The 58817-nt window shown below is 40.1% G+C and overlaps 1 protein-coding gene across 1 annotated transcript; it reads right to left on the bottom strand.

The window, feature by feature from the left end:
• Nucleotides 1-8821: 8821 nt before the first annotated feature.
• LOC140523216 (calcium-activated chloride channel regulator 1-like) lies at nt 8822-56822 on the bottom strand. Its single transcript, XM_072638194.1, has 16 exons — nt 56590-56822; nt 46730-46870; nt 46375-46522; nt 43524-43629; nt 41907-42084; nt 37512-37733; nt 36036-36263; nt 33028-33202; nt 30000-30106; nt 25839-26054; nt 24936-25197; nt 19721-19885; nt 17880-18116; nt 16871-17240; nt 15925-16016; nt 8822-9195 (listed from the first exon to the last, which is right to left on the bottom strand). The coding sequence occupies exons 1-16, from the start codon at nt 56746-56748 to the stop codon at nt 8822-8824; spliced, it is 3180 nt and encodes a 1059-aa protein (XP_072494295.1). The 5' UTR covers nt 56749-56822.
• Between the last annotated feature and the right edge of the window lie 1995 nt (nt 56823-58817).

Raw genomic sequence — 58817 nt, 5'->3', positions numbered from 1 at the left:
GCACTGCTTCCTGCCTGAGTCAGAACATGTGTAGGTATTTTGACTGTTTCTGGTCCACTTGACTTATGGTGAAGAAAAGTCTTTTTGGCTGGCAGCTTTATAAAAACTGGGAGGCAAAACAAACAAACAAAAAGTGCATTATGGTTGCCACTCAGGACTCTTTACTGTCTGACCTTGTTCAGAGGCACTTCCTAGAAGCTTGTGTGTCAGAGAGTAGCCTTGGCTTTCTTCTCCTTACGAGGGCCAACTTGGGGTCCATGAATTAAGTCTTCTCTGTTCTTTGCCTGTTTTCATGTGTTCTTTTCTGCTGTTAAGTGAAATAGTGTTGTGTTAGGTTGTGCCCCTGTGGGTTTTGAAAGGTCAAGAGAGGAGCCACCAGAGAATGTCCAGGAGCTGGAGTCCATGACAGATTTGTGGACCTGATGAGCCCAACGAAGTACAGCATCTTGAGAAACCTGGCTCCCCCAACACAAAAGTGTTCTGATGGCCGCTAACAGGAAGTGACCATACTTCAACCTTAGTGAAGCTGGTGGGTTGAGTATTTTGTAGCAATTGCTTTAAGGTTGAACCTACCCTCCCCAGGATCAAGGTAGCACAGGGGAGAGTGTGCCTCCAACTGTTGGGATAGGAGGGAATGATTTTTACCTTCTGTGCTTGCTATAGCTTCTCCGTAAATATCCGTTTGTAAAAACTAATTGTTGTTAAGTGGTTAAATGATACTGCAGCACTAATTGGCCACTAACTGGTGAAAACACTCCAGAGTGTGGACTCTGAAGGAGGAAGATGTACCCTTGTCTGGGACCTCACCTTTCACTGAGCATGGGAGTTGTTTCTATTAAGGCTATATAGATATTAATTCTCTTAAGTATAGTATCATCTAGCAGGTATTTCTCAGTTTTGTCCAAGGATAACATGAAAAAGTTCACCTTCTTAGCAGCTAGGTGTGTCCCACTTGAGGAAGTGGTATAAACCTAATGACATTTCACCTACTGACTCCATTGTTTTAAACTATTTCCCCATATTTAGAATGTTTTTCCTCCTCATCTCTGTTGAGGGCCAGGGTGGAGTGCAGTTGACAAGATCAGGATAGACCTTTGGGGAAACTGTTCTTTGAGACTGTGCTCATTTTCATCCTAAATGGCTCTCCATGACCCCCAGATGTTGCTGTCTCAGTGAGACAAACAAGAGAATTACAGAAAACAAGGGATATGTAAAATAGATGTTTCTAGGCTCACAGTCTGATTAAATCAGTCTCACAAGACTGATTTAATCACTAGGGCGGAGACAAGCAGAATGTCACTTGGGCTTACAGTTTCTGTCTATAAATACCGGGACCCTCAGATCAATAAAGTGGAGTTGGTCTTTCTTCTCCGGCTTCTTGTGTCTTTCTTCTTCACCACATTACCGAGCTGTGTAGGGACGCAGGCCATCTGCTACACATATCCACATCACTGGTTTCCTTCAGTATTTGGCTCAGATCCCATCTTCTTTAGGAGGTCCTTCTGATTTCCACTGCCATTCCTAAAACCTTCCCTCTAAGACTTGTGTCCCACCTAAACTGTATCTACAGGTCCATAGCTGTCTGCATACTCTCTCCCCCATTAGACTATAGCTCCTTATAGTCAGGAATTTACTAAGCACCTGATAAATGCTTGTGGATGACAATGCTCCATGTGTTGTCTGACTAGTAAGAAGGGTACTGGGTCTATTACTTTCTTTATGGAATGAATGGCCTTTTTAAAGTACCTTGTGACTGTGCTGGCTTTCTCTGGCAGCCACATTACACAGCTAACTCACACTGACCTTGCAGTTGATTTAAGTCTCAAGTCTTTTCTTCTAAACTCCTGTGTATTCATATCTCCCCCGTCCTCTACTTCTGCTCAACTTTTTAAAAATGTATACCATTTGTCTCTACTAAATTTCACTGTTTGAATTAGCCCATTATTGTAGTCTCAAAATTTTTAATATCCTGCTTTCTCCTTTAATTGAACAATTTTCCTCTTAGATCCCAAGTCATTTGCAAATTGAATTATCATGCCCCCATCTTCATCTAAACACTGTAAAAAATGTTTAAAAGAGTGTGCTGATAAGAGGGTCTGGTAATAGTACTGTTGATTGAGAACATATTCTGAATTAACAGTACCTCAATGACAAATGCTCTTTGGTTGTAGTCCTCCAACAATTTCTATGTCAACCTAATGCTATTATTATCCTACCTATGTTTCTCTGAGGGGAATATTAAAAAAATTGTTATTCCTAAACATATTATCAGGTTTTCAATATTTTGAGAGCTTTCCATCTCTCTCTTGAGTTGACTTCTCTTTCAGAATCATAGGTTATTTGATCATACTTACCTTTTCTTAGAATTCTTTGAAATTTACTTTCCCTGAGTTTTGTGAGCACATCTTACTCTACCCAACATTCCCCTCTTTGTATAGCAGAGATGGTACATTGATCTGGATCTCTTTCCTTCAAAGTTTTCATTACTTCCACTTTACTAAGCAATACCTTGTCCAACAGCACTAGGTTCATTGTTCAGTTTCTCTCACTGCTTCCTTTACCATTTGAGTTAGGAAATCTCTTTAACACAAGAGATGGATTCATCACACTTAGTACTATGAATCTTCCAGATGTCTAGCAAATTGAAGAGCTTCCTCAACTTTTCTTTGTAATCTGTATCAGGAACTCATGTTTCCTTTTCTACATTTGTATGATCAGTCTACAGCATTTTCCCATAATATTAGTGCTGTTGTTTCTTTCCTCATCCAAATACCATTCATGCTGCTTTTCTCTTAGCGTTCATGGATTTCCATGCAGGTGTGTCTAAGGATAGGGACAGAGACTGGACCTGAGTATATATTCTTGAAATATGTTTTTCAACCTGTGAAGAAGTTATAGCCCTCTTCTCCTGCCAGATTTTAGCACTAAATTCCATTCCATCAAGCCCTGGCAATATCTAAGAGGTTACATTTCTCCTTGTGCAAAAATCTCAAGTTTACCTTAAAATGGACACTCTACTGGTATATAGACATATATCGGGTAGAAACATAATCACTCACTTCACCAACAAGAGTTAGAGGCAACCACTGCCTCCCAGCCCCAGTAATGGTACCCATAATGCTGTGAGTTTGGGGTGTTTGCCCAGAAAGAAGTGAAGAAAGATTCCTGGGAGCCAGAATAAAAAGGAGAAAGTTCCTGGGAAATGCTGCTATTGAAGAAGGTGAGGGGTCTGAAGATGAGGGAGACAGACTATGCCAGAAAGATGACTATCTTAGTATGAATATGTCACCTATTCTTTATGTAAGCAGAGATAGATGGGAGGCCAGTATCGGTATGCTCTCTAGAGCTTTATTGTTTGGATTTCAGAGATTAGGACTTGCTTCTATGTCGTTAACTGAGACAAAGTTGTTTACATACTCACCAGGAAAGCTGCTCTCCCCCTTGGTACCTTATTATTTAAAAGTGAGCTGGGCACCAAATTGGACTGTTTTCCCCTCTAAACCTCCTTGGATTTCCAGATTGAGTATAGCAAGGGGTTGGGAGAGAATTTCTTTTTTTCCTCCAACACCCCCTGGGAGTAGAAAATGGCTATTTGCAGGAGAAACACATGGCAAAGAAGCCACATATATCTGTTCAGGTGCACTGAGGTTACTGGACCCCATATTTGGTTTCCATTTCTGAGCATATGACAGACTAGAGATACTGATCATGGACTTTTACCAACCTTGAGGGTTATGTCATGGGTAATCCCAAATTGTAAAGTTTCCAAGTCAGAATTCAGGCACCATCTTCCTAGAGAGACTTCCTTAACAGCTTCCTTCTTAGAGAAGTAAGAAACTTGGCTAATAAAAATTTAAAAAGAGGATTCCAGTCTGCCAAAACCTGTTCTTCCCAAACCCATTCTTTTTTTTAATGATTGCTTCCTGTTGGGGGTGGAAGCTCAATTCCATGTGGACAGTCTCGGGCGGGTAAAGGTGGGAACTTCTAAATCTTAGAGTTCTCATGAGGCCCCCCAGAAAACAGCAGGGAATCGAGGAGTGAGACCGAGCAATCTCATGTATTTCTGCCTCTTCCTGTGAGAAACGTGATGGGAGGAGCATCCCCCTCGAGACTGTCCCGGATCTGGGCACACCTATTGTTATCTAACAGGCACGGTATTCAGGTGCAAACTATGCGGCCGGAGAGCTTAATTAGGATCAGGAAAGCCTGAAGGCTCTCTTAGCTCGGAGGTGACAGGACAGAAGGCTCTGTTTTCCCTCTCTTCTCTCTCCCCTCCCCCTCTCTCCCCACTTACACTTCTGCTTCCAATCTCTTATTATAAGATCTTTGCCTCCTTGGGAGATTTTCTCTCTCCCTCCTAAGGAAGAGCTTCCCCTGCACATGTAACCGAGACCCTGAATAAAGCTTAACCCTTGTTCGACTCCGGAAAGTCTCTTCTCTCATACGTTTATCCGGTTTGGCCAGCCGAAGACCTGCGATAGAGGTAAGGTAAGACTCGGGTAGCCCTCAGGCCTCTAGGCCTGGCAGCTTCCCTTCCTAAATCTCATAAACCAACCCTTTATTAATACATTCTACAATTTTGCCAGGAATAAGTGTAAAGTGTATCAGTCTGTTGTTAGCAAACATTACCCCTTTCCGTTAAAAAACAAAACAAAACTGGGACATTTGCTATTGTGCAGTCCTGTGATGCCTGTCCTATTTTCCATAATTCTCAAAGATTAGTACATGACAGGACAACAACTAAAAAAAATTACATTTACTTGTTTGGTTTTTTTTAAGTACCTTATAGTTGATCCTGGCCTGGTCACTTGAACCCACTGAGTACAGATGAGTCCGTACTTACAATCACTGGTTCCAACTTTCTGCTAAATGGGTTTGTCTAGTCTTCCTGGCAGGAAAATCATTCTCCAGGTAGAGAAAAGGAAAGCATTGGAAATAGGAAGAAAGACCTTACATTTTTCTTTAGGGAAACAGTATATCCAAAACACAGGGTGTCCTCCAAGAATTGGTGTTGTTTTAGGCTCCTTAATCTACCAAGCTTAAAACTTCACAAACACTTTGGGAACACCCTGCATAAATGCAAAATAATTTTGGGGTTGGGGAGTGATCAGGAAAGGAACATTATGAGAAGTGGTGCTGAGTTGAGCTTTGAAGGAAGGTACAATTCTGTGTGGCAGAGGTGAGGAAGGAGACTACTCCAGGCATGGGAGAGAGCCCACCAAAACCACAGAGGAAAGCTATGGAACAACTTCCAGTCAACGTATAGCTATTACCTGGTATGGGCACAAACACAAACAGAGAGTGCTCAATGGAATCATTACAACATTCCTTTGGCTGCCATACTTGCTGAAAGCAAGATCCTTGGTGTTCCCTCATTCTTTGTGGCAGCTGTTGTGCTGAAGTACCTCTCTGAACTGGCTGTTTTGTTATAACTGGAAACTTAAATCAGCATGTCTGATGGGAGAAATCATAGGCATTGCTGGTTCCTAGATCTTTTCATAACACTAATTATGAAAGAACATTATGTAGAGGATACGGTGGAGCATTGTTAAACATTTAACAAATAACTCTCCAAAAACACATTTTTTAAATTAATTTTTTAAAATTTAATTTAAAAATTAATTTCCATTTTAAAATTAATTTTCATTATTAACATTTTCTCCATTACTTTATTGAGTTCAGGCAATCAATCAACATTTATTAAGCTCAACACAACAAATCAAAGCTCTGATTTGTAGTAGTAGGCAAGTTCTAATATGTAAACTCTCACATTAAAAATTCAACAATCTTCTCTCTCGTCAGTATGAGCTGACTTCAGCACACTCCTGGGAGAATGTTGCTCTTATGGTTAGGAAAGCAAGAGTTCAAATTCTGCTTTTAACATTAGCTGTATGACCTAGGGCAAGTCATTTCACATCCCTGATTTAATTTTCTGTCTCTAAAGCAGGCCTACACTACTTGGAGCCCACAGGCTGTTTGAAGCAGGCCAAAGGATTTCTGGCAGTCCATGAAAAATGTAGAGGAGATGCTTAAGAATGGGATTAATATCTACTTCACAGGGTTATTGTGAGGTTTAAATGAAATAATGTGTACAAATTACTTGTATATTTCATAGTATTTATATATACTTGTATATACTTTAGATTATGTGAAATCAGTTATTGTTAGGGGTTGAAGGGTAGTTCACACTGTTTTCTTTGATGATCATTTAGCAGATTAGTGCCAAAGTCTAATACAAACAGAAGACTAAGCTATTTTTGAATTACCAGAGCTCTTTAAGCAGAAATCCAATTATCGCCAGGCTTCAAAACTCAGGTACTTACCTTTTCCTTCCAGAGACTTCAGAGATCATCCTGCTGTTATTCAGGTCACATGTCTTTAGCAACATGAACTCTTGTTAAATCCTGCCATTAATATAAAAAGTTATTAGTTATTTTTCTATATATATATACTTCTTACTTCCTCAACGAGGTTGCAAACTCCTTTTGGGTGGCAACGGTGTCACATTTTTTTATTCTCACCAGTCCTCCTTCCCATTCTCCATACCTTTCTACCAGGCACGATGAATACCAGCATGTGGCAGATGCTCCACAAATATTAGTTGACAAATTTATATTCTTATAGAAAATATTTGTAAACAATACAAAATTTTTATTTTAAATTTAAATTTTAAACAATATAAACTCCTTGGTCTAACTGGAGGCAACATGGCAGGCGCTTGAGGTAGGCAAGGGTTCGAGGTAGGTAAGGGCCCAAAAGAGATTGTTAATGTAAACAGTAGCAGAGCTTCTCAAGTAGATTTTTGACTCATCATTAAACTTTTTAATGTTCCTCACGCTCAGACCTTGACTCAGCCAGCATCATGATCTGGTACACAAGACCTCTCTCATACAACACAGGGAAACACAACGAAAGCACCCTTTTCACTGATGCATCTTGAAGAATTTCATCTGAATCACTATCATCCTCCTTCCAAAATAAACATTTCATCAACAGCCCTAACTTAGGTAAACTTTCCTTAGCACCCAGATGTTCTACTTTCTCATGCTTTTTTATCTGTTGCTTGCACGCAGCCCCAATGTGAAGGAGACAGTGGTATGGTTCTCACATTATTACCTACAGCTGTCCTGCTGCCCCAGAGCTAGGCTGTTCTGGCTTCCTTAACTGGTAATTGTGTTGAAAAGGGTTTTCAAGTAAGAGTTGGGAAATTGGTAGACTCCAGTAACCTAAGTTTCAAGCCTGGAGCATTTTGCATGAGAACTTAGTGTGACCTTAGTCAAGTTACCTAACCTCTCTGTGTCTTGATTTTCTTGTTGGATGATGAGGTGCTATGAGAAAAATCCTCTTCCAAATTTCTCTATTTCTGTCAATCACCACCATTCTTTCAATCTTCAGGGTTCATAGTCTTAGCATTATTCTTGACTCTGCATTCTCTCTCACTCCCTATAACCACCCAAATGGCCAAATATGATCATTTCTCCCTCCACAACCTGTCTCATATCTTACTCCTTCTCTCCAGTCATCTTAGTTTAGGACCTCATCCTCTTTCACCTAGATTATTGACTCCAAATTAGTCTCCCTGCCTCAAGACTCTCACTACTGCACCCTATCCTCCATAGTGCCACTAATGTGATTTTCTTGAAGTCTAGGCTTCTACCAAGTAGACTCTAGTGGCTCCCCATTGGTTGTAAGTAAAAAAATATCAACTCAACTGTTGAGTTTTGGAAACTCTTTCCACAGTGGCCCCAACCTTTTCTTGTTAATTCATTCAACATTACCCCTCTTCCTGAACTCTATGTTCCAGCCAAACTGGATTATTTTGTTGCTTCTACAGGATGCCTTCTCCCTCACCTCTGTGCCTTTGAAGGGCACGTGTTCCCCTTCTGGAATGCATTTCCTCCTCACTTAATCCCTTTTTTCTTCAAGTCAAGGCTAAAATACCACCTTCTCCATGAAACCTTCTCTGATACCTCCACCTGCTGGCACTGTTCCCTCCCTTTCAGAATGTCTTTAATTAACGACTTTGTATTTTGTTTCTGAATATCTATTCTATAAAAAACGCTTACAAATGGACTCATCTCCCCAATTAAAGTGCAAACTCTTTGCCAACAGTGATCAATTCCCTCTTTGTTGTAAGTGGCTGGATGGACAGAGCTGGGAGACTGGAGTCCAGAAAATGTGGGTTCAAATATGGCCTCCAAGGCATGACCTTGGGCAAGTCACTGAACCTCTGACTCCATGTCCTCCACTGTGACATGAGAATGGTAACAGCAGCCACCTCCCAGGGTCCCAAATGAGATCATTCTGTAGGCCTGTGGCACAGGGCATGGCACTCAGGAGGTGCTCAATGTATGCGCGTTGCCACCCTTCTATCTCCAGCACCAAGCACAGTGAGTGGTACATAGAACTGCATTTATTAGATGCTTTTTGTTTGATTGAATGAACACAAAGGTTATTTTCAAATATTTGAAAGGGTTTTCAAGATGGAGCAGAGAGCAAAAGCTTCCTGCGCATGGCCTAAGGCTCACTTTTGAAAGAGATGCATTTCCGCGGGGAGCTGAGAGATCTCGCGAGAAGGCAGATGGGCCAGCACACCGGAAGCTGACATCTCACCCTCTCCCGGGAGAAGTCTCAGAACATCTCGCGGGGCTTCCCGTCCTGCCCCTTAGGCTCAATCCCGGTAGAGCTGCTAAGGGAACTTCCGGGCTTGCAGCCTGAAAGCGCGAATCTTCGTCAGTGACCCGGAAGGAGAAAGGCCCTCAGGCTCCTGCTCATGCGCACTCCACCAAACTCATCCCAGTTCCCGGCAAGTCCCGCCCCGTCAAGTGCCACGTGCACCGCCACGTGCACCACCACGTGACCGCCAGCCCGGCTCTTTACATTTCTCCGGTGAGACGCCCCAGGGGAGAGTTCGGCAAAGCGCTGAGAGGACGGGAAGGAGCCCCGGGCTTCCGTCAGACGTTGTCAGAGTTGGACGGGAGGGGGAGGGGAGAGGAGCGCGCATTTCCGTAGCCCTGCTGTGCAGTCCGAGGTAGGTGCTGGCGGTTCCCATGTTACAGTCGACGCTCCTTTCGTTTTTGTGTCGAGCAGGCCGAGGGCGTCTGGAAGGTTCGACGCCCCAAAGGAACGTCTTGAGGATGGTCTGCGGAAGTCTCTCCCCTGTCGTGATCTGCATTCCCAGTTTCCGGTTTTCACCTGTACGGAAAGCCCCTGGGCTCTTTTATGCCCCATCCCCCACAGGGTGTATTCTCTCATTACGTCTTCTCACCCTGAATGCCTCCTTCCCTTCATGTTTCCCATTTCTGGCTAAATTTACGGACCCATCCATAAATCAGATTGGCTGGAAGGGAAAGAAGGAAAGAAAGGGTCCAATGGCTGTTGTCTGAGAGGAGTTTATTGGAAGTTCGTTAGTAGTAATCATTCATTCGAAAAAGCTCCATCATCTCCTGTGCCTGTCTGACCTCTCCCCCTTCTTCAAATCCAGGTTCACATTTTACCTTCTAGTGACCTTCCAGCTTCAAGTGATCTTTTCTTCCTGGCAGTCTTGTAGAACTTTATACTATTGGCTTAGGAATTGACCACGTACAGCTGGAAAACTTCTCTTCTGTTATTGCATTGAATTTGTTACTTAAATCTCATTTTTCTTTAGCTTTCACATATTTCTTTTTTACACTCCACAACTCCTGAAACTGCCTCACTACCACCATCGAAATGCAGAAATGACCAGATTTCAAGGACTTTGAACTTGGATGGAAAAAAAAATGAAATCTTTATTTTCAGTACCATTTACTTTCTGTTGTAATTCTATGAATTTTATCTTATGCATTTAAAAACATCATTCTGAGATGTCCCTAGGCTTCACTATATTGGCGAAAAGGTCCATGACACAGAAAGTCTAAGGATTCCTGATCTAAACCATTAAGTTTGTCAAGGGCAGTGTCTTCTTTGTTCTTGTACTGCCCTCATAGGATGTTGCCATTTACATGGTTCCTAGTTCATACCCAATTGAGAGAAATGATTATGTCATTCTTGTATTTAATAACTAACTACTGAATTAGGACCAAGATTTTTCCCCTTTTCTACTTCCTCATTCAGAAGTCAGCCCATATAGGTTACTGAGAGGGAGACTCAGATCAGTTCAAAAGGTAAAGTTAGGTGCATTGATGAATTCTGGGCCTGTTGTGTTTTACTCAGACAAATCTGGGAAAATGTGGATTCTTCCTTTTGTCAGACAGGTGATGTGACTTAGCCTTTGAGTAAGACTGAGTGATCACAGTCAGTACCCCAGACCTTCATTAGAATAGGTTCACCTTTCAGTATGATATTCATTATCTCATTAATTGTTAACCACTCAGGGTTGATTTCTACCCTCAGGAACAGCAACTCTTCCAAGGGCATATAAGTATTGAGTGGGCTCCATGATTCATCTTTGGTACAAGAGCGATGGCCAAATAACCATCGTTTTATTAATAATATGCTAACTTTATTAATAAAATCATTAACCAGAAACTATGTCTCTTGAACTTTTTATACATCACACAGTGAATCTCATTTTCACACAGGGTCATATTTTCTGTCTCAGTACTTGCCTTGTTCTCTTGCCCCTTCTGTGGGAAGGCCCATAATTTAAAGTGTCCTGGAATACTTAAGTCTTCCCCAAACAAACTTCAGGACTATAATACTGTCTGTTTTAAGAACTGGACGTTAACTGTGCCTCAGGTCATGAATTTTTTGTTGTGAAATTCAGACTTAAATTGAGGAAAGTAGGGAAAAACATTTAGGTTAGACCTAAATAATATGTCTTATGAATAGATTTAAGGTATTAGATCTGGTAGAGCTCCTAAAGGACCATGGGCAGAAGGTTGCAATATTCTATAGGAGGCAGCAACAAAAAACATTTCAAAGAAAAGAACAAAAAAGGAAAATGACTTCCTGATGAGGTTTTAACAGATAGCTGAAGAAAGAAGGAAGTGAAAGTTAAAGGGGAAAGGGAAAAACTTATTAATTGAAGGCAGAATGCCAGAGAAAAGCAAGGAGAGATAAGGCTTTCATAAATGAACAGTGCGGAAACAAAAAAGAAGGAAACAATAGAATGGGAAAGATGAGAGATGTCTTCAAGAAAATTAGAGATATCAAGGAAATGTTTCAAGCAAAAATGGGCATGATAAAAATGGTAAGGCCTTGTATCAAGAAGAGATGACAAGAATATACAGAAAAACTATACAAGAAAGATCTTAACTGCTCAGGACAATGGTGTGGTTATTGAACTAGAGCCAGACATCCTGGCGAATGAAGTGATATGAACCTTAGGAAGCATTGTTAGCAATAAGACTAGTGGAGGTGACAGAATTCCAGATAAGCTACTTAAAATTCTAAAAGATGATGCTGTGAAAATACTGCACCCAGTATGCCAGCAACTTTGGAAAACTCAACAGTAGCCATTGGATTGGAAAAGATCAGTTTATATCCCAGTTCTAAAGAAGGGCAATTCCAATGACTGTTCAGGTTACTGAACAATTAGGCTCTTTTCACATGGGAACATGGTTATGTTTAAGATTCTGCAAGCTAGACTTCAGCCTCTATGAACCAAGAATTAACAGGAATACAGGCTGGTTTTTGAAGAGGAAGATGAACTACAAATCAAATTGCCAGCATTCATTGGAGAAAGAAAGGGAGTTCCAGAAAACAAGACAAAACATCTACTTCTGTTTGACTACTAAAGCCTTTGTGTGAATCACAACAAAATGTGGCAAGGCCTCAAAGAGATGGAAGAACCAAGTCATCTTACTTGTCTCCTGAGGACCTTGTATGTGGGTCAAGAAGCAATAGTTAAAACTGAACATAAAATAACTAATTGGTTTAAGATTGGAAAGGGAGTGCAATGAGGTTATGTATTGTTACTTTGTTTATTTAACTTAGAGGCAGAGTGCATTATGTGAAATGCCAGGCTAGATGAAGCTCATTCTGGAATTAAGGTTGCTGGGAGAAATATTGACAATTTCAGATGCACAGATGATACCACTCTGATGGCAGAAAGTGAAGAATTAAGTCTCTTGATGCGGGTGAAAGAGGAGAGTGTCAAAGCTGGCTTGAAGCTTGACATTAAAAAAACTGAGACCATGGTAACTGGTCTCGTTCCTTATTGGCAAATAGAGTGAAAAAGAATTGGAAGCAGTATCAGATTTCATATTCTTAGAATGGTGACTGCAGACTTGAAATTGAGTAACACTTGTTCCTTGGGAGGAAATCTATGGCAAAATCTGCAGAGCTATAACCTTACTAACAGGAGTCTATATAATCAAAGCAGTGGTTTTTCCAGTAGTAATGTATGGCTGTGAAAGTTGAACTATAAGGAAAATTGAATGCTGCAGATTTGAGGCTTTTCAATTGTGGTGCTAGAGAAGACTTTTGAGAGTCTTGGAAAGCAAGGAGGTCAAATCAGGCAGTACTTAAATTAATCCAGACTATTCTTTGGAAGGACAAATACTGAAGCTGAAGTGTAAATGTTTTGGCTACATATTGAGAAAATGGGACTCGTTGGAATAGACTCTGATCTTGGGAAAGATTGAAAGCCAAAGAAGGGAACAGCAGAGGATGAGATTGACTAGATAGTGTCATGGAAGCAATGAACATGAGCTTGGACAGACTTCAGGAGATAATGTTGTGAAGGATGGAAGGATGGCATACTATAATCTATGGAGTCATGAAGAGTTGGATATGATTGAATGATTGCACAACAACAAAGTATCTCTAGGAAAGTCTGCAAAATTAATGAAATGTATGAGTAAATCATTTCATAGTAGAAAATGAACACTAAGTCCAAGCAGTGCATAAAATAAATACATAAAGGTCAGGGCATCAAATATACAAAGGGTCCAAAATCAGCTCCTTAAATATATTCCACAAATTTTAAAAACCATATTTTCTTTGAAACTTGATCATGAAAAACTAAAAGACAATAAAGTCTATAAAAGGATTCTTTTTTTCCATCAACAACTATAAGCTTGTAGCAGGTAATCAAATATGTACTGAGTGAGGCTAGATCTTGTACTGACTGTTTGCATCTTTTGTCATCTTTGTTAGTTTTGGGGAGGGAGGAGAAACCTCAGGGATGATTTAATGTACATTCTTCCCATTTAGAATTTGGAACAGTTCTTTTTTTGTCATTTTGCTGTTCTGTTTTGTAAAACTTGATAAATTTTGAGCACTTCTCTTTTAGTGAGGAATGCTTTATCTCAAATAGCTATTTTAATTCAGTGTATATCTTATGTATCAGACTTGTGAAAGACATGTGATGCATAGGTACTTTTAAAAAAATCGCCAATTAACAGGCTGCCTACTTATGCTAGCTCTATAAATTCAGTTTGTGAAAAAACCTTTTACATTTGATGTAGTCAAAAATTTCTCTTTTCTGTTTTATCCTTCAACCTCTGTTTTGGTCAAGAACTCTCCCCTTAGCCTTGTTATTGCTGTTTGCCCTTTATTGTTGAAGAGGACCATGACATCAGGGAGGTAATGCCAGGACACTCAGGTGAATTGATTTAAGTGAGGGAGGGCTGTGTCAAGTCACCAGCTTCATCTCTCTTCAGGAACCATTTGGGTTGAGTAGTGAGATGTAGATCAGGACGACTGGTGATGGCCTTGGATACGGTGGGAGACCTTGGCCTTTTTAAGCGAAGGTCTTTAACAGATTTCAGTTTGACTGAGGCAATCCCCATTTAGTGATTAAGACTAGGTGGGAAATCCCTCTCCCAACCCTCCAGTAATAATTGAGAAAGATACCTTTTTCCACTTGTTTATCTTCTTCCTCAGGAATAGTAAATAGTCTGGAGCCAAGATTCAAGTCCATTTCTAACACATACTTTGTGACCCTGCGCATGTCACTCAACCTCTTAGTGTTCTAGGCAGCTCTAACAATATAAGGTGCAGAGATGGTGAGGGTTTCCTCATCTGGGAAGCCTTACCAGTGAAACCTGAGGTCCAGTCCCTTACCCTTATCATATTGATTGTAGATTTCTTCCCCGAGTATATTTTTTGCTTTATCCTGACCTTAATTGTTTCTCATTGTTGTTATTTATCTGATTTCTTCCACTAATATGCTTTTCTGTTTTGTAACCAGTACAAAATAGTTTCTTTGATTACTGCATTATATAATAGCTTGATGATGGAAAATATTATGTCTTCCTCATTCCTACATTTATGAAAGTTATTTCTCTTAAGATTCTAGACCTTATGTTTATTCAAATGAGTTTTGTTACCATTTTGTCCAGTGCTGTAAAGTAACCCTTGTTTATTAACACTAAATCTATAAATTTAGGTAGGTAGTATAGTTTTTTTTAAGGTTGACATGCCAATTATGAGCAGTGCGTATTTCTCCAAATATGTTTATTTACTTTATTTCTTTAGAAGTTGTTTAGTAATTGCATTTACATAGATTTTGAGCATTTCTTGGCAGTATGACAATTCTCTATCATTTGTTTCCACTCTTTGTTTATTTTGAAGTAGATATAGTATGAATTTTGTATCATTTCATTTTACTGAACTTGTTAAATATCTCATTCAGTCTCTCTGCTGATTTTCTAGGGCCTTCTAAATAAATCATATTGTCTTTTACAAACAGAAATAATTTTGTTTTTAGTATTTTCCCTTTGCAAACAGGGATGACATTTGGTGTTGTGATTGAAATTAAGGTACACTGAGGCACAAAGTTCTGCATATATTCAGCTTTTTGGTAAAGCTAGCAGTTACCAATGAAAAGGGTCTTTAGCTCCTCAGCAAGCCAAAAGACCTTGAATGAGGGCAATGTGTTTTATTGACAAAAGGAGCAGCATCAGAGGTTGGGAAAACAATAGAATTAGTTACAAACCTTGACTTTGATGTCTTTCTCTGATGGTGTGCTTTGTTCTTCCTCATCCAAAAGGATGGAAGAAAATACCTGTTCACCAGGAAAGTAACCTTATATAGTCTTATTTTTTTCCCCTTTTTTGGGCATTTTCCAAGTCACTTACTTGACTTTTGATTCCTTTGTCAAGTGGAGAGTATACTCTAGGGACCTGAAAGTTCTCAGTTCCTCCGTGGTGGCACAATCAAGGGAGAGGGGTTTACATAACTCTCTTGGCCTGCTCTCTGGTCTGTGAGCAACCACAAGCACTCTTTTCTGCCCTGGAACTGTGAGTAGTATTCCCTGTCCATAGCCACCACCAGCTCCACCTCACCTGTGCTCCCCCTCACCACAGGACCTCCACTCAGGGCTGAATTCCAGATCAGCCAGATTCCCCCAGGGTCTTTAGGCTGAGGGCTCCAAAAGTGCTGCCCTGGGGCTGGGGTCAGACCATGCTCCCTCCTCACCCAAGTGAAAGAGCCTTTTTACTGATCTTTGAAGCTGTCTTTGGCATTTTTGGGTTGAGAAATCTGGGAACCACAGCTGCTACCTGTGATTCCACACCCTGAAGCCTGCTCCAATCCTGTCCGTGCTGTGCTATGTGGCCAAGTCTGAGTTGTGCTCCACTCCAAGCTTGGTGCAATAGACCTTTCCTGTTGGCTTTCCAAGCTGCCTTGGACTGGAAATCTCTTTCACTCTGTCATTTTGTGGTTTCTGCTACTCTATAATTCATTTAGAGTCATTTTTTACAGGTATTTTATGGGCTATGGGTAGGACAGTTAGAGGAGGTCTGTCCTTCTACTCTGCAGTCTTGGCTCCACCCCTCCTCCCCCCAGCTTCTGGAAGTTTTGAGTGTAGCTTGTTGATGGACACTTAATCTGTCACTGTAGGACTAGCCCATGTGAGTTCAGGGGAGATTATAAGGGGCTCCCACTTTTGCCTTCAGTTATGATTTCAGATGGAAGCTATTTGGATGGGAAGTAGAATATTTCCCTTTCCCACCCAGTTCCTACTAGAACAGGAGTGTTACACATATAACTTACAGGTCTGAGGACACGAGTTTCCTTCGTAAAATAGGTCAGGTCTCACTTTGGTCCCTAGAGAGTCAGCGTTCCCCTTATTGACTAATTTTAATCTTAAATAAAAACAGCAAGCCCATAAATTTACTGGTGTAGAGAGTTCCTGGAGAGATGTTCCCTCCACAAGTGTAGACCAACAGTTCTTCTGCAACTTGAAGTATTCATCTGCTGCCTGGGTCACAGAAAAGTGATTTACACAGCTGGTATTTGTCAGTGGCAGGACTTAGCACTCTCCTGGACCTCACAGCTAGCCCTCACTCCCCCATGCTGTTCAGACACTTTATTCTATTGCTCTGTTCTGATCATCTTTATTAAATACTTTCTCTTTCTGTGGGTCTGGCTTTGCTGGCTTCACACTATGAAAAGATCCCCAGGTATCCTGGTACCCTCATAGATTTGGAGATATAGCAGATTGAATAGTTGGTGAAGTTTGGGGGGCAGTTCTTTCTTTTACAGCTATCTCATTAACAGCTTCCTTGACTGAAACAGTCCTCTTGCTTTCCAAACAGTTCTCATTTTCTTCATAGCTGTCCTAGTGAACTCATCAAAGAGAAGATACATTTTAAGAGTTTTTAGCTCCTTGCTTCAGATTAGTTACCATTGTATTTTTCAATTCCTACATCTCTTAGAATCAAATAAAAACATATTCAGGCATATATATGAAAGATTACCTTTATTTATCAGCAAATTAAAATATGAATTAATGAATGAAAAGGATGCTCACACTTTTATATTTTTATCTTAAATATGTTTCCCAAATATTTATAGTTAGTCCATTTGTTTCTTTAATATTAAATGTATAATTTGCTTTAAGAATGTTTGTGTCCAAATATACAATCAGTCCACAAATTTCAGAGAATTTTTTTATTTTGTGCTGATCTTGTTATCCTTCCATCTTTAGTCTTGTTACCTTTGTTTCTTCTTCAGAACACACAGTGTGACAGTTATAATGATAGCAAGAGCTGCAACTGCACCAACCACAGACAGCACTATTGTGGAAACGCTAGTCCCAACAGAACTGGAAGGTTCTGAAGGAATGAACCGAGATACCTGAGCTATGTTTGATAAAGGTGATGTTAAGTTGGCTTTATCAGCTGCCTTAATAGCAAGGAAGATGGTGGTGCCATTTTCTATTGTAAAATTTTCTGGTTTGAACACGAAGACTTCCTTGTAATTGGCATCTTTTGGGATGAGGTCAGTAGTGTTCACTTGGAGAGCAGTGTCAAAATCTTCTCTTAGTTTGAGGATCTCTTTACTCATTTTTATAATATACTGTTGTGCTAAAAAGAGAAGAGATTGTTGGCTCAGGATGAGGACCATGGGCCCTGCTGGGGACATAGAGGCATTCTCTAGGAATTTTGTCAAGCAGATACCAAAAGTAATCCCTAGGGGAAAACTGAACAAGATACCTCCATGTGCCTCTGGATAGTGTTTAATGTTTTGTAAGAAACTAACCAGACTGAATGGATTTGGATCCCTACCTGTATGGATGTTGGATGTCAAATAGAGCTACTCCAGATGCCCTTATTACTCAGTCTTCAAAGTCATGGCTAAAGAAAGGCCTAGTGGAGACTGTAATTCTGGAATCATGATTTTCTGTATCCCACTTCCAGACCCTTCCCATACAAATGCTATGAATAAGATAAGGGTTATATCTCTGAATTATTTCCTTGTCAGCTTATCAAGTCTAACTTTCATTTTTCAGGGCTCAGTTATGTTAGACCTTTGCTGTTTCAGAGTTTTGAATGACTTTTTCTCAAATCAGGTATTGTTGATTTAGTCAGAAAATTGGTTTTAAAATCATTGTTTTTAGGATCTATTAATTTTGTTCTTTTAAAGCCAGTTCCTCATTTTTTTTCCTTTTCTGCATTACCAGTGATAGCATTTGGCTCTGAGTCAAAAGTGAATGGCATTCTTACCTTGTCCCACGTCATAGTTATCCCCAGGGGCTGTCCAGGTCAGATTAATGTGATCATCTTCAATATTAGCCTCCAGGTCAGTAATCTGACTTGGTGGGAACATGTCAGGTATAGAGTTAGCTGGAATATTTGATAGTATAAATGAACCTCCTGAAGCTGTTCTGCTGAAACTTTGAATGTTTGCTTGAATTTCATCTTCACTAATTTCAGGTTTTGGTGGATTCATTTTGATTTCACCTGCACAGAGGGAAAGAAAAACACCAGTCATTTTGTCCTTCATAGTCAATTCCACAGGAATGTTGTGGATTTCTGTTGTTTATTATCCCAGTACCTAGCCTAGGCACTAGGGGGAGCCATAATGCCCAGAGGGGTGGGCCTGGAGTTAGGCCCAGCCGAACTTAAATGTGGCCTCAGACACTTAATGGGCAAGTCACTTAACCTCTGTCTGCCTGAGTTTCTTTGATTGTAAAATGGGAATAATAATAGCACCTACTTCCTAGGGTTGTTCTGAGAATAAAGTGAAATAACTGTAAAGTACCTGGCACATAGCAAGTGCCATATAAATGTTAGCTGTTATTTTTATCATTATTATCTCACCCTCCTCTTAGCATCCTATACAGTCAGTCATTTTTCTTCTCAGCAAAGCCATTACTTGGGACAAACAGAGTGCTGATTCAGGATGCTTATACCAAGGGGAACATGAAAGTTCATTAAAGTCAGTTGCTTGTATTATTTTGTTGACATGGACTCAGGAATAAACATGATTACTGATATCCTCAGGGCCAGTTCATTATGACTTATCTTGTTATTAATAGCAATACTGTCCACTTTCTCTTGCTTAGAAACCCTTGGTTGGCCAAACCGTTATCCAGGGCAGATCTTCCCTTGCCATTTTTCTGCCAGCTTGACCCAATAATGCCCTGTTCCTCTTCTGTAGGTGGGTAAGAGTGGAGCGGCTGGAACTGGCCTGATTTTGATCAATGTGGATCAGTGTAAGCTACAACACCAAAGTTGCAGTGAAGCAATTAGAAATATTCTAAGGTAGAATAGACTTTTTCAGTGGGTGACTCCATCACCATAGAGCTTCAAACAGAGGATGGGGACAGAATTCTATAGAAGGGATTCCTGCTCCAGGAATGGGTTGGTCCAGAAGCCATGGAGATCCCTTGCAGTTCTTAGATGCTGCAATACTTAGCCTTAACCTTTCTAATTCTACCTAAGTATTTGTGTCTGTGGGCAATACGGAATATTTAAAGCTTAAAAATTTTATTCTTCCAATAGTTGCATATGCATTGGGACTTCCTTGTGTTACACTGATCTGTTGAATTTTGTGTGTAGGACAGACATACTGGAGTTACAGTAAGATGCACTGGTAGGTAGCCTCTCAATTGCAGAACTGAAGAACCTCAGAGTTTCAAGGCACCCAAATGGCCATCTAGTTCATATTATGTGAAAAGAACCCCCTCTACAACAAAGCTGAGAAGTCACCCAGACTGGACTTGAAGCCCATCTAGTGAGGGGAACTCTCTGTGGGAGCAGCTCACTGTGGGAAAGCAGGGTTGTTTTTCTTCTGTCAAGTCTAAATCTTCCTCTTTGCAGCTTGGCTCTGCCCTCTGGGCCAGGCAGAACAAGTCTAATCTCCCTTACTTGGGAGATCCCTTCCACTACTTGACAGACAAGTCTTTTGTCCTTTGGGCTAAAGGGCCCCAGCTCCTTCAAAAAGCTCTGTAATGGATGAGCAATCTTTAGTTTGAGATCCAAGATGTGTCAGAGTTCAGTAAGATTCCCTCTTGCCTTTGTTTCAAGACAACACCTTATTTTTGTTATGGGAGGTGCCTTACCATTCTCTACCCAGCCTGGTACATATAAGGCTCCATTCACTAGGGGTCTTGACCTTTGAGTATTTGCTCCTCCCAGAGCTCTCACTTTTAAGGTATATCGACCATTTGTTTTGTAGGCTGTGAAGTACCTTGAATAGACACCATCATTCTTGTAAGCATCAGCACCTTTGTGTAAAATAAAGGAGTTAATAAGCAGTGTCATAATTAATGAACATATAAATTCTCAAGAATACACTTGAACATTGGAAGACAATAGACACTTCTGTGTGTGTGTGTGTGCCCATGTGGATGTGTGTGTATGTACCTCTGTCCCATTTCTACACACAAACACACATATTTATAAAATTCTTGAGAGTTTTCAAAGCTTATTATGAACATGATATCATTGGAATTACCCAGCAACCCTGGAAGTTAAGTAAAATACAGTGGTGTGCTAGAGTCAACTTGTAGAAGAGAACTTGTTCAGTGTTGGAGCTTGATTTATTCTTTGGTTGATTGTCTACATTTAAGAAAGTGATGGTGATTAAACTTAGAAGTGTGTCGTGTGTACTTTTCCCCCTAGAAAGCCTTTTCCTAAACATTTACCAGCATACCTCCAATGAAAAATATTATTGTACCCTTATACAAATGAAGATACTCAAATTTATATTAGTTAAATGACTTTTTCCATAGTCAAGGAGCTAGTTAGTGTATGAGGCAATATTCAACCCATGTCTCTTCCTTTTCTCTCAACCTCCATATCCATCCATTTGCCAAGTCTTGTCAGTTCCACCTCTATATCATCTCTTGAATCAATCTCTTTTTTTTCTACTCGTACAGCTCTACTCTACTTCAGGCATTTGAATGATTATAATAGTCTCCTAAGTGGTCTTCCTGCCTGCAGTCTCATGCCTTTGCAATAATCCTAAAACATAGATCTCAACATGTGAGCTTACTATGCAAAAATCTTCAACTGCCCCCCATTACCTCTGTAGAAATCTTGTCAGTTTTTAAATCTCTCCATAATTTAGCTCCTACCTGCCTTTGTAGTATCATTTTCTGTTACTCCCTCTCATGTGATCTCCATTCCAGTCAGACTGGCAGACTAATGTGTCCTGTACATGTCCTTCATTCTCTCACTTCTGTGCCTTTGCTTAAGTGACTCAGTGGCCTCCTGTTTTTTGAATGTGCTCCTTTCTCTCCTTGGGCTCTTGGAATCCATAGCTTCCTTTTAGGCATAGCTCAGTTATCCTTTCCTATACAGGGAGATCTTCCACATTCCCCCTATTTATTAGTTCCTTTCCTATCGTCTTCCACACCCTAAGTACTTTGAATTTACCTTGTATATACTTTCTGTTTATCTCTGTGTGCACATGTTGTCTTCAGCCTGTTTGATTGTTAAGTTCCTTAAGGGCAGGGATTACTTATTGTTTATTAATGTATCCCTAGTTCCCCACATTGTACCTTACCTTAGTAGCAATTTAATAAGTTCCTCTCAAATCCATACATTTTTATTAAATGGATACCACACATAATGCTAAGAGGGTATGTGCACATAGTGCACAGAAATTTCAAGGTGTAGAGACATCATTGTTGAAGGCTGTCTACATAGCCCATTCCCTGGAGGGGATGAATTGAGGAGAGGGTCAGAGTGGTGCTGATGTTTGGTCAATGTGAAATTGTTCTTCCTCTCCGGGGATCATGGAAAAATTTGGGAGCCACTGCTCTAAAGTATTTCCCTAGTGTAGTGACTTTGAATTGGCCTTTTGCCAAATACCTTTAAAATTTGTTTGATATCTGGTTGTAGTCTTCTGTGGACCCTTCTCTGCTATGTTATAGGGGTTCACCTAAGCCAAGTTACTGGATTCCCCTGTGACCTAAGGGAGAGCCTTGATTGCTTGTTTGTCCATAGGTTATGCACTTTTTCTAAGACTAAAAGGTTCTTTGCTAACTAGGGGGCCACTTATGTTTCCAGGTAAACAGTCTTCCTGGACATTCATTTAAATTCAGTAAGCTAGAGACACATTAACATGAAGGAAACAGACCCTGTCCTCAAGGAGATTACATCTATCTTGGAAGACATAATTCAAACAAAGATCAGTAGGGGAAAGGTCAATAACCAAGTCAGCACAAGGTAAATGCCAAGTAGTTTGGTGGGGAGGAGATTAGAGAGGGAAATAGCTTTTAGGGGAAATCAGGAGAAATCTTGTGTAGGAGATGGGACCTGATTTGTGTTGTAAAGTGGACTAGGGATTCCAAGAATCAGAGGTGAGGAAGGAAGAGATTCCTTATTCATGAAAGGGGGTAAGGAAGAAAACTTTTGCATAGACCCAGAATTTCTTTCAAAGGGAATAATGAAACATGTTTTTCAGGGATCATGAGTTGGAAGGGATCTTTGATGTCCCTGAATCCAACCCCTCACTTTGTAGAAACTGAGATCCAGTGAGATTGTGACTGCCCAAGAGGAAACAGCTTATGTTTCCAAAGTGAGTGACCAGTGATTGTTTCCACTATATCATGGTAATTTTCATTTTATTTTGTTAAGGTTTCTCAAATAAAAAACTTATGAGCCTGACTCTTCCCTTTTAGCAAGAAAAGGTATTAGTGATTTCCTATTAGGAATGCTAATGAACACTGATGCAGATATTTTAAAGAAAATTCTTAGCAAAGAGATGACAACAATATATGCCAAAGATCATATACTATGACTGGATGGGATTTATACCAGGAATGCGGGGCTGGTTCATTTTTAGGAAAACTATCAGCATAACTGACCATATATAAGAAAAATGACAAAAATCATATGATTATCTCCATAGATACAAAAAATAATTGTGACAAAATACAACACTCTTTCCTGTTAAAAACACTGGAAAATATAGGAATCAATGGGGCTTTCCTTAAAGTGGTAAGTCATATTGATCTAAAACCATCAGTAAGTAATTATCTGTAATCAGGATAAGCTAGTAGCCTTCCCAGTAAGATAAGGCATGAGGCATGCATACCTATTATTGCCACTGTTCAGTATTGTAGTAGAAATGCTAACTAACTAAAGGAATAAGAAAAGAAAAAGAAATGAAAGAAATTAGAATAGTAAATGAAGAAGAAATGATAACTCTTTACAGGTGGTTTGATAGTACACTGAGAGAATCTTACAGAATTAGCTAAAAAAGTTCTTGAAATAATTAGCAACATCAGCAATGTTGCAGGATATTAAATGAACTCACATAAAGCATCAGCATTTCTATATATTATCAACCAAGTCCCGCAGAAAAGGATAGAAAGAGTAATTCCATTTAAAATAAGGGGAGTTTACCTGCCAAGACAAACCTGGAAACTTTATGAACACAATTGCAAAACACTTTTCACACCAATAAAGTCTGATTTAAACAATTACAGAAATACTAATTGCTCATGAGTAGGACAAGCCAATATAATAAAAATGTCATTTCTGCTTTACTTTACTTATTCAGTGCCATACCAATGAAATTACTTAAAATGATTGTATAAAATTAAAAAAAATAATAAAAGAATTCATCTGGAAGAACAAAAGGTCAGTGTAAAGGAATTCAATGAAAAAAAAATGTGAAGGAAGGTGACCTTACTGTTTCAGATCCCAAACCACATTACCAAACAGAAATCATCAAAATAGACTGGTTCTAGCTAAGAAATAGAGTGGTGGATCAGTGGAGTAGATTAAGTACACAAGATACAGTGGTAAATGACAATAGGAATTTAGTGTTGAATAACCCAGAGACCCCAGATTCTGGGACAAGAACTCAACATTTGAGAAACTGGAAAAACTGGAAAGCCAATTGAGAGAAACAAGGTATAGAGGATAGAACAGTATCTTACACTATATACTCTTGATAAGGTCAAAGTGTGTATGCCATTTAAACATAAAGGATGATACCATAAGGAGATTAGGGGAGCATGGAAAATTTTACCTTTCAGATCTTTGGATAAGGGAAGAATTTATTACTAAACAAGGGATAGAACAGATTAAGAGAATTAAAATAGATAATTTCAAATAAAATTTAAACATTTTTGCACAAACAAAACTAATGCAGTCAAGATTATAAGGAAAGTAGAAAATTGGGGAAAAAATTTTACAGCAAGTATCTCTGATAAAGGCCTCATTTCTCAGATACATAGAGAAATGAGTCAAATTTATAAAAATACAAGTCATTCCCTAGTTGAAAAATGTCCAACAATATGAATAGGCAGTTTTCATATGAAGAAATTAAAGTTGTCTATAGTCATATAAAAATGCTCTAAATCAACATTGATTAGAGAGGTATCACCTCATACCTACGAGATTTACTAATATGATAGAAAAGGAAAATGATAATAATAAATGTTGAAGAGCATGTGAGAAAATTGAGACACTAATGTACTGCTGATAGAGTAGTGAACAGATCCAAGCATTCTGAAGAGGAATTTTGAACTATGCCTAAAGGGTACATTGCATGCCCTTGGGTCCAGCAAATACTGTTAGTAGGTCTGTATCTCAGAGAGATCATAAAAAGGGCAAAAGGACCTATATGTAAAAAAATATTTGTAGCACCTCATTTGGTAGTGGCAAAGAATTCGAAATTGAGGGCATGCTGTCAGTTGGGGAATGTCTGAACAAGTTCTGATGTATGAATGTAATGGAGTACTGCTGTGCTACTAAAAAAATGATGTGCAGGCAGATTTCAGAAACACCTGAAAGTACTTGCACAAACTGATACAAAGTAAAGTAAGCAGAAACAGGAGCATATTGTAGACAGTACAGCAACATAGCATGATGATCAACTATGATTGACTTAGCTTTTCTCAGCAATATAGTGATCCAAGACAATTCCAAAAGACTCATGAGTTTAAAATGCGATCCATATCCAGACAGGAATTGATGGAGTCTGAATGTTGATCAAAGCATACTCTTTCCCCGTTCTTCATTTTTTTCATGTTTTTTTTTTCCTTTTGCAAATGATAATTTTTTACAAACTATTCTTTCACTACCTAACCAATATAAAAATAGGTTTTACATGACTGAACACATAGAATGCATATCAAATGCCTTTCTTGGAGAAGTTGGAGGGAAAAAAGGAGGGAGAAAATTTGCAACTCAAAATTTTATAAAAATTAATGTTAAAAATAGTTTTTACATGTAATTGGAAAAATATTAAAAAAGGAAAAAATAAGTTCTTTCTTAAAAGAGAAAGAACTTTGAGGTTATTATGGAGGATGTTACCTGCACCATTATCCAGAAGTTCCAGAGTCTCTGTTCTCCCATCAGCTGATTCTATGAGGGCTGTTACTGTGGCTCCTATAACAGGCAGGGATCCTTGGCGAACTTGTGCGTAAACAATCATTGGATTAGGGAAGGTGTTGTTAGCTTTATTCATTTTAGAATCCACTGTAATGGGAGGTACATTAGAATTTGCAGCACGAGATGTTACTGTCAGAGTCAGGGTTTGTGCACTTGACTTAAGATTGTATGTCCAAATTCCATCCTGAAAAATCCAATAGAAATTCATTAAAGCAAAACAGTGTTAAGACCTGCCCTACCTGCCTTCTCTGTTACCCATTATCTGTCTTAACATCTTGTCTGATTTATACAAGTGAAGTTCAGGAAAGCCTTCTGCTAGAGAGTTTGTGTGACTTTGCTTCTCTATCAGCTGTGACAGTCATTTCAAATCATTCTTCCTTGTGAGGGCAGGGTATACTTAATACCAGTTACTATTAAAACCTTTGGCATGAACAATGTAACCTGAAAGACTTTTCTCCTCAGAAGTAAGGTGAAAATTTTGGATGTCAGAGTATATGGGGTCTAAAATTCTGAATGGGGAAGTTGGATGTCATAAGTATGTTCCCACCAGTCAGAAAAGATTCTCTAACTTTCTGGTCTGCCCTCCTTGTGTTCAAACCCAATTTTTGCCCTCCTGATACACTTTCTAACAGTTCCTTTGTTGCTACAGTAAAATTTTTTAAACTTTTGCTTTTGGTGGTCAATTCTTCACATTTCTAAGAGAACAAGCTTTTTTAGTTAAAAAGAGAACTGTTGTCCCTGAAGAATAATTACAAAGTTGTAATGCTGATGTTAAAGTCTTGCCTCCATTTTCTGGAAATTTTAGGAAAACATAGAAAATCTTACCTTGGCAGTGTCTGGTATTTGGAGGTACGCCATTTTGGAGTTTGTATCCACTAGAAAATTATTATACGTTTTCCCACTGGGATCTGAAATAAACATTTGGGGTTGTTGTGCTGTCCATGTGACAAGAAATAGAGTATCATTGCCTACTGTACTGTCAACAATAACTGTGCCATTCATCCACTCCCCATCCTTCAGAGTGGCTCCCTCACTCGCCAGCTGTTAAGAAAAGGTAACAAACACTTAGTGACTGGCCAAAGGAATAAATCATCAATAAGTCATATCATAGTTAATCTGAAGGACATGGCAATGGGCAAAATATTATAAAGTTCAGAGAAGGAACCAGCATGCATTGTTAAAAGGAGTTTCCTTAGCTAGATGTCCTCTATAACAAATAAATTAGAGGCTCTTTTCCTCCCTCTGCTTAGCATCCATTAGGAGATAGGATGGTTAAGAGAGGAGACAGATGTCAGGGTTATACAAATTGCATGAACAATATTCCTGGCACAAAGGACATGAAAGACAGGGCTGGAATGAAATCCCTCATTTTTATTCTAAGGTAATGTTCAACTTTTGCTCTTTCACTCTCTCTCCCTCCCTTCTTTTTTCTACTCAACTTGTCTTCTAAATCAAATTCCCTCCATTGTGAATGGGGAGAGAGAATAAAACTCTCCTATAAGCCAAATTCTCGAGTTCACTTCCTTGATTTTGAGTCAGCTTCTCAGCAGTGAAGATAGGTAATGTTTTTGGTGGGTGAAAAGAATACCTCCCGGAAAATCACAGAGATTTAGAGCAGTCTGTGCCCACAAGGAGCTCACATTCTGTTTAGGGGGTGAGAACAATATTCAAAAAGAAAAAAAAAAACTGCATACAAGATACATGCAGTACAAATGGAAGATAATCTCAGAGGGAAGGTGTCAATGGATACAAATCTAGATTTCTTTCCACTGAACCACCTTGCCCCATTGGTCTGGCCTGGCCTAGTCTGGTCCTATCATCCTTTTATTATTCACAATTCCCTCATTATCCCATTCACCATGGAGGCTCCTCCAAACCTTTTCATCTCTGCTTAAACCTCCCATGGCTTCCTCTCCCTCACTCTCTAATCTTAAAAACTTGCCTCATATTTCACTGAAAAAAATTGAAGTCGTTCTCTGAGAGCTCCCTTTTTTCTCATTTTTCTTTCCATTTCACTGTCTCCTACTATCTCCTTCCCCTAGTCTCAAGTGAAGTGGTCACCCTTCTCTTTGACAAGGCAAAACCGTCTCCAAGCATGAGAAATCGACTTCCATCCTGCCTTCTCCAGCAGTTTGTCCCCTCCATGATTCTCATACTCTCATTCATCTTTATTCTTCTTGTCTCCTTGGCTCTTTCTCTCATTGGCTACTTCTCTACTACAAACATGCCCTTGTCTCCTCCATCCTCAAAAAACTTCCTCTGATCTGTCCATGTACACTGGCTATCATCCCGTGCCTCTTCTCACTTTTGTAGCTAAACTCCTTGAGAAGGCTGGCTACAATAAATGCTTCTTCCTTTCCTTTCATTCTCTTCTTAATAGTCTAGATTCTAACTCCCAACACCATCATTCAAGTGAAACTTCTCTCTCCAAAGTTAGTATAATAATTACCACTTTCTTGACTGCCAAATCTAATGATGTTCTCTCCATCCTCAGCCTTTCTGACCTCTCTGTAGCCACTGACACTACTGATCAGCCTCTTCTTGATATTTTCTTCTCTTTGGTTTTTCATGATACTGCTATCTCCCTGGTCTCCTACATGTCTGATTGCTTCTTCTCAGTCTCCTTTGTGGAATCTTCATCTAGGTCATGCCTATTAATCATGTGGTATAGGACTGTGTCCTGGGTCATCTTCTCTTCTCCCTCTATACTATTTCACTTAAAGATTTCATTAGCTTCCATGGATTCAATTATTATTTCTCAGCTGACGATTCTCACATCTATCTATTCAGCCCTAGTCTCTCTACTGACCTTCAGACTAGCATTTTCAGCTATTTGATGTCTCAAACTGTATGTCCCACAGGTACCTTAAATTAATCATGTCTAAAATGGGACTTGTTATATTTCCCCCAAAGTCTCCCCTCTTTGTATCTTCCCTATTAGTGTGCAGGGCTATGCCAGTCACTCCTCCCAGTCACCCAGGCTCACACCTTTGGGGTCATCCTCAATTCCTTCTCTCTCAGCTTCCATCACAACCTCTTGTCAGTTTTTCCTTTGTAACAACTTTGGCACATGGCAGACACTTACTTAAAGGTTATTCCATCAAAATCTAACATGCCCTGGATAAAAGAAGCTCTTTCATTTTGGAGCTCCCAGCCAAGGGCTGGACTGTCCTGAGTGGTGGAAGCTGCTACACGTAGCCAGCCTCAGATGCAATGATGCTTCACTCTGGACTTTATTTTTCTTTCATGCTGCCCCCTATTGAGTACAATGGTTGCTTCCTTTCCTTTCCAGTTTATAGTGCCTTCCTGCCTCCCTTCCATTTTGTGTTCCTGTAAGTGTTTTGCATTTAAGTATGTGTGATCATGTTGTTTCCCCTGAGTAAAATGTAAGCTTGTTGCAGGCAAGGTCCATTTAATTTTTAATTTGTATCTCCCATGTTTAGGACGGTCCCTGACACATAATAAGTGCTGAATAAATGTTTGTTGATTGATTATTGATAATATTACATTAAGGTAGACCAAAATAGTGAAAAGGGACATGTGCTCCTTTTTTTGAATTGAATTTGACCCTAACATCCTTTTTCATCTTCCTAATCCCTGCTTGAGAAATCTTGCCTGTTGTGGAACCTTGTTTTTGTTGTTGTTATTGAGACTTTTCAGTTCAGTGTAATTCTTTGTGATCACTTCAGAGTTTTCTTGGCAAAGTCTTGGAGTGATTTGCTATTTCCTTCTGCAGCTCATTTCACAGAAGAGAAAACTGAGGCAAAGCAAGATTACGAGATTAAATAACTTGCTCAGCATCACATAGGTAATGTCTGAGTCCAGATCTCAACTCTCCAAGGAGTCTTTTTTTACTTCACGCCCAGCATTGTATCCATTGCACTACCTATCTTGCCTGGTATTGATCCTTGGAAAAGATTTAAATGTTGGCCTTGGGCTTGGATTCAGATGACTTTCAAGGTGGTAAAATATTGTGGATTTGTAGGAACTCATGATGTATATATATATATATATATATATATATATATATATATATATATATATATATATATATATATATATATATATATATGTAGAGATCCAGCAGAGAGAACCAATTGGATGGTCTTTAATGGTTACAGAAGGGCATGGTCAGGCGTGTAGGGGATACCATATGCACATAGAGTTCGCTATGGATAGTGGTATACACATAGTTCAGTTTCTTTATCCTCCAAGGCTCTAGAAGAAGCCATCAGGACTGGAAAACTTTCTCAAAGCAGACTGAATGAAAAACTGGTTTCATATCAGTGAGACAATTAGAGCTTTATGTGAATTAGCATTATGCTGTCAAGATTGGTCAGCCAGTGGAAATGCTTACAATCTAGAGACAGATGGCACAGGTGATAGAGCCCCAGACCTAGAGTCTGAAAGACCTGAATTCAAATTTGTGCTCCAACAGTTATGAACCATGTAATCCTGGGTAAGTTACTCAACTGTTGGCTGCCTCAATTTCCTAATCTGTAAAATGGGGCGAATAGTAGTACCTACTTTGCAAGGTTGTTGTGAAGATGAAATGAGATAACATTTGCTAATTTATACTTGGCAGGTAGTAGATGCTTAATAAAATTTGTTAAGTTAAATATATGTACACACATGTGTGTGCATGATAACATTTTATTTATATTGTCAGTCCTCATTGATTCTAATGTCCCAACCAGTATGATACAGTGGAAAGAATGCTGAATGTGAAGTCAGAGAACTGAAGTACATATCCTGTCATGCCTATTTATGATCAGCAGGACTTTGGACAAATACATTTTCCTTAGTTTTCTCACCCATGAAAAAATGTGTGTTTTCAACTGAATGATCCTGAAGTTCCTTCCAACTTCATATTTATGATATATGATTCTAGGAATCTCAGAGGTCCTTATAAACGCTGAATCTCTGATCCTAGAATACTAAGATCCTATATAACACAAGCATGGGAAATGAAAATTTGAAACTGACCTGGATGGATCGTTGAGTGATCATTCCATTTCCTGATGAGAGGGTACTGAATGCATCAATGAGCCCATTATTTTGGGCATTGTCTGTAGCAGCTGTCTGTACACCTCCTAAAGTAGGATTACATTACCAGTAATTAACTAATTGGCACAGGTTAGTGACAAATCAACAGTATTCCCAAAGTTATTTTTTCATGAAGTTTCATATTGGTTCATAAATGAGTAAGAATGAAGCCTCACTCTAGGAAGTCAATGCAAAATTTTGAGTCTGGTGGTATATAAACTAATGTTATACAATCATTAAAGTCTCATTTATTTGGAAGACAAGGCCTTGGGAAGAGGTAAAAATGACTGATGAGGGGTCAAAGAAATGTCACAGAATCCATGATCTAAACTAGTTCATGTATTTCATTCATAATTGAGCTTCTTGGATCCTCACTACTTCAAGAATCCATCCTTTCAGCCATATAGGAACTACCTCTACCAAAGCTCACAGTAGCCCCTCCAATGCCTCAGTAGATGTTTCTATGGCCAGAAAAAGTCTTTATTTAGTGAACAATCTTCCAGCGACTTGTCTTTCCAGTTTTAACAGTGTTTCCCAATTCATTTAAACCAACAGTCATTAAGCTCCTGCCATGTGCAAGAGCAGTCTGCTACAAAGGAAGAGTCTCTAGCCCTCAGAGATCTTATATTCCCTGTTGGATCTGGAAGTCAAGGTAGAGAAACTACAAGTGTACAGATAAGTAAATTCTGGGAAATGAGAGAAGAGAGCCTGGGACAATGGACACCTTACCCATAATCAAGCCCTCACCCAAAGCTTGTCCACCTTAATAGGACCTCAGGGCCTTTGAGACCATACAGTCACCTTGAGAATGAGGAATCAGAGTAGAACTTTTATGAAGGATTTACTCTTATTTCAGGCAAAATTTAATAAGCTTTATTGGATTTCCCAGCCCATAAAGCAGCAAATTAGAAGAATGGTGAGGAAAAAATGGGTACTACTAAGGCAGTCACACTAGTAACATCAGGATATAACAGTGTGACATCAACAGATTGGATCAAAGTGTATAAAAAAAGAACCACAAGAAATCAAAGAATATACTAGCTAGGGAAGCATGGTTTGGTTGACAATCCTTAGTCTGACTTCTAGTGGTGGTTTGAGCATGAATAGCCTTGTGACCTCACGTGAGTTCCTTCATCTCTTTGACCTTTGACTTCTGTCAAATGGTCAAGGCACTAGACCTGAAGTCAACAAGGCTTGCCTTTGACCTATACTCTTGTTAGGATTGTCACATAATTTTTCTGTGCCTCTTATCACCTCATCTGTAAAATGAGGGAGTTGGAATAGCTCTATGATTCTATTACCATGACTGGATGGTCTCTAAAGATCACTTGTGTATTAGCAAATAGTCCCATATATAGCAGTATGCTAGTAAATGTTTAACAACTAGCTTATCAAAAAAATGTGTATTCCTGACACGATAAAGTGAAAGCATCCTTTTGAACTCTTTCTCCATCACTTTCTTAAGTGCAGAAATCACTACAACAACAAATGAAACCCTGATGTGTGGCATTTGCTGATTTCTGAGCTTTAAATACAATGAATGTTTAACAACGGGCTCTCACAAGCTGGTACAATCTGGCTTTAGCAGATCCCTTCCTATATCCTCAGTAGTGCAATAACATAACTGATGATGCTGAGCTATTAAGAAAAAGGCTCAGGGGAGCTCTGCTTAATCACTTAGGGAAGCGCCTAGTACATTTAAGACAGCATTTCATCTAGATGGGTTAAAATAGAAAAGGGGTCCCTGAAGGGGGTAAGCTTTAATTCTCTGGAAAGTTCACTCATCCCCCAGGGATGCTGGCAGTCACTGATTGACTTAAGTGAGTCAAGCTCTACTTTTATTCCATATTCACTTCTTATTTCTCCTCATCAAGGGCCCTTGGATTGGGAATAACAAGTCAAATGTTTCTGGCATCTTTGTATTCATGTCTCATTCTCCTCATCCCCCATTAGACATGTTCTTGATGGCAGCGACTGTGTCTTTTTTCTTCTATTTGTTTCCTTATGGCACCTAGCACAGTGCCTTAAATGTAATGGGCTGGGAATAAATGGTTGTTGAATTTGTTTGAATTAATTTTTGTTGTGTTCTTTGAAAAACCCAAGTGACTGCAAAACCATGGCCATTTGTTGGAGGATTCTGTCCTTGGCTATGGGTTGGACTAGTTATTCTTCGATGGACCTCAAAAACCAGCTTTGAGATGCTGTAGTTCTGTCACTGGGGTGACAGCCTTTCAGACTTATTTTTTTGGGGAAAATTATCACAGAGAAAATACAGAGATGGATTTCTGAATGTAGCTCAGTATGTCCTCAGTTGACAGACATTAAGGCTGTTGGACTTTATTTGAAGCCTCTCCAGTTTGGTAGGACCAGTTATTTTATTCATTTCTCACCCAGCTGCCCTCCTCTGAATGTCCCCATCCTGCCCCAGGAAACTCATCAACCTACAAGTTCAATTCACTTGTGGAACTGGAACTTTAGCAGTCTCCTCTGTCCCAGGGGCTCCTTCTCCTCTCTGATTGGAGAGGGGTAGAGTATGGGGGGCAGAAGGGGGAGACCAGAAAGCTTCTCTTATATCTTCAATTTAAGGTGCCCTAGTCTATTCATGTCCCATCATGCTTCACTCCTCTGGACTCCATCATGCCCCTGCTCTGGGTACTCTTCTCCCCTTCTCCCTTTTTTAGCTTGTTTTTGTGTGTTATTTTTGTCCCACCCCAAACACATGTGAGCTTCTTGAAGGCAGAGACTTGGTTTTGCCTTTCTTTGTGTGCCCAGCACTCAGCACCGTACCTGACATATAGTGGGCACTTAAATGTTTACTGACTGACCTTGCAGAGCCTTTACCCCGCTTCCATAGCCTTCAGAAGTCCTGGGTCACCTGTAGATCTTAGAGGAGAACTCAAAGGGAGGTTTGCATAGAAATAATCTTTCATTCCTACTGAAGAAATCCATTCTCCAGGTTATCTTTTACCTGTCATCTCTGACAGCTTCTCCAGGTCTTTGTCTGCAGAAGGTCCTAGAGCAACTGTGTGGATAATGGCGCCACTTTGTTTTACTTGATCAAAACATGTGCTGATTGTCGTGTCTTCCCCATCAGTCAGAAGGACGATTTCTGAACCATCTGTTGAGAAATTCTTTCCTATTACCTGAAAGCACAGATTCATCCCAGACATTGGTAAGCAGACATAATGTTGTCAGGTAATCCTAAGTGAGTGGATCTGGACAGGAATGAAGGAAGAAAATAAAGGAAAGACCCCCAGGAAAACCTTCACATCATGAGATTTTCAAATATGAAATGTGTACTTTTCAGAAACTCAACCCAATCCCTTTTTCTCCTGAACTGATCCAGGAAAATTTGTCTCAGCTGATGCTGCCGTTAGGAAGCAGAAGTGTTCTGGCCAAATGAGTGACCCAGCTTCTGAACATTGGCTTTGAGTCCCAGCCAGGGCATCTGTTCTTTCTGGCTCTAGCACACATAGAGGCTGATGAGACACTGGACAGATGAGCACCCAGTATGTGCAAGGAAGTGTTTATGATTATTTTGCCATTCCTGGGAGGGCTAAAGAGGAAGGAGCTTATGAACTTTAGAGGAGACATGGCAGAGTGGAAAGAGTCAGAGGCTTTGTGGGTCTCCTCATCTGTAAATGGAAGAGGTAGGTGGCCTCTGAGGTATCTTCCTCGTCTAACTCTGTGCTCCTGTGCTGCTTCTTGCCTGCTTTATTTGGCTAAACCTCTTTATGGTAGTGAGTATGTTCCAACAGAAGCTTTGGGAAACCATGCTCTAATTTAAGATCCCAAGCTGGACCCTTAGAAACAAAGGCATGACTCATAGCACTCAGTTCAGGGCACATTATATAAGTCCTGGAGCAGGAACTCCCTCCACTAAATTAGATGATAAGTCTAAGGGAGTTATCCAAGACACTTGGACGTTCAATGGCTTGTGCAGAGTCACAGCTAAGACATGCCAGTAGCAGAAGTGGATCTCGGAACTTTCTCAGTATTCTATCTGTGAAGCAATGCTGGCTTTACAGGAAATCTTATTTTCTAATACTCCAGTGGATCTAGTGTTTCATGTATGTGAGTATCCCCTCCATTGATGCAAATCACAACCTATCTATCCATCCCTGCCCGTCTTCTCTGTATGAGGCAGCTAGGCAGGCAGTGGAGAGATTTGGGCAAAGTTCAAATCTGACCTTCCTAGTTATGTGATCCTGGGCAAGCCATTTAACCACAGCCTGCCTCAGTTTCTTCATCTGAAAAATATAGCTAATAATACCACCTTCCTCCCATGGTTATTGTGATGATCAAATGAGATAATATTTGTAAAAATGTTTAGCACAGTGCCAGGCACTTAAGTAATGCTTATTACCTTACCTGGCTGCACTTCAACCAGAACTTTGCTGTGCTTGTTGCATGTACTTTTTCTGGATTCTCTAGCACATCCCTCACAAAATCTCTTGCTACCATTTCCCTAACTCTTTGGGGCCCCAGCTTCTCATCCATATCTCTCAAGTCCCAGCACATGACGTCATTTCTTACTTTGCAGAAACGGGTGAAGCCATCAGGCGTGTTTTGTGGTCTCTCACCCATTTCCTTCCTCGTGTATCCTAGGAAACAGCAGGGCTGTCATTTGGAAGCCACCATCTCCACATTGACCTTGATACCCCTTCCCTTTCCTTTTCTTCAGGACCCTGTTCCATTGACACTCCTGCTTTCCCTCTTACATATCTTTCGTCTTGCTCTCTGATGATTTCTTCCTCTATTCCAACAGACACAATCAGCTTTCCTATGCCATGCAAATAAACTTTACTTTCAGTACAGGCTTAAGCTCTCTTTTTCCCCCTTCACTGTTAAAATCCATGCCCATTGCTTCTATACCATTCATGGCCCTACGATCCGAGTTCCATCTCTTCTTCTCTATTGAAGGTTGTATCCACAACATCATCCCTGACCTCTTAGCCCTCATCTTTCTTGACCTTTATCCTATTCTTCCTGTATTTAATTTATGTCCTATACAAATATATACTATACTTACTCTAAAAGAATCATACATGGTATGTCCAATTCCTACCCACTAACTTACCATTTGTTTCTTTCAGCTCCCTCATTAATAAAATGAGGCTGTTGGACTGCAGGATCACTAAGATAATTCTATCATGTTACTTTATATCAAGAGTAATAATTGTTAGACAGAATTAATGCATCAAAATGTGGAAAACCTACCATAATGGGAGTCAAAACATCCATTCATCACTCTTTGACTGTGTTATAACACCCCCCTAACTGGATGACTAACAGCTCCTTGACTGAGCGTATTTAAATGAATCAACAGAGCCAGAAATGTCTGACTTGGCCAAAATGGAGCCTAGATCGAAGATCATTGCCCCTGGCTGTCCTGAATGCTTCTGCTGCGTACCATGCCCCCTTTTCTATATCATGTACAGAACCTTTCTCATTGGTTTTATAATTGTATAGCCCGTGTGGGTTAGAGTAGTATTTATTTAGGGCTAGAAATGACCTCATAAATCATCAATTCCACTCTGCTTATTCTATGCATGAGGAAACCGAAACCTCTACAAATTAAGTGTCCTGCCCAGGGTCACACAGCCAGTAGGTTTCTGAGGCAGAATTTGAACTTGGCTTATTCTGACTCCAAGTTGATGGTTCTGTGAACTGTATTTTGTTGCCTTTTAGGAGGGATGTGAGCCCAATACTTCCTGAGTCTAAGGATGACTTTCTTTCTTTCTTTCTACCCTAGTCCAGCACTATAAGGGGTTAGTATTTGTTGGGCTGAATTTAATTAGGGTTTCTCCACATCACCATTTGTTGATATTTTTCCCCTCCCTGGAAGTCTATTCACATTTCAGAGGGAAGCATGAAATTCATAGTAGACAGTAGGCATGTGATGGAAATTCAGAGTAGAAATTCACTTTGAAAATATCTACTGCAATAGAGACAGTGGAGGGGAGATGACTTTACCGTAAATGCTGATCTGAGTCCAGAGCAGATGGATGTTCCTCCTGAAGCACCAGTAGGTAACTTGGTAATGAGGGTGTTCCTCTCAGCATCAGACTGTATCTGCACTAGTTCACTTTGAACATAGGCTGAACCGTCAAATGTGACCATCCCAACCCAGGACCCCTTTTCAATGATCTGAAGCAGAAAGAGTTTGGAGGCTTGATTCAGTCTATTTAGCCGGTCCTCATTCTGAAAGAAAAACACAAGTCAGATTGGTAAGGGGTCTTCTACAAGCAATCTGTAGTAGAATGGACTCAGTCCATATGTGGAACTTTAGGGGCTCTGGGTACCATGGTGGAGACTGGATTCTCCCAGCTTAGGAAATAGAACACAAGCTCTGAGGATTCTTCTAGACTAGAAAGTATTTGAGAATGGGCCTGGGGACAGGCTATGTGTTTGCTTTCTGAGGTCTAAGCCTCCTAAATTTATAGAGGCATATCACCAGATGACGAAAGGGCCAGTGCATGTTTCAGTCATAGTAACTCTGAAAGCTTAAGTGGTGGAGGGGTTTGTCTCTGCATTGGTGGATGCTCATTAACAAATGAGCAGATTCTGAAAACATTGAAGCATGGGATATTTAAGTTGGATCATGATTATGAATGGGTTGGTGTTGGGCTTAGTAGATGACAGAAGTTCTGTGAAATATTTTTGCCTTTTCATTTGAGCCACATCACCAGGGATGAACTACCAAGGAGAATAGTGAGTAGACCTGGGATTTCATTGGTACAAGGGACTCCCAGATGAGGAAACTCCCTACCAAGGCAGGTTGGCACTTTCTCTGCAACTTATAGTTTCATGGAATTGCATAACCAGCACATGCTAGATATGGTATCTGATGCTCCTGACTCAGAGGTCAGCTCTCCATCCACTACACCACATTGTCTCATAGTAAATTATTTTTGACCAAGGAACCAATGAATTTCTGTTTTGGGACTACTAAGTCATTTTGATGAGTGGGGAATGGTGGAGTACAGTAGAGGGTGACCAGATTAATGAAGCTATCATGCTTTTCAAGTATGGAATCTCAGCTGCATTTTTAGGTAGAATGTTTGATTATTTTGCACAGTGATCAACAAAGGAGAAAAATTTGAAGTCATACAAAGTTGACTGTTGTTTTTTTATCAGGGACCACAGATACTCATGGGCTGGGAAAGTTCAGAAAAATTCTTAGTTTAATCACTTTTGGACAATCAAAATGTCATCTAGATGCAGTGGATAATTTGCCATGATCTTGTTGGAGAAAGAGGAGAGGAGGGAATACGAGCATTAGGGCTTAAAGGGAAACTTGATGTAGGGGGAGTACTGATTCCCTGCTTCCTAGATTCTTTTAAACCATGAGATCAATATGATTTCCAACAAGCTCAAGATTCTGTGGGTCACCATATGATGTGAACACACCCCCTGCACCTCCAGAAGAATGGAACAGGTTTAGCTTACCAGCATGCTTCCAGACTTATCCAGAACTAAGCACAGGGTCCTTTCCCTGATCTGCTTCAGTGAGAAGTTGGTCGAGGGTGGCTCTGCTTCTGTCATAGGAGTGGATGCCTTGTAGTCTTCTGAGTCTTGGATCACTTCCCATGTGCTCCTGAGGTTGCACTTCTGGTTTTGAGCATTTGGTGCATCTCTGTTATGGTTCTTTTCTGTACAAAATTCAACCACCTGAAAAAGTCCAATTGCATCATAAATGCAAAAATTGTAAAGCAGGGTTTCCTAACCTGGGGCTATGAACTAGAGTTTGAAATGATACTTTTATATCTTTTTAAAAAATGAATTTATATGTTTTCAGTTTTTAGCAATCACTTCCATGAAGTTTAAATTTTGTCCCCCTCTTTCCCAGAGACAGCATACAATCTTGTATGGGTTCCATACTTACATTCTTATCAAACCTTTTTCATATTAGTCATGTTGCATAGAAGAGTTATAACGAGTAGGAGAAAACATGAGGTAAACCAAACCAAAACATAACAGAAGAGAAAATAGTCTGCCTCATTCTGTGTTCTGATTTCATAGTTCTTTCTCTGGATGTGGATGGCATTTTGCCTCAAGAGGCCTTTGGGAATGTTTTAGGTTCTTGCATTGCTGTGAAGGGCTAAGTCTGTCAGAAACAGTCTTCTCACACCGTGGCTGTTACTATGTATAATATTCTCCTGAATCTGCTCATTGCATTCAGCACCACTTCCTGTAAGTCTTTCCAAGTTTTTCTGAATCCTGACTGCTCATCATTTCATATAGCACAGTAGCATTCCATTACATTCATATTCCACAACTTGTTCAGCCATTCCCCAACTAATGGGCATTCCCTCCATTTCCAGTTCTTGACCACCACAAAATGAGTTGATATAAATGTTTTTGTACATGTGGGACTTCTCCCATTATTGTGATCTCTTTGGGATATAGCCCTAGAAATGATATTGCTGGGTCAAAGGGTATACACATTTTTGTGGCACTTTGGGCATAGTTCCAAATTGTTCTCCACAATGGTTGGATCAGCTCACAGCTCCACCAACAATGAATTAGTGTTCCAACTCTCCCACATCATCTCCAACATTTATCGTCTTCCTGTTTTTTAATGTTAGCCAGTCTGATAGGTGTGATGTACCTCAGAGTTGTTTTGATTTGCTTGTCTGTAATCAATAGTGATTTAGAGCAATATACCTTTTTAAATATAGTTGGTTTTGTTTGTCATGCTGAGTATTTTATTTGATGCATTTAAAACTTGATTATGAGAAGGAATCTAAAAGCTTCACCAGAGTACTGAGGGGCCTGTGACATAGAAAGGTGAAGAAAGCCTTCTGTAAATCATTAATGTATGTAACCAATCGAACTAGCAACCCAGTGATGATTTAGGGGAGAACAGTAACTTATTTGAAAAACTCTTCAACACTCCTGGAATTCTAGGCCTGCCTGTTCCACTATCTTGTCCTAATCACTTAACCTTAGTTTCTTCACCCACAAAATGAAGGTGTTGGACTAGATAAGGAGGTCTTTGCATTCATTTACACTAAAAAATTACTGAGGACCTTTCCTCCAACAGCTTTTCTTTATGATTGTTCTGCCTATTTATATTTACCATATTAGAAATTAAAATACCTTAATATAATTATGAAATAGTTTAGACCTGGAAGTCCCCCAAAAAGGGTCTCTGAGACTGCAGGCTGAGCGTGTTGGACCCCACTCTAAGGGGCTGTGAAGATGTCATTGTTGAATTTGCAGCAGGCACATTTACACCTCAGGTTTCAACAAATGCTACAAATCAGGACAAGGTTTATTGTTTCATTGAATATCTAGCAGGGACAAACAAGTAGCCCATGCATTGGAATCCAGATGGGAAATATTCAGCAAAATCAATACAAAGCCAGAAAATATGGGTAACGTTATGTTTTAACAACCAGGGTACAGTATGGATCCCTCCTTCCACATGGATCAGGGGCTCATTTCTGTTTGAGTTTGACACCACGGGTCTTGACTGAATAAAATGATGGAAACAATGTTAACAATGTAGATAAAACTTAATAATGTGTCTTGCATTTTTTTCCCCAGAGAGTCAGTTGTTAAACATTTTCTAACACACCTTTTCCCACGTTGTTCCCCAGTCCACCACTTGAGAAGTGGACTAGGGCGTTTCCAGGTTCCTTTCCAACCAGACTCTCCTCTGAGTCTAGGATTCTGAGTTTGATCTGAGCGTGAGTGCTTAGAAGGAGAAGAGACGATAGCCGGACAGCCGGCAGAGGTTCCTGAAGAAGGTGCCATGTCAGACTGACCTCGATTCCATTGGCTATCAGCTCACTAGACAGACAGGTCATGGGACCATTTCAAGCAGCTGGATTTCAGCAGAATGTTTGGCTAAGTTTCTTTGGGAATATGTTGAAGAAGTGTAGGAAGAAGAATCATATGGTTAATTGGGTTCAGGCCTGGTTGACTGACTCCAGAAGTGGTGATTAGTGTAGTGATACAAAGGTATCAACATGGCAGGCCACGTTTAGTGGAATCCCACAGGAATATTTTCTTGGTCCTGTTCTATTATATTTTAATTCAGCGACTTGGATGAAGGTATAAAGGGTATCTGTGCCTGATATTCAGATGTTGCCAAACTGGGTGGGACAGCTAACACATTGTGTAACAGCTTGTTCATCCTTAGTTGCCGAAGAAGACATTCCATGAGAGAAATGATGACATGACTTGCACTTGACTTTGTTTTGAGTGAGGGAGGGCTGTGCAGGTCACCAGCCTCACTTCTCCTCCAGAGCCATCTGAATCCAGTGAGCAGGTATTCATCAGGATGATGGAGATGACCCAGGATGAGGGAATTGGTGTTAGGTGACTTGCCCAAGGTCACACAGCTAGTGAGTGTCAAGTGTCTGAGGTGATGCTGCACCACCTCGCTGCTTGTAACAGTATTGATTCACCAAAACCTCAACAGGCAGGAACAGGGAGTGAGCTCGGGCACATAAGTGGAGGAGAAGTGGAGTCCTTTGCTGGAGTTCAGAAAAGTGTGTACACTTGTGGGGAGATGTGTCTGGGGAGGATAGGTGGAGAGAATAAAAGAGAATAAAGGAGGAAGCATTTATCAGGCACCTGCTAAGTCTAGGCTCAGCACTTAATCCACAACACTATGTTGCTGCCTCAATGAGAAAACAATACTACTGCATGTGTTATCCACTTGTTTTGGTCATGTCTGACGCCTCCTAACCCCATTTGGTGTTATATTGGCAAAGATAGTGAAAGGGTTTGCCATTTCCTTTTCCAGTTCATTTTACAGATGAGGAAACTGAGGCAAATATTGTGAAATGACTTGCCCAGGATCACACAACTAAGTGCCTGAGGCTGACTTTGAACTCCGGCAGGTGAGTCTTCCTGACTTTAGGCCCAGTGTTCTGTGCACTATGGTTATAGTGAACTGCAAAGTCAGCAGGAGGAATCCAGAAGAGAGGCTCCATCCTCAGAGGCAGAGAGAGAGTGCTGGGTTTCTGTGCAGAGGTCCTGAGTTTGAATGCTGCCTTGGCTACTTGCTACTGTGTGACATGAGTCAATTAATCTCTCTTACCCTCACAGCTTTTCATATTTAACACCAAGGTAGATCATTTGGCTAAGCCCACTTCTCAAAACAATGTAAGTTGGAATAGAAGCAACCAATTTATGAACATAAATATACATATATATATATATATACACACACACAGATACTCACACACCCATATATATATATTTATATATATACACACACATATATATGTATATATATGTATATACGCACACACATGTATATGTATGTAACAGAAAGTTAAACAATAAAAGGAGCTATTGAGGATATCCTGACACCTCCAGCCCACATTCCTTCCAAGAAAGCATTCCCCCTTAGAGCCCTACTTTGATTTTTTACTTTAGGAATTTAAGGGGTATTTAGAGTAATTTCAAAAGGATTGGACTAGAGTATCAACAATGACCTTTTGAGAGGATTTGCCTAATGAACGTGGTGTTCCCTTCTGTTCTCTTTTGTATCCTCAGCCTTCCCTTTTAGAGATGTAATGGCACATTAAGGGGCTGCCCAGCAGAAGGGACCTGTCTCAGGCCGTCTGGATAGATGTTCTGATAGAGCGCTGAGCTAGCAGTGGGACTGTGCACCACTCACTTCATTTCTCCAAGTTTGTTTCCTCATGTGTGATATAGGAATGACAGTTATGACCAGTGAGGTCATTAGCATCAGATAATAAGGCAGAGGCAAAGTTTTCTGCAAACTTTTAACACCAATAAATGCTACTGTTATGGTTCAAAAAGACACTGTTTTCTCTTTACAAACTTCAGAACTAATGACATAAAATTTTAAATACTTACAGATTCAATGCTTTGCATGAACATGATGGAACTTTTCTCGTTCTGAACTTTATCAGGTATAAATAAGCAGTCTTTGTTAAGTTTTCCTGTTTTTGGATCTATTCTGCATGATCTGAGAGAACAACTGCCTCCGGAACATGTATGCACCCTATTTGTACCAGTGATAGCTTCAGAACATCTGAAAACATATTAGGATTAGATTTTAAAACATAAACTCATTATAAATCACCCAACCTATGTGTGTCCCTGATGTTATCACATTAATTATTTCTTCATCATAGAGGGTATGTATCAAGCAACCCACTTAGGCATCAAAGTCTCAGTCAGGCAGGAATAAAACTTTCTGTTTGGCAGAGAATCCCTGCAGGAAATTTCAAATGCGCTTTTTTTCCAATATCCCAATACTAGGCCATCTGTAGGGAGTACCAGGTCGGCTTTACTGGTGTCCCCGACTGTGTTGCTCCCTGGGATGGGCTCCTTACTCCTTATTGTCTTCAAGGGAATTAAGAGAGGATCCTCATTCTCAGCAGCTAGGGTAGCTGCCCAGTGTTGTTATCACCACTAATTTGTGGTGCTCAAGTTTTTTATCTGTATTTATTTGTATTCCTAAGAATCCAATTTTCTTTTCATTGACTTGTTTCATTCATTAAGTAGATCAAAACTGCTCAACAGAGTATCTCTCAGAGCTCTGTGGCCCAGCTAAACATGTAGAGGAAATGAAGGCACCATGAAGACTCGTGTCCCTCCCAATTGCCTTGCATTTACTTCGCACCTATTTTGTGTGTATGTGCTGTGTGTGTGTGTATAAGTACATGTCATTTCCTTCAAGGTCCTTGAGAGCTGAGACTTTAATGTTCCCCTTTGTATCCCTAACACCAACGACAGCACCCATCGTATAGCAGGTGTTTCATTAATGCTCCTGGATTGACTGATGCTAAACCTTTTGTTAACCCCACAGGGAGAGCAATGTAGGTTTCCTGCAAAAACAGAAAGAGAGCAGGTGTAGCCTACTCAAGGAAGGATACTGATATTTTCCCTCCTTGAGAGTTGTAATTTCCCACAGTACTTAAACCCCAAGAAGTAAGAGAGTGTTGCTTGTGCTTCCTAAAATCATTGCTAAAATCCCTGAGGAGAGAGAGGGAAAGGGTCTGGTAGGTTCTTTGGTGCAGTGATGGTGTGATATTCCAACATTTGGGGGGCTTGTTCTGTCTCTGTCTGTCAATGTGTACTGCTGCTGTCCTGAGGAGGCAGCAAGGATCTGTGCTAGGTCTGTCTCTCTAGGGGTGGCTTGTATCTGAGGCCATACTGGCAAGTCTCTCTGTGCTGCAGATATATATAACAACACCAAAGAGTTGATCTGTAATGATTTTGTGCCTCAGATTCAGAAAAATTTCTGTGCTTTGACATAGCTGCCTCATCTTTGAAGTGTGTTGCTGTAGGAAGCAGTCACATATAAAGAAGGTTATGGTGAAATTGATGATAACACATGGCTTTGTTGTAATCTATAGATGAAAAGAAAAACAATCTTGATAACCAGATATTTTGAAAATTAAATCGCAAGAAGATGATTTCAGTCTAATGTGGTTCCCAAAAAAAGTAAAACGAAGATAAACATACTTTACTGGTACATTTCTTCCTTCAGACTGGTAGAAACGCTCCTCTTCATTGTACTCATCAAACACTCCCCACCGTAAATGGGCCCATTCATGCACTAAAATTTTACCTGTGGGAATATATTTGAAATTCAAAAATATAATTACTTCTACATTTTGATGTTGCTGTGTTTATCCCCTCAGGTCTATGTGGATATTCCATTCATCAATGCAAATTTCACCCTACTCATGCTTTCTGTTCCTGTGAAATTCTTATTCATGGATTTCCACAGATCAAACGTAGATAAAAGTACCCAATGCACTGAGACCCTTCTTCTAAAATTTTATATTTCATGACTTTTGGTGTACTATTCAAAATAGCTGGATGTTGCAGTGGATAGAGTGCTGTGCCTGGAGTCAGAAAGATCTAAGTTCAAATCTGACCTCATACCCTTAGTAGCTGTATGACCTGGGCAAATCTTTTAACCTTTGCCTCATTTTCCTCAGCTGTAAAATGGAGGTCCTAAGAGCACCAACCTCTCAATGTTTTTGTGAGGAGCATTTGCAAAACACTTAGCATAGTTTCTGGTCCATCATAGTTCTTTCCTTCCTTCCTTCCTTCCTTCCTTCCTTCCTTCCTTCCTTCCTTCCTTCCTTCCTTCCTTCCTTCCTTCCTTCCTTCCTTCCTTTCCTATTACCCTTACTTTTACTTAAATAATTGGATGGATCTGTGATCTCTTTCATTCACTTATAGGCATCAGTGGTACAGATTTCAGTTCATCCATGTCTCCCCATCTTACGTCCTCTCCCTTCCAACATGAATCAATTAAATGGAGCCTAATCAACGATCTGGGGGAGGAGTATATCTTTGAATAGGTTTCTTGACATTGTGTAGATACCAGTAGACTATTCCTCTGTTTTCCAACACTCAGGACGTGCTACATGTGTCTGTCTTTTCTGTCCCTTAGGTATGCTGTGTTTACCCCCAGTACATTTATTACATTTAATACTACTAGTCCTTCATGCTCCTTAAAATCTCCATCTTCCTTGAAGGTGTACAAGCACTCTATCTACCATGAAGCCTTCTCTGATTTCTCTCCCTGGCTGCCAAGCTTCTCCACCTCCTCACATTACTATGTGTTGTACGTTTCTAAGGACATGTTGACTAGTAGTGTGTTGTAGTAGAAAGAAGATTGGTTGGATCACTTAATGTCCCTGGGCCTCAGTTTCCTCATGTACCTAATGACATGATTGGACTAGATTACCTCTAAGGTCCTTTCCATCTCTAAATCTATAATCCCATGATCCTACATCTGACCATGTCACTCCCCTTCTTAAAAAACTTTCTTGGCTCCCTAGTACACTGGGATGAAATTCAGACCACTGAACCTGATCTTTAACCTTCCAGATTCTGACTCCAACTTATCACTTTCCTATTACTTCCTTTTGTGCCCTTTGTATTCCAGTCAAATTGAATAATTTTCTGTTCCCAGAGTTCAATATGCAATCTCCTGTCTCTCAATATTTGTCTAAACCCTGCCCCATTCATAGTATGAATTCCTTTCTTATGTGCCTTCCAGAATCGTTATCTTCATTCAAAATTCAATTTTAGTATCACTTCTTCTGAGATGTCATCCTGGAGCCCACCACTATTAGTCCACATTCAGCCTCTTTCTGGTAGTGCTAGAGCTCATTGGCTCTTCTCTCTCGTTCCCTCTTTACTCCTTGCTCTGTATTCTAATTCAGTGTCCATCTTGTATTCTTCCCATGGACTGTGGGGTAGGTGAGGGCATTTTTTATCTCCGAGTCTCCTAAACTTTGCTCAGTCCCTTACACATGGTAGGTACTTAGTAATATTTGTTGAATTTATTGAAAATCAAATTAGTTCTATTTGACTCCTTTCATTTTAATAACCACCTATGCTTAGATGCTTGAATGCGTATGGAGAAAATTTAGATCCTTAGGTTTATATTGGGTGTTACACTGATTCATAAACTTTTAATGTGAGAAATACTTTAATTGAATATGTTCTCTAAGGGCGTGGTCTCTAGGGTAGAAGCCCAAACCCCTGGAGAGCCAAGACATTCACCCAACAGGTGACCCTCAGGATTCTAAGGTGTGCTCTCTTCTCCCTCTGTGCTATTTCACTTGTGATCCATCAAACCCCTGAATATAATTTTCATCTCTTTGCTGATGATTCTGAAATGAACCTATTCTGCCCTAATCTCCCTGCTGACCTCCAGTCTCACATCTCCAACTGCCTTTCAGACGTCTTGAGCTGATATGCAGTAGACGTCTTTAACTCAGTGTTTCCAAAACTGAATTCATTATCTTTTCCCTTAAACCGTGCCCCCTCCTCCTGTTACTGTAGAGGGCAATACCATCCTCCCAGTCCATCAGACTCACAACCTAAGTGTCATCCAGGATTCCTCACTCTCTTACACCCAACATCCCATCAATTGCCAAGACGCATTGATTTCACCTTCGACGTAGCTCGAATATGGCCCTTTTTTTGTCTGATGCTGCCAGCCCTCATTATCTCACACCTGGACTATTTCAGTAGCCTGCTGGTGGTTCTGCCTCCCTCAAATCTCTCCCCAGCCCAAACCAATCTCCCTTCAGCCTCTAAGGTGATATTCCTTTTTTTCTGATACAAGGCAGTAAAAAACATTTAGAGACCACCATCTAAAGCAATTACATTTCCAAAGGTGAAGTGAAATACCACTATCCCTTCTTAAGTGAAGAAAGGAATTCCCCTGAAATCTTCTTGGCTAATCTTCAGTTTCAGATCAAGAGAATTGTATTCTTTGAATATTGTGAAACTTGAGTTAGGAACATTCTGCACATATGATACAATCACAGAGCTTCATCAGTACCTCGTGGTCCATACTCATCCACCTTTTTCCCCAATATGATGTCAGGAGTTAAATGAATTCTCTCTCCCTTTTCTCCACACTGCCCAAACTGGTCTGTTCGTGGAACATCATTGCCGGGGGGATTAGCGGCTTCAATGATGATATCCGCCTAGAAATGTTTTTTTAAAGTTTCATGTTATATGGAACATCATAACCAAAACTTGCAATATTTACACTGAATGACTGTGAAAATATTTTCATTAATTATCAGAGGATTGCATTTAAAATATTTAGGTCACCCATTAAGTAATGTTTGATAAAAATATTTTTAAAATAAAAGTAATGCTTAATAAAAATGAGAGTCTGATGATCTTACATTTTTGTAGGTCTCAAGTTTTGGTTTCTCATAGTTTGGTTTTGTCTGCCATGTTGTAGGAATCAAGATGGAGACTCCTTTGAAGTAAAATCTTTTTTCTGTGGCCTCATACAGGTAATTTGAAGCCTCTGATACCATGTTCTATATGAAAAGAAGAAATCCATTAGGAAATTTGACAGCTGACAGAGGAACAAATAACAATCATTTAACTTCACAGAGAAGATTGATAATTACAAAACCTCTACAGGATTTTAATCAGGTGAAAATGGAGAAATGTGGCTGGTACTTGTTGTTGCTTGTACTGTTCAGTCTGATTTACACTCTCACCTCTTTAGTGTCCTGGTCCTTTTTAGGAGAAACAGGTTTTAAGTACCTAACATTTGCAAAACACCTCTGGGGACAGAGAGATGGCTAGAACTCAGACCCTGCTATTTAGGAGTTTATGGTCTAATGGTAGGTTGGGAGGGGTGGGATAGTCATATGTGCAAAGCCTTATAGTACACCAGCAAAAGGTAGTTAAATTCATTCTGGTCATATTTTAACTGAAATGTGTCACTCCTAATTTGATGTTTAAGATAGGTCAGAATTTATTATACTATTTGTCCCTATGGACAAATACAAGGAGATGTGAGTGGGCTCAGCCAAGAGAGAGTAGCTAATTCTGCTGGGAAACAATCAGCAGAGAAAAACTCCTAGCATTCAGAGAGGTCAAGAAAGGTTTTTTTTAGAAGAAAGTTCCAGGCATGGGGAACAGCCAGAGAAAGGTACAGAGTTAATGATTGGGTGCTTGGGTGCCTGTGCTTGGACCTCAATTCTAAAATGACATTTCTCTCTAAAAATCACATTTCTCCCTAGCTTCAAAACACTATCCCTGGAAGGTTCTGCCCATGCCAAGGACACAGCCTGCCCCAGAAACAACCATTATCTCCTTTCCTGATACAGTAGCCAGCTGCATCTATGGAATTTATTAGTCTGAACCAGTTGTGTACTGGCTGAACAGGCTGTGTACTGGGTCATAATGAAATTTACTACGCACTGGCCAATCATATGTATCCTAGACTTAGACATATGTATACTCCCTTACATTTATCTTGTCTAAGAAGACATTGATGAGAGCAGCCATGGTATTCCTTAGTCAGTTCTGACTGTTAGTTGACTTAGTGACTTTTCAGACCTAAAAGCACACCTCAGTATAGTCCCGCTTTGGGCTATTTCCTGATGAATACTAAAAGTGCATATTCCTTTAAGAACTAACCACTCCCTAATCCTGCTCTGAATCACCTGGTGAGCATATTTGGCACATATTTTATTAAAGAATATCCTATATAAACTTTACTTGTACCCCTCTAAGGTTGCCCACTGAAAGCATAGTAAATCTTTACCACCTTGACTTCAACAATGCTTGAGTCTAAGAATTCTTTTCCAAATGGCCCATACAGGGAACTCCAGTCTTGGAGTTCCTGCCCCTCTATCTCTCCAACCCTCGTCATGTTTCTGGTCCTCAATGTGGGGCACAGTCTGAGGTCTCAGGTATTCTTCAAGTCAAGGTAAGCTTGCCCTCTCTTCCCCCTTCCCTTAAACTTCCCTAGCCAACCCCTTCTTGCCTTGTAGTTGAGGCTTACCCCTTAATTACCTAGGAACACTTACTGGGGTTTAGGTGGAGCCTTTGACAGGCTCTGGCACAATTCACATGTGTCAAGGGATGCCTTGATAGGGAATTCGTGTTGTTAGGTCCCTCTTTAGGATGCTAGGAGGTGAGATAGTCTACAGCTGCTATTGGTACCCCTTCCCTTCTATACCCATCCCTAAAGATTACAGGCAAAAGGATGGGCCAACACCCCCCACTCTGAGACTCATTCCTAGGAAACTTGGTCTCCAGTACCTTAAAGAACATTTACTTGACCTCCATTATGATCTGGAGAGCCAAGCAAAAGTGTATGATTTGTGCAGAGGATTTCTGATCATCCTCTCTGAGCTTTTGGATTCTTCCTTCATTGTCTGTGTATGTTCTGTCTGTGTCTGTATGAATGAAAATGTCTGTGTTAATGCAGCCAGCCTGCTGCAGGTGGACCTTGGAATGCAGTTATCTCTTTTCCCTCCCCGTTTCTCTGATGATCAATGGGAGATAGAAAGAGACAAATTTTTTACTGTTTAGTTTATATGATTGCTAAAAACAGTGCCAGGTCAAAAGCAGAAAGAAATAAGGTATGTGCAGTTTTAAAGGGGTTTTCATGAAAGCCCACCAGAAGGAATAAGTAGATAGAAGGAAAGGTGAGAAAGTAAGACTGTAGGAAGGATTACAGCATGAGTAGAAAGTTTTAAGGAAAGCATAAAAGGTTTGGAAATTTATGGGAAGTTGTTGGTAAAATTGTCTCTCTCTACCATCTAACCCTTACTAGGTTTTGAAGGTGGAGAGAAGGACAAGAAAGAAATCTGGGAAACTTTTTCCCTAGTATCAGAGAGACAGATTGACTGGAATTTAACCATTTCATGCCCCACCTAAAAGAAAGAGATGTTTTTGTGTAACGGAACACAATCAAAAGGTAGTTAAATTCATTCTGTTCATATTTTAACTGAAATGTGTCACTCCTAATTTGATGTTTAAGATAGGTCAGAATTTATTATACTATTTGTCACTAAGGCAGATTGGGAAAATGCATAGATCTAAAAAAGAAGCCTCAGAGACAAAGCTTTGAACTCTCCAGTAAAAGAGAAGGAACTAGGTGCCACTGGATCTTTTTCCAGAGTCCCTCTCACTTCGAGTGACAGATTCAAAGCCCTCTCTTTCAAAGAATTTTTTAAGGAGTGGACTCAGAAGTGAAGTTTACTTGAGTAAAAATTGCAACTATTAAGATCTTTACCCTGTAGTCCTGACTGTGACCGTGGAGCTGGGGCTGTCATGAATAGTTAGAACAGCTAAAAACATTTTAGCAGATTCTGTTAACTCCTCTCATCCCAGATCCCATTAAGGAAAGAGAGTGCTGAAGAATAGTAGGGAATTTGAGTCACTGTCCCCATCTAGCAAAAGGAAGGAGGGGGAGGCTTCTGCTCCAGGTTCTCAGAAGCTGAGTGTCCCCTATCTGGAAGCTCATAGATTCCTCAAGCACCCTCATCCTTATCCACCAAATCCCCCTCCTCAATGGCCCCTGGTCCTTTATTTCAGGTGCTGAACTCCACAACTTCCCAGCACTCCCTGGTCCTTAGTCCATCTTTCTCCCCCCTTCCCAGATCCATGACTCCCTCACAACCAGACTCTGCAGCTGTGGGGAAAGAAGGAGATGGGCCAGGGCAGTATGAAATCACAGGCCAACCAGCCTCTCTCTACATTTGTTAAGTCCTGTCTTCTATTAATAATTTTTATGTATGATGGTTTGGAAATGCAATTGTCATCTAAAATTTACTGTGTTACTGTTGTGTTTCTGAACTGTAGTAAAATTCTCTTATATCGTAAAAATGGAGTGACCACTGTGAGCTGGAAATGGTGTTAGACAAAGCAGTTTTTAATATGAATTTTGTTGAAACTAAAAGGTGTTGGATAAATTGTGTAAAAATCACTTATGTTAGTTTTTCAGCCTTGCTGACCCTGTCTTATCACCGCCATTTGAAAAACCAGGTATTTTCACCTTTGCCCTTTAAGGAGGTTACAGACAAAACAATTTGGCTGTCATTTATGAATGTTGTAAGATTATTAACTAAGTTATTTGGGGTTAGTGTTTTCATGCTAAAACCTAAAATGGTTTACTGTGTATGGAAAGGAGGGAATTGGGTGAAAACCTTATTCAGATTGGTTCTGCCCATTCAGAACAGTCCTCCTGTATGTTTGGGGGTTGGCATGCAGGGACACTAGCATCAGCACCTTTCCTGGGGTCCATGCTGATTCCCCTTATTTTGTAAAATTGCCAAGGCCCTTGAAAACCATCCGTGTGGACAAGGTCATGAACCCCAGGAAAATAGCTTGTTTGAGTATGTAGTTCCTAAACAGTGATGACTTGCTCAGAAGTTGTAATAGGTAGAAAGGATTTTTAACACTTGGCTTTTTTCACCAGGAGAAATTTTAAATTTGAAAAGGAAAGATGTTAAATGGAATCCCTTATGTATGTGAGTCCTGGTAAATCTTTATTGCTTATTGCAACCCATGAGAATAAAAGTAACTGTATCTGGCTTTAAGTTGTGATTAGTGAGGCTTGCTGTTGAAGGTAAAATGCACTTGGGACCATAACTAATTTTGAGTTTGAATTTGGGTATAGTTGTCTGCATTAAAAAAGTATCTGAGAGAAATGCCACTGGCTATTCAGAGGGAATGTGATCCTATACTGTTAAAAGTTTGCATCTTGAAAGGAAAGACTGAGGGGACAATTCTAGCCTCATTCTAGGATGGGATCCTACTGACTCAGTTTCCTCATTCTTTAAAAAGGAATGTTTCCCCCCCGAGTATTCCTATGATACAGAAACTGCATGATTGGAGAATTATTTTATGTGATTGCTAATTGGAGAATTTTACTCTCATCTGAATTCAAATAGAGTCAAGGATCTTTTATCCTATCATATTTGGTATGTCTCATGTCCCTGCTTTTTTCCTTCCATAGCAAATTTCTGTGATCAAGAGCATGTAGCCAGTAAAGCATATGAGCATTTTTGTGTAATCTTACTGGGAAATCTAATGTTATTTTTATCTAGAATTAGAAGATGTGAAGATATTTATATAAACTGCTTAAGGCTCACCCTAAGATGTCCCCATTGTTTAAAAGGATTTTAAAAGCAGTAGTATTTCCAATGATCAGTCTCTTACTGTTGTGAGATTCCATTACAACACCTTTTTTTAACCAAACCATTTTGTGCTATCTGGGTTATCTGGGAATTCGTGTTACTTAAGGACATTTTATAGCAACTGAGTTTCAGTGAATTTCAATTTCAAAGGTTTATTTATTTATTTATTTTTGCTTTAAGGTGAAAAGAGAGCTATCACTTTAAAAGTTTTCAACGAATTTTCTTTATAGAAGTTATTGACTCTCTTAACATTAGTATATATTTTAAACTTTTAAAAGAAAAGGAAATACTTTTAAAAGAAATGTTTTTTAAAAATCTCTCTTGTAAGACCTACTAAAATTTCATTGGAAGATAATGTATTGCTAAATTAATGTAATGATCTATAAAGCAGAAGAGATCTTGCTGTTTTGATCTGAACTGTAGTCATTCCATGGCTTAAGCAAGTGTTAAAATTAGCATTTGAACTTATCACATGTAAAAGACTTAATTTCTAAAGTCTCTGTTCCGGAGTGAGTATAGTCAGAGAAAGATAAACAAGCTTGTTCAACAAGCTTGTGAAACAAAGATTATATCTATTCAGATGTGAGGTTCAAGTCAGGAATCTCTAAGGCACTACAGATATGTTAGTGAAGAGTAATAACTTGTGAACTGCCTTGTCTATGATAGAAATATAAAGGAAAGTGAAGCAGTCTGAATAATGGATTCAGAAGATTTAGAAAAATAAAGACTTGATCAAAAACATAGAAGACAGGTAAGAAGGTTTGGGACAAATGGGGGTCATCTAAGCCCTTCCTGTCCCTGGATAGTTTACTAAGGATGTTGAGAGTATTTGAGGAAGTTTGACAGTATTCCCATACTAACCCCAGTTCTAATTATTTTCTTCCTACTCCTTTTAGGTCCTTGTTTGTTTAATCTCTGTGCCAGATTTGTGTCTTGTAGGCTCAATGCCCTCCACTTGCAGATAACAGCTCAGGCTGTGTACCAACTGCTGTCTGAGACCATGACCCATTACCCTCTGAACCTGGTATGACACTAACTACAGACCCAACCCCTCGAGTGGTGGGACCCTGTGAGGTAGGACAGCTCTATGTCCTCTTCCAGCATGAGGCCATTTCAGAAGCTGAGATGTTCAATCCTTACCCCAAAAGATTTTGGGTCTCATCTGTTTAAGAGGGAAATGATGGGCTGCTTGGGTGCCTGTGCTTGGTTGGACTCCAGTTCTAAAATCACATTTCTCTCTAAAAATCACATTTTTCCCTAGCCTCAAAACACTATTCCAGGCAGCTTCTCCCCACCCCAAGGATACAGCCTGCCCCAACAACAACGGTCATCTCCCTTCCTAATACAGTAGCCAACTGCACCTATAGAACTTACTAGTCTGAACCAGCTGTGTACTGGCTGAACTGGCTGTGCCCTGGGTCATCATGACATTTGCTGCTCATTGGTCAATCATGTATATCCTAGACTTAGACATATGTATATTCCCTTACATTTATCTTGTCTAAGAAGACATTGATGAGAGCAGCCAAGGTATTCCTTAGTCAATCCTGACTGTTAGTTGACTTAGTGACATTTCAGGCCTAAAACCATACCTCCATGAAGAGTATTCTATATAAACTTTACCTGTACCCCTCTAAGGATGCAGGTTCCCTAAGACCATAATAAATCTTTACCACCTTGACCTCAACCATGCTTGGGTCTGTGAATTCTTTTCCAGTTGACCCATACAGGAAACTCCAGTCTTGGAGTTCCTTTACTTCTAGATCTCTTCAGCCTTCATCATTAGGAATTGGAGTGTTTGGGGAAAAGAGCAGTAAGGAGGCCGATGGCCCTGCAGTACAGAGTACATTGAGGGTGAGTAAGGTGTAAAAAGACTGGAACAGTAGGAAGGAGCTTGTTTGTGAAGGGCTTTGAATGCTAAGCAGAGCATTTTGCATTTGGCCCTGGAGGTGATAGGGAATGCTGGAGTTCATGGAGGGTGCAGGAAGGCATGTCAGACTTCTGTTTTAGGAAGATCACTTGGACAGCTTGGTGGAGTATGCGTTAGAGTGGAGAGAGACCCGAGGCAGGCAGGTCAGCCATCAGGCTGTCATCGCAAAGTCCAGTCTTCAGTCCTGGTGAATCTAGGCTTAAATACAACCTCCTCAGCTTTCCATTTCCACCTTTCCCAATGTGTCTCCTACCCTGCTCCTCCCAGGAGAGGTCTATCCTCACCCCTGCCTAGAAGAAGATTTGTCAACTTCTTGGTGTCCTTGGGTTTCTTTGGTATAAGATTCTGCTTATTGCCACCTCTTAAAGGAATCTTCCTTCGCCGTTCCCCCGCCTCCCCTCATGATTCATGCTCTCTCTCTCTCTCTGTCTATCTCTCTCTGTCTCTCTCTCTCTCTTGCTCTGTCTGTCTCTGTCTCTCTCTCTTTCTTCAAATTATCTTGTTATTTGCTTGTCCTTTTTTGATTCCAGTGAAATGGAAGCCCATTCATGAATGTTACTATTTTTCATTTCTGACTTTGTTTTCCTAGCACCCATCAAAATTCCTTCCATGTCATAGGAGCTCAGTAAGTCTTGTTGAATTGAGCTAAACAGTGCACTTGATAAATGCACAGTCAATGTTGCCACAAGTCTCTTCCCCTCCAGCTCATCCTCCATTCTGCTGCCTAATCTTCCCCATCTTCCCCACCTACTCAGTTCACTCCAGTGACTCTGGTCACTTCTAGAATCCAGTAGAAAATCCTCTGGGTGGCATTCAGAGCCTTCTGAACCCTCTCCTCCCCTTGTGCCTTTCCAGGCTTCTTAAGCCTCACACCTAACCAAGCATTCTGGGATCCAGTGATAACAGCCTCCTTACCCCTCCCAAAACCAAGCCCTTCCTCTCCTAGCTCTCCATTTCCTCTGGCTGCCCACGATTCCTGGAGTATTCTCCTTCCACATCTCAGCCTTCTGACTCCCTAACTTCCTTCAAGTTCCAGCTGAAAACCTATTGTCCACAGTAAACCTTCCCCAGTTACACTCCATTTGACGCATTTTTTCTGAAGGGAGGGAGGGGCCATTTAGAGAGGCAGTGTGTGTGTGTGTGTGTGTGTGTGTATATGTGTGTGTGTGTGTGTGTCACAAGCACAGAGTACAAGGTGCTCTTATGAATTACAGGAATTCAAAAACCTTCTGTTCTGCAAAAAACATTCTCAACAGATAGAGGAAGGCAAGCCCATCAGATCACAAACATTGGAACAGCCACTTTTATTCGTAAGTGCCACCCAGGACAAATTCCTTCAGTTGGTGAGAGAGAATCTGGGCCTAGCCATTCATTCCTCTTGGAGTTATTCTCCCTCTACTGGATGCCTGGGTCCTACCTCCCTGTCTCCCTCACCGGTTTGATGGGCATTCTGTCTATTCAGACTACATGGATAGGGCAGTGCTGAAGGATGCGTAAAATTCTTTCCTTCCTGACAATCTCCTTTGTTCTGGAGCTTTTGGATAGTTCCCTGTTTTTAGCTAGAATAAATTTGAGTCCACAACAAACCTGGATTCTTAAAATGTTAAATCCTTCTATCAGGAGTCAGAACATGCTCCTTCATCCCCATTCTCCATTTTTGTTTGTTTTCACCCTCCTGTACTTTTTAAAGCAATGTCAGTGTCCTGTTTTCTCTTAACCAGAAATTTGCAGGTTTTTTCTGGAGCAGGGATTCTTAACCTGAAGTCCACAGATAGATTTTGAAGAGTGTCTGAACTTGTATGGGAAAAAACCAAACCTCATCCTTATTTGTACTAACCGTTGGCTTTTTTGTAATCCTCTATATTTTTTATGCATTTAAAAACATTATTCTGAGAAGGGTCCTGGGACTTCACCAGACCATCAAAGGGGTTCATGACACCAAAAAAAGTTAAGAATTCCTATAAGAGCTATTGTTAGTGAGAGGTATCATCGTGTAATGGAAGGAATTCTGAACTTGGCATGCAAATTCTGGCTTATGCTTAGTTTGCTGTGTGATCATAGGGAAGTCATTTATCCTTTCTGGTCCCCCTTCCTTATTTGGAAAATGGAAATTTGGTGCTTGGCATTGTTGTTCAGTTGTATCTAACTCTGTGACCCTTTTTGGGGTTTTCTTGGCAAAGATACTGGAGTGGTTTGCCATTTCCTTCTTCAGTTATTTTACTGTGGCAAAAAGGGTTAAGTGTGTCTTGCCCAGGGTCACACAGCTAGGAAGTATCTGTGGCCAGACTTGAACTCACGTCCTTTTGACATCAATTCTGGTGCTCTAGTCACTGTGCCACCTGACTGGCTGTATGATGGCATATAGATGTAAATTGTGATGTGAACATCTCAAAGGCCTACAGTAGGTAACAGGCATTTCTGAAATATCTGTTCTGTGCCAGGCACTGTGTTAGGCACAGAGGATACAAAAGCAAAAAGCTAGCAACTTCTGCTCAGAAGAAACTGTTTCTATTGAAGGAAAACAGATTGAACACAGATAAGTAACTATAAAATATTCACAATGAGTTATTCCAGTCCTTGTTGGGGGCAGAGAGCAGTGCTCTAGTCGCTGGCATCTGGCAGGGCAGGGCAGCAGAAATCCCTTTGCCCTGTCCCCCTGAAGCTATGATACTCCCTGACAAGGAGCAGGGAACAAAGCACTGGAAGGCTTCAGAACGCTTCTGTGGGTTACCATAGCCCCACACTGGGAATGTGGAATACAAAGACATTGGCATTTCCTGGTGGTAGCGACTGGCAAAAGAGCTTACGTGATTGCTCCAAATATATTTTCTGGGTTGTTCATGTATTCTGTGCCTTTGGGAACTCAGAATCTGTCACTGGTAACATTTCATTACTTCTGAGGAAAGACCTCCTTCTTTACCCTTTAAATTTATCTAATGTAAATACAAAAGGCATCAAGAGAAAGAAGTTTAAAGATGGTGTTAGTTTTCTTGCTTGCCACCTTCCGTCTGCTCATATGGAGCTTGCAGGCCAATGAAATGTCTAAAGCTCTTTCAGATAAAAAGAAGTAGCCATAAACATGCCCCCCCCCCCCCATTACATGCCCAGACACATTTCAAAATTCAAATCAAACCGAAGAGCAAACACTTGACAGCTCTCCTACCTTGATTTCCTGAATAAGGTTTTCATCTTCTGGCAAATCTGGGTCAATTGCAATGACCACATCTTCATAGCCGTTGGTATTCAGCTTAATGAGGGACGTGCCTGCCCCCTGAAGCAGGCACAGAGTCAAGGTTAAGACAGATATCTTAAAGGATACCATGGCTGACAGTCTGTGTCCAGTTCTTTGGGAAAAGACCAGTCTGGGAAACCTGTGTCCTGTTGGTATATATACATATATTGCTCATAAAAGTTTATTACCAGCAACTTACCCAGGACTTGGACCTTGTTTCTAATAAATTACAACTTTGTTATCATTATCTGATCAGAAGCAACTTACCTCAACAGCACTTGAAAAATGTTTGCTTATGACCATCATGGAGGAGCACAGGATAAAGCAATAGTTGTTTTATATATTTATATTATATGCAGGAGGAAAGGCAGCATGACTGAGTGGATAAAGAGACAGCTGACCAGGGAGCTACGAAGATGTGGGTACAAGCCCTGACTCAGACACACGTATCGCCTATGTGAAACAAGAAGTCATCCTACTTTCCAGTGGTAGGTAACTCTTTAAGACTGTAAATTATATAGAAGGTGCTGACTTACATTAGCAGAAGGAATTTCCTCATCTGGTACTTTTTTCTTTTTTCAGTGAAACACTAGATCCAATCTCCAGTCTCTCTCTCTCTCTCTCTCTCTCTCTCTCTCTCTCTCTCTCTCTCTCTCTCTCTCTCTCTCTCTCTCTCTCTCTCTCTCTCTCTCTCTCTCTCTCCCTATCCCTCTCTCTCTCTCTCTCTCTCTCTCCCTCCCTATCCCTCTCTCTCTCTCTCTCTCTCTCTCTCTCTCCCTATCCCTCTCTCTCTCTCTCTCTCCCTATCCCTCTCTCTCCCTATCCCTCTCTCTCTCTCTCTCTCTCTCTCACACATATACACTCAAATCTATGTATATATCTTTTTATATGTGTGCCAGATGGCAAAACGTTGCTCATTACTGTGAAAGCTGATTTCTTCAGGATATAGGTATAGAGTGGTATTTTTTTAGGTAGGAACTTTATGAAAGTAAAATTATAATTATTTCAGTGTTGGAAGCATTTGTGTTTTCTTAAGTGCCACAAGTTTCAAAAACTTCTTTTTTGGGAGATTCTCAACTTGAGGTCCATGAATTTTTTTTGAAAATTTTTTGAATTTTTTAAAAAAGTATTTTAATAACTATATTTCAGTATAGTTTGTTTGATTTGTAGATCTATATATTTGTATATGTGATGGGCAGAGGTTCATCATGTAAAGAAAAAAAGAGAAAGAAATCCTGCTTTTAGAAGTGGCCTCTGTGACTTGCAAGTGGCAAGAATTTTTGTCAATAAATGAACCTGAGGCTGATTCTCAGAAAACAAGACATCTGGCTCCCCAATTGGCCCTAGCTTTTGAAGCCTTTTAGAACCTGCTATGGCTTAAACTGTACTGGCAGTGTACTTTAAGAGCTCCTCCATGGATGAGAAATCAGAATGAGACTTTGGTGGAGATTTATCATTGTTGTTACAATAAAGATGATGATAAATTTTAAAATTATGAACATTATTTTTTTTCAAATCCCAAGAGTGTATTGTAAATCTATCATTTTACAAGTCTGGTAATACAATAGTGTATATATTCATTAAAATACTAATGTATATATTCATTACAATATTCATTAAAATACTAAAATACTGCCCCCTAATATGGCCAGTAACTTGGGAAATTAAATTATAGTGTAAAATGCTTATGATAATGCAGTGTTAGATGATTTTGATACACTGGGAAAGAGAACTGAAAATAATACCGACAGTCTTACTTGTAACAGTAATATTAACTCATATCTATATAGTACAGAGGTTCTTAGCCTGTGGTCCTTGGATGGATTTCAGGTAGTCCATAAACTTAGATGGAAAAATAAGTGACAGCTCTATCTTCACTACCCTACACCTGAAATTTTGAATTTCCTTCAATTATTTAAAACCGTGATTGTGATGAATCCATTGTGTGTTTTGTTTTGATTTTACCAGATTACCAGAGTCTCAAGACACAAAAATATTCAAGAATCTCTATTAAATAGCTATCACTTCTGCCACATCCCTTACTCCTCTTATCCTGTTGACTCCTTCCCACAAGCCCATGAGGTAGGTGCTGTTATTCATTCCACAAACGTTCATGAGTCATTCATTAAGTGCCATCTCCACCCTTTGCCCTGACACAA

Source organism: Notamacropus eugenii, chromosome 2, assembly GCF_028372415.1.
Source record: "Notamacropus eugenii isolate mMacEug1 chromosome 2, mMacEug1.pri_v2, whole genome shotgun sequence".
NCBI classification, from domain to species: Eukaryota; Metazoa; Chordata; class Mammalia; order Diprotodontia; family Macropodidae; genus Notamacropus; species Notamacropus eugenii.
This window is presented reverse-complemented; position numbering and strand designations above follow the sequence as displayed.

What these genes read in the sequence shown, in the direction of transcription:
- LOC140523216 (XM_072638194.1), bottom strand. Translation starts at nt 56,748, where the DNA reads ATGGTATCCTTTAAGATATCTGTCTTAACCTTGACTCTGTGCCTGCTT. An exon ending in GAAGCTGTCAGAGATGACAG is followed by an intron (nt 30,107 to 33,027) that starts GTAAAAGATAAC and finishes ATCCTACTTTAG; the next exon opens with GAGGTGTACAGACAGCTGCT. An exon ending in TAACTATGACGTGGGACAAG is followed by an intron (nt 17,241 to 17,879) that starts GTAAGAATGCCA and finishes TTCTCTTTTTAG; the next exon opens with CACAACAGTATATTATAAAA.